The sequence below is a fragment of the Bemisia tabaci genome, chromosome 9 (genome assembly GCF_918797505.1).
Source record: "Bemisia tabaci chromosome 9, PGI_BMITA_v3".
Taxonomy (NCBI): domain Eukaryota; kingdom Metazoa; phylum Arthropoda; class Insecta; order Hemiptera; family Aleyrodidae; genus Bemisia; species Bemisia tabaci.
In genome coordinates, this window is record NC_092801.1 from 27,437,201 (window position 1) to 27,497,565 (window position 60,365).

The window sequence follows — 60,365 nt, forward strand, 5'->3', positions numbered from 1 at the left end:
CTCACAAAAGCGCAAATTTCTGACCAATTTTGAATTTGAGAGTACTTTTATTTCCGACTCCTCAAATATCCTTGTAGTGCTTTACGAGCCATCAATAAGTACTACAAGCTCTCTGACCCCCTAAATTTCCATTTTTGTCAAGGCTCGTTCTACCGTTCAACTGGGCAGATTTCCATGATTTTTGTGGTAATAGTCAGGCGATAGCCCCCGGATACTTCCTCATTTTTAAGGATTGAATTTAAGTTTCGATTCGTCAACCGTATTTTACGTAAAACTTCGAGAAGGAAATGTGGTAAGGTAATTGAAATGAAGGTTTTCTCTCTTCTTTCCCTGTTTAAGCACCCAAAATCGACAAATTGCCCAGTCCGGTTCCTTTGGTTTTAATCCTGGCGAGAAGGTTGAAACAGGGTTTCTACACTGCAGTATTTGATTCTTATTGGTCCGCGATTACGCTTAGGCTGAATTACGGCCGCTGTAAGCGTTAAAATGTTTCTCAACGTGAATTATTCAGTTCTTTTCAATTCGCCTTCAATTGCGCCTGTAGCAATTGCTGTTACGAATATTTTGTGCGTGTTGATTCAAGCTCAATACATACTTGACTCTCTGAAGGCGTTTTGTGTGTGCAAGTAGCGCACTCTGTAGAAGAACAAACGAAGTAGGGATCGAGCGATCCATTCAATTTTTACATCTGTTGTTCTCCAACAGGGTGCGCTACTTGCGCACACAAAACGCCTTCAGAGAGTCAAGTATGTAATGCGCTAAAATCAGCACGCACAACATAATCGCAACAACAATTGCTGCAGACGCAGTTGAAGGCGAACTGAAAAAAACCGTATAATTAACTTTGAAATGAAAACATTTTAGCTTTTAAATTTTTTGATGGGGGATTTTCGACGGACTTTTCATGATACACTTTGTTGTATCATACACAGAATCACTATTTATCAATACACTTTAGAAAATATATTAAGTTGACTCCATCCCTTGCGCGCGATAGACCCATTACCGCTATCAGGTCCTATGCTTGGATGTCAATATTGAAGCGTTAGGGAAAAATGCCTTATGAACACTCGGGCATTGCCAAATTCCTTTCGATTCAATAAGAATTCCCTGGAAAACGCGCGAGCTCTCTTTTGTAAATCTTCTGAGTAAAGATTATTTTAAAACTTCCAAAGATATATAGTCCTAACTTTCCTTAAAAGCAATGTTTTATCAAAAGAAATTTGGCAACTCCCGGGTCTTCGAACATCATTTTTAGACCGCTGCAAACTGAAGGAAAAATGTCGTAGGAATACACGAGCGTTGCTAAATTCCTTTCGATTAAATTAAAATTCCCGGGAAAAATTGCTGAATTCTTATCTTCTGAAGTTTTAGAGAATTTTCTGCGCAATTTAATCTGATGATCTCCGAGAATCTCAAGAAAATGTGTTTCTAAATTTTTATAAAAATAATCTTTTATAGGAAGAAAGTTGGCAACGTCTGGGTCTTCATGCGACGTTTTTCCGCCGAGGCAAACTAGCTTTCGCGGCAGCCAAGCCTAGCTCCGGAGATGATTAATTATTTTGGAAAAAAGTTCACAAAAGTGTAAAATTAATTTTTGGATTTTATATTTTTAGCGTTGAACGTCTTTCAATACTTTCAAGAACAGAGGTTAAAAATTTTAAGCCATAATTTGCATCAATAAAACTCGTCAACAAGGGTAAATTTGCCTACAATGTATCAACTGCTTTGGTAGATTTTCAAGGCTGATTCTGCAAGTGACCTTCATTTTTCTTGATTGGGCTAATCAAGGCCGGAAAAGCAACTGCTTTTAAATATAGTTTCCCTTAACGCCAGTAAATTTGGTCGAATATTATTTTGGGATCCCTCAGGACCAAAATAATTTATCCGCCTTCAGGGCCGGATTAAGGGGGTGGCCACATGCGGGCCGCGGCCCATGGCGGCAAATCTAAGGGGCGGCAACAATTTGCAATTTTTTTAAATGTAGGTATAAAAAAAATCGGATTTATAAAAAAATTACAAGCAAAATCTCTCATTCCCTGAGAGTATAGTAATTTCTAATTTTGTCGTCTTTCGGTGATACAAGAGACAGCACCTTTAATTAATCGAGTTAAGAGAGAGACCAAAGAAGCAATTTGGCCAGGAACGGTGCGACTGAGAGAGAAATGATAACAAGGACTTAAGATGAAAAGGAGGCCTCCGCGCGGCGATCGGCATGTAACACATATTAGCGCCTACAAGACTGCACGAATACTTCACGCATTGCATCAAACACAGTGCGGTTATTGCGGTCAGCGTGAAACGCATAGCGCCTACAAGACTGCGTGAATACTTCACGCGTTGCGTCCAACACAGCGCGTTCAGCAGCGGTCGGCGTGAAACGCATAGCGCCTACAAGACTGTCGGAATACTTCACGCATTGCGCCAAACACGGTGCGGTCAGCGCGGCCCGGCGGCGAAAGTTAAAATCATTGATCTACATTTATGTTTGTTCTTTTATAATTTTTTTGTTCACTTCTTTTGAATGGAAGGCCTTGTCCACACAGAGATAGATTTACGGAACTTAACTCTCGCGCAAAGTTCCGTGAGCTTTTGCTAGTAGGGTTGACAGGGCTTTCCCAAAAAATGTGTTCAACACGAGTAAATGCGTCTTATGCACCCCTCCCCCGCTGGCACGTTCATTTGATGGTTTTTATCGAGTTTCAAAACGAATGAGAAGGGGGCGGCAAAATATAGGCGGCCCATGGGCGGCAAGCACGAGAATCCGGCCCTATCCGCCTTTGTGGGGAATTAGATGAGAAATTTTTAATAATCTTTTACCACCTCAATTCTCAGGAATTTGATATTCGAGGAATTCAGAAACTTTTTTGGCAGAAGGTTGTCTCAGTTGCGTTTCAAGGGGGAACAGGCTCGCAAAAGATGTCAAGAAGGCCAAGTTTATTCGGAGGAAGGTCCCCCTCCCAAAAAAAAAAAAAATAAAATAAATTAAAACCTGCCCCGAATGAGCTTTGGAGGGAATCTCTGAGAGAAAAAAAAGTCAAGTTTTTGACATGTTTAGATATCAAAACAATGATATATAGATGTCACTTTCGAAAGGAAATTATTTTTAAAGAAAATGATGACAAGTAAAACACGCATGATGAAAAAATGAAAAGTCAGAACATTTATTTAAAAATAATAAACTTAACACTACCTTAGGCATACGGGTCAACAAAAATGGTATGTTCAAAATTTACTTATCGTTAATAACATTTTTATCAATGGCTTCTGAAGATAATGAATAAATTCACAAACTCTGATATGTCAAAAGTCATTTGACATTACTACAAAATCATTCATGAGCTTGTTAAAAGTCGAGATCTTTAAAAACTATATTTTTAGTCACATCTCCGCAAAGCATCAAAGAAATAATGAAAACGCTCATAAACAGAAGTTTGTAGAAAATGCGACTTTTTGTTTCGTGCGATATCTAAGATGGAAAGATCGTTTCAGAGTTGAAATACTTTGATACATTACGTTCAAAATGGCACACTTAAATTGTGTTTAAGTACACATCAGAAACTAAACATATGTTTCCAGGTCGTTTAATCGGCCAGTTACGCTATTATAGAATCGTATTTTAACGGTTGAATCCTGCACATTTATCAGCAATAAAAAAATAATGAGATCCATCCAAACATCAATTTCTACAATGATGTTTTTTGGCGAGACCTCCCTATGAAAAATATGGAACTGTTAGTTAGAGACCGAGTTAGGTACTACTATAAGGTATCTTTCACTTTAAGTTTCGGCTATCTGAGATACTAACATGTTATTTTAACGGAATCAAACGTGCATATGTTCACGTTTGCTTTGCTTCCGCACTGCATAACACTTAGGCGCAAGAAATTATGGTATGTACCAACGCGATCAGTATTTTTTTTTAAAAGAAAGTTTCTATCGACATTATAAAAACTTAACACCCCGATGAATTTCGTTTGCTTATGTTATTGTCTAGACTGCAACCTTCAAAAGACGTTTAAATGAATGGTACAACTGCCTGATTACTAACTGCGAAACGCATAGTTTTAATTCGTATACGGAAGAGCATACCTACTTGGTACGTTGGAGTAAAGTAGCAAAGAAATCATTGATAAATGAAGAGGAAGATGGCATAACATAGGTATGGTGATAGTAATCTACAGCAAAATAACTTAACAAAAAAAAATGTATGATAGTGTTAAAAATACAATTTTTGATCGAGTCAGATCTAATTTTTGGTACAATCAACACGTTGTATAATCACAAAAATGGTATACGAGAAACTTTCGTTTACTCATTGAAAAATAGAACAGAGGTGATTGATGGGTCAACACATCTGTCACATAATTGTGATGTATTATCAACTCATTTGAGTTGATCTATAACTTTATGAGCTTTATGTTCCACTGGGTTTGACTTAACTACAAAGAAAAGATCGCAGAGGAACTTATGTTTAAAGGCTTGATACAATTATATCGACTTTGCCGTGGCTAAAATTGCATAAGCAGTCAAATGAAGGGTAACTTAATGTCACGCTTATTTGTTTTAACAATTTGAAGCGGTACGTTCGGATAACGTTTACATGAAATGGTTGATTTTTTGGCCTGTTTCTGAAACGAGCTATTTTTGCGATTTTACAGGTAGGTATTTTTTTTTTTTAAAAAAAGGGTTCGACTTCATTGTGATCGGCGTTGTCTGACTTTTTACCGCTGATTTTAGATCAGCAAATGCTTTTTCTTATTGCACATCAATCTTTTTATAATTGGGTTTAAAATTGCTGAAAATAATGAAAACAATAGAGAATTTGCAGGTGTCTGAAATTTGATGAATTTCAAGTTTAAGTAGAATCTACTGAGTGAACTGATCACGAGGATACCCTTGGTTCATGAATTGAACGATCATTGGAGAAGATATGACAAAATGATCTTATCTGCCAAAATACGTGTGTTCAAATGTGAATTGCCGTTAAATGACGTCACTAGGCGATGCATTTTCTCCCTTTTAAATATATTTTTATACTATTTCCCATGACAGAAAAAAATTATAAAAATTCGGTGAAATCAGCTCTTCAAGCACTTGCAGATGAAGCAATAAAAATTTGCATGAAAATTCTCCAATGGTTCTTAAAATCAGCGCTACAAAGTCAGCAGAGCCACAAACTGAGCTTTAAAGCCCTTCTCAGAATCGCACAATTTGGATTTCATTTCTGCTGTCCCGCAAAGGTATGCGTTTTCGCACAAACGTCCGGACAATTGGACTGCATTTTGCAATTTGGAACTATAGATTCTGGCACATCTGAAAAAAACACTTATGTGCATAAGGAAACCAATGGCACATACGCTGTTTTTAACCCGGGCCAGAATTTGTAGTTCCAACTTGCAAAATGCAGTTCAATTAGCCCTTTTGTAAAGAACGATGTGCATTCATTTTGTTTGATCCTTTTTTCAAATCGTTCAAAAGCATGATCAGGCGAGCCAGGCTAGGAAACAGGCATCGATGACATTGACATTGTTAGAGTGTTCACTTGTGGGGGTGCCGTTTTCTGCGATACTAGCGCGGCACACGGAGCATGTCCGCACCTCGGATAAGTTGAAATCCTCACTAACCTTCCGTCGCCACAAACTCAGGCCGGATTCACCAGGAGCGGCTGCTGGAGAAAATGTCATTTATTAGAATGGTTTCATTCGGATAGGTAAAATAAATCCACCTTGAGAAGTGCATCACAGACATATTGTCACAAAACTCATCGTCTCCCTGACGAAAGAACAAAACTCCATTCCAAGGTTGCAAAATTGACTCAGCGAATTCAATTTTTTACAGAGGTGTACCTTTGCAGGATGCTAATTTGGGTTCACTGACGAGTGCGCTCAACTGATGAGGTCTAAAAGGTCCGAAAACTCGATCGATCTCTCGGCTCGGCGTGAAAGCAACTTAAGGTGATTCGATGGAGGCCATTTTTTGCGTCAAAGCGACGTGCGATATATCGCATCGATTAGCTCCATAATTTCAGCTACTTGTCATTTGCTTCAAATTTTGAGATCGCACTTCTGTTGTCATGAGACTGAAGTACTCATGTACCAAATTTGACAAAGGAATTCAACGCAATAAATGCGTGGTTTTTTTAGAGAGAAAATATCGCATTCGAGTGTACTTTCGATAACAGTATCGAATGCGATGTTTTCTCTCTAAAAAATCCACGCTTTTATTACATTGAATGTTACGTCTTTCTTAAAATTGGTAAGTGAGTGCTTTAGTCTCCTGACAACAGAATTGCGATCTCAAAATTGGAGAAAAATGACGAGTAGCTGAAAAAATGGAACCAATTGATGTGATATATCGCATGCCGTTCTGACACAAAATATGACGTCCATCGAATCACCTCAACATTCCAACGCAAGTTGCCTGAACCGAACACCCTCCCCGCTCCCCTCCCCTTAATCTTATCCTGGTACTCATTAGAGTCCCTTCATACTGAGAGTGAAGACAATGCGAATCCATTTCTGATTGGTTCCCGTATTTTAGGCATTCACAGTGTCACGAACGGGAATAAACATTACATTTTCATCAATTTCAAAGATTATAAACTGGAACGGACCGGGGAATGGGGGCACGGCAAGGAACAAATGGAATGAGAGAGGGAACGGAGATTGGAATTCGGGAACGGGTTGATCAAGTATTACAAAAACGTCCGATTTGTGTAATCTTCATTCCCATTTGTGACATCCATGAGCCGCGTTGCCTCAATTCTCTCTACGAACGGACTCAAGTACTCATTAGAGTTCAAACATTTTTGACTGCAATTGAAATTTTTGGAACTTTTTGGCTTTGTTTCCCCCGCGAAATGGTGTGGACCCAGCACCATTACACCACCTTGTTACATACAAAAATGAAAAAAACGCGAAATGGTGTGGACCCAGCACCATTTCTCCACCTTGTTACTTGTTATATACATTCACTGGTAAAAAAAAAACCTCTTGGACCAATGCCGCGGTGCATTGACTTAAGAGTGCAGTTTCTTGTCGCCGGATTTAAGAGTCTTGAACTCTTGTTTCAAGCGGATTTTGCATTGATTCAATTCAAAATCCACTTGAAACAAGAGTCCAGACTCTCAAATCCGGTGACAAGAAACTGCACTCTTGAACCAAGAGGTTTTTTTTTACCAGTGTTTCTTAGTTTTTTTGTCGTATGATTCAAGAATGATGTCAATTATTCACCTGGAATCGAAACATCGAGAAGAAAAGCGACCAAGCCTCCAATGAAAACGTACGATTTTAAGAGTGGTTTGATAGAATCAACAACATCTACTGAGTGCACTGATGTCTCTACTAACTCTGGATGAGTCGCCACCAAATTTGGAATGATCTGAAAGCAAAGTATTGTTTTCACGATTAGAATATTTCAAGGCATAGTCTTACGAATAATCTAGCTGACTCTTCAAATTTTCATGTATCGTCCAGTGGCGTGGCGTGAGTTGCGATATATAGATTGTTGTGCCATTTAAACTTATAGAAAAGGATCGATTAACAGGGTGTTCGCAGCGAACGCCTTAATAATCGATTCTTTACCATAGGTTAAAATGGCATGACAATCGATACATCGCAATTCACGCCACGCCACTGGTATCGTCATGGTTTGTTCTAGATTTCTATTCGTCGTTCCCTTCACGGGAGAACGTAACTACATGCCAATGTTGCCAAATCTCCCGTTGGAAATTACACTTTTACCACGAGAATTTTGGACATTTTTTACAGAAAATTTCGGGTATTTTTCCTCTGACCTCGTGCAAAAATCAGCAAAATTTTGGACAATATTTGCACAAGTAAAGTCCATTGTGTTTCCATGACAGGGAGGTTTGAATGCACGCGTCAAGAAACATTTAATATCTTGGTTAGGAGTCAATTTCAGAAATTTTCGTTGCACAAATTGTGTTCTACATTCAATTTTAGCTAAACAGTACGTATCAGAATGCGTTACCTCGTGCCTTGTCTAGTGGCTCATTTGGCAACACTGTTTCTCTTCACTTAAACCTATACAAATGTATCGATTCTTCAATCGTAACTCAGTTCTCATACCTATTGGAGATAGTCTCATTTGGCAACACTGTTTCTCTTCATTTAAACCTATATAAATGTATCGATTCTTCAATCGTAACTCAGTTCTCATATTGAAGATAGTCTCAATCTTTCTTTCTCATGCTTGCAAAGTATGTAGGCAGAGGGTACCGATGCTCAAAAATGAACATCATATGAAAGGCTGCAACATTTGAAATTATAAATTCATAGGAAAACTTACATATCCGAGAAAAATAGAAGCAGTAATGATGAATGTGTTTCTTTTGGATTTTCGTTCAATATACCATAAGTATGAGAGCGCTGAAAAGAAGATGAAGAGTCTTGCGTTAAAAAATAAAGAAGGAATGAGAAATGCACTGCGTGGTACTTCCAAAACAGTATAGGGACTGAATCACAATGAATTATCAACTTCATCAACCTTCTTTCACCAAGCAGCATCCAGTTTTAAATGTACTTCGCGCAGTTCGCCTTCAACTGCGTGAGTAGGCAAAAACAGTTCCTACACAGTAATTGAAATCTTACGCAAAGAGAGTTTATAACAGTTCGCGAGGTTCGTTGTTTATTTAGGGTAGGTCTCTCTTTGGGTAAATCTGGCTGACGGCCACCACAAAAAACTGCCCGCCGGTTTTGAAAAAACGTGTAATCAACTACGCAGATTGCGCGCCAAGGAGTGCGGATTTCAGACTTTTTTGATGTAACCAAGATTTTTGAGCGAATTTATCCTTAGAAAATGTATTCGGTTGGCTGTATCTCTTGCATACAACAGGCCCATCGCCTGATTGTTAAGAATATTTTCAGCTTATTGGCAAGATAAAACAAGACCCAACCCTCTGTGCCATGTAAAACATTGATTTCCGCTATCTCCTCCTCATGCTGAAACGAAATTCAACAGCCAGACCGCAGCCGTGTTAAACGCTTAACGTTCGTTTCGCCTTCAATAGGACGATTAGGCAGAAATAATTCCTGTGGAATAAAATAGTGGTACTCTGAAACTGACCCGTAGACCCGTATGTTTAATCGAGAGACTCTCTTGCTACCTAACAGATTTTACACAACTATTTTTTAGTTTAATTATCCAAAATACACTTTTTAATTTTTTTTTTTTTCGACGGGGGTTGGGTACTGATCTTCATTTAATTGTCGATAGATAAAATGAGACGCTTGGAGGACAAGGCACATGAGTGCAGTTTTTGCTACTTCTAGAAATACATGTTCAAAGTTCCAAAGTTACGTGAAGCGTCATGACAGAGATGAAGTTTAAAGAACTCATTTTTTGATGCTTTAAAGTTAGATTTTAGTTGTGAATATTTTACAGATTATACTTTCAAACTAGTTTTAATTGAGTTTATGAATATTTCAATTTTTTCAAAAACTGCACTTATGCGCCTTGTCCCCAAAGTCCCTCAAATCTCATTTTATCTCGAGAATAGAAGAATAGGTTTAAGAAGTGTCGTTTTGAAGTTTGAATGGAACGATATCTAGATGAAAGAGCTGCAAGACTTGTTTCTCAACACCAGTGCAGAGTGTATTCTTTTGCATTTGCGTACCTTGGCACGATGAATTGACACAACTATTAAGCATGAGCGCACCAATAATAGGAACAGGAACCAAGGTCAGAAAAGCCCCCAGAGGCCCGTACAAAGAGATCAACATCAGGATTATGGAAGCACCTTGCACCACGCACCGACTGCTAACCTGTATTGAAAAAAAAAATACCACGAATAAATTATATTTTTTTAAATAAAAATCATAGTGGTCGAGAAAAACGGGGGCGAGATTTTAAAGAACACTCAGGGTCGTTCATAAATTATGTCATCCAATAGTCCAGGCGCCCAGTAAGTTTACCTGGAATTTCCGGTACACAGCTATTTTTTGGGCCTGATTTGTGTTTTTTGGGTCGCTGAATCCGAACCTGAAGTTTTCTAACACGTATCTGGTGCGCATTTGCCGCCATGTTTAAAAAAATGGTCTAAAAGTGCCTTTATTTGGCCTCCCTCCTGCTTCCATTCGTCCACGGCCGGATTAAGGGGGCCGCGGCCCATGGCGGCAAATTTTGCAATTTTTTTGAATGTAGGTATAAAAAAATCGGATTCAGAAAAAAAAAAATTATCAATGAGAAAAGGGGACAAAATCTCTCTTTCCTTAGAGTATAGTAATTTCGAATTTTTTCTTTTTTCTGCGATACAAGAGACAGCATCTTTAATTAGTCGAGTTAAGAGAGCCTACAAGACTGCATGAATACTTCACCCATTGCGTCAAACACAGTGCGGTCAGGAGCGGTTGACGCGAAACGCATAGCGCCTACAAGACTGCAGGAATACTTCACGCATTGCGCCAAACACAGCGATAGAGTGGTATCAGCGCGGCGCAGGCGCAGCGGTGGCGGAACAAGTTAAAATTATTCTACCACATATGTTTGTTTTTTCATACTTTTTTGGTTTATTCCTTACAAATGGAGGACCTTGTCCACACAGAGACAGGTTTACGGTACTTAACTCTCGCGCAAAGTTCCGTGAAATTTTATTAGTAGTGTTGACAGTGCTTTCGCAAAAAATGTATCCAAAATGAGTAGGTAAACGCGTCTTATGCACCCCTCCCCCTCCGGCATGTTCACTTGATGGTTTTTATTGATGTTTCAAAACTAATGAGAAGGGGGTGGCAAAATACAGGCGGCTCATGGGCGGCAAGTAGGTAAATCCAGCCGTGCATTCGTCACTATTTGTCAATGAAATACACTTAGTCTGTTTTAACGAGCTGAGCATTTTGAATTCCTTTTATACCTTGGTGCTTTCGATATCAGCAATGTCTGATTGTGATGGGCTCATTCCAGCAGGAACTCCGAAAACGGACGCCAAGGCCGAGGTGACGCCTTCAACCAGCACCCCTCGATGCGTTATTTTCGAAGATGGAATTTTTTCTGCCGTGGGAAAGAGAGAAAACAGATTAAAATGTATAAGGAGCAATGAACATCGATAGTTTTATAATTGGACGGATTTCTATCAAACGGACCTAAGCGCCATAGGGCGAGGAAGGTAGAGGGGGTCTTGGATTGGCGGCGGAATCGGGCGTCCGGCTTATTCCGTACTATACTCGCAATGCTTTTCCATGGCGCTTAGGTCCGTTTGACAGAACGCGCTATCCGGGATTCTGAATTCCTCAAAAGGAACTCAAATTGGCGCTTAGTACCGTTTGATAGAAATACGTCCAATTGCGAGGAGAAGTGTTGAGTTTTAAGGTGATTCGACGGACGCCATTTTTTGTATCAGAGCTGCGTGCGGTATCGATTCGTTCCAAAATTTCAGCTACTTGTCATTTTTTTCGAATTTTGAGATCGCACTTCTGTTGTCACGAGACTAACGAATTCATGTACCAAATTTGACAACGTATAATAAAGGTAGAGGTTTTTTAGAAGAAAAATATTGCACTCAAAACTGCACTCGAATGCGATATTTTTCTAAAAAAAAAACCCTGCCTTTATTACATTGAATTACTTTGTCAGAGGTCCATGAATTCTGTCGTCTCATGACAACAGAAGTGCGATCTCAAAATTTGAAAAACATGACAAGTAGCTGAAATTATAGAACAAATCGATGCGATATATCGCACGTCGCTTTGACACGAAAAATAGCGTCCGTTGAATCACCTTTAGCGGGGAATAAAACGAGTTTATATTACGAAACTTTAATTAAAAGTATTTAAGATGACTGGATCCTTTCTATGTTTTTATGGCTTTTTTTATGAATCTTTTTTGAATCATTTCTCCAAGAGGAACCAGCTACTATCAGCTTGTTGCGTCTTGCCTGACTTTCAAAATGGGAGGTGAACTCACGAGAGGGAATAACCTCTAGCTGGACCCTTCCAAGGAATTTTGTTTTCAACTTGGCTGGGATGTGGTTTCGATCGCAAAAAGTGCCTTCAATCACGCAGCTATGCTTAACGCCCAACAGGGAGGCACGAATAGCCGTATCATTTTTTTTTTCAAGGCAACATCTATAGGTTATGAATGAAAATGTACTTACGGCATAAGACACAACACGCGTTTTGCTGATCGACAGATTCCATGACGGTCATCAAAACAGCTGGTAACATCAACAGAAACGAAGAGACAGACAGGGTAGGAAAGCCGTAGTAAACTGTGAAACAATCATTAAAATAATTTTTTAGCAATTTCAGAGTGACTTTGATCGAGTTCAGAAGAAAGTACTCAAGCCGATTGTTTCTTAGGTAAATGTCAATCAATTTTTAACCCCTGGTTTTGTTTTGCTGCACTGGATTTTCTCTTTTCGCGAAAAATAGCTAAATATTGGATCTTTTCATGATTAAACCAAACAATTGAAGCAAAATGCCGTTGGCTAAAGTCGAAATATGAGTATCTGCATTGCAATGTTTCAAAATCTCCGATTACGATTTGTTTTTTAGAGAGATGGAACCAAAATATCTTTTTTGGAATTTCTGTTAATATATTTGAATGGACGAGGAAAATTCACAGACATTTTTTTTAAAAAACTGTTTTTTTTTTTAGGTTCGGTAGAAACCGGATGTACGCATTTTTTCACTTTAGCCATCGATGCCAAAGTTTGCTCATTAGGGGAAACTTCCACATTTTTTGCCGATGTTGTATACACTTCTGTTCCTCCCATTTTTCATAAGGCGGTATCGGTTCCGATTGATTGAAAATTTTGAATGATAAAACTCGTAGCACAATCCCTTCCCCCCCCCCCCCCCCTCCACCAAAAGAAGCCATAGGGAGGTATAGCAACAGTGGCATTTGACGGAATTGCGTAGTTTTATATTGATTCATGGAATAAAATCCAGGGAGTCCTTTGAGGAAAATATAATTTGGACATATTTCTGCCAAACGCAACTATGCTCATAGAGACATGAGTCCTGAGCCCCATAAGAATATATGCATAACAGGGCTCACGTCATAATGCACATTGTTCTATTTGGCAGAGATACGTCCATTTTATCGACGAGGAAGTAAAATAGTATAATAATCATACTTACATGGGCTGAATATATTTATGATGGGTGTGTGAGAAATAATGGCAACATGAGTATCAGTTCGAGCCATGTCTCTCGCGGACAAGGCATCGTAGTACGTGAGGAACCAACAAATAATCCATGCGAGTATTACTGCAAAAGGCACCTGAAAATTGATGAATACTTGAATGAATGGTCATATTTTCTGATTATTGAAGGGAGTAGTCTGACTCACATTTTCCGTTTTTTATATTGCATTATTTTTAATGTGCACGTATCGCAAATTGAAATCGGTAGCATGGCCCGAAATTTTTACGGGGTGGGAGAGGTCAAATTATCTCATGGAGGCACTGGGTAAATAAAGTCTGTTAGTAAAAAATTTCCGACACACCGCGGAGAAGTATGTGTGTAGCAGGCAAAGAGTCAAATCAGGCGTTTCATCAAATGCCTAGGCAAATGGTCAAATATAGATTGAAATTCTGATTATTTTGCTACTCGTAGACAAAATAATTCATTGATCGTGTAGAAATGAAATCTCTGCGCAGAATTGCATTATAAAGTAGTATTTTAAACGGTTTCTAGCTCCTGAACAAATATTTATGTTGAAATTCACAACATCACATAAGACACAGAATTTTTAGAAGTTTAACACTGAAATATTAGTGGATCATTTGAATATTAGTTGATCATTTGTTTTTTTCTCTTATATCCTAACTAATTTTGACATATTTGTTATCGCCGTTATAAATGTGCATTTACAAAAAAAAAAAAAAAAAAAAAAAAAAAAAAAAAATAATAGGAAGGAAGAAGGCATGTTTGTAGAGTTGAGTACTCCGTTTCTCCCAAAATACCGATAAGTCGTGAGCTTTTCGTCATATTCATAAAATTTCATGAACTGTCAAAATTTGACTATCTGCCTAGGCATTTGACGAAATGCGTAATTTGGCTAATTGACTGCGACATATGTATTTTTATCGAAAAACCATACTAATTATCCTGTTGAATTTGGAGAGAAAAATTAGTTCTTCAGAAATGTCAAATACTTACAGCTAAAATTTGGAAAATTTCTGTTCTGTGCATGTAGCATCCTCTTTGGAAAGTTAAAGTCGGCACTGGGAGAGGACTAGATCTAAGGTACTGAGAAAATATTACTATCAATAACAGGGTCCTGAAATCAAAAAATAAATGAATGAATTATATTGAACAGTCGTCTCAATTTGAAAGAGTTGGCAATACGTTCCCAAAAGTTCAAATGAACTGACGGTGACAATTTCATCAGAGAGAAAACAAAATTGAAAAAATTCCCTTATACCAGATAAATTTTCTCCCTTGTAAAAAACACCGATGAACAAAAAAAAAAAAAAAAGAAGAAGAAAAAAAAATGGTGATGGATACTCTAGTCTGTACACCCATGTACGTTCCACATGCAACAAATTTAGCGGTCAATACTAGATTCTTAGCAGTGAGTGTTATCCATTAGCTCAGCAGATCCTGTAGATTTCTTGGTAATCAAGCGTAGTAGAAACTAATACTTATTATTCCGTTTTTTCCATGCAAAAAGTTACACTGAATAAAGTTACGGTACTTTTAAGGATTATATTTCCGTTTTTTTATTGCAATCTACATCGAGTGTAGACATTTTTTGTTTATCTGTTGAAGATTCTTTGTAAAGAAACATGAATTTTCGACTTAAAATCACTTTAGATACGATGTACATACCCGCCGGAGATGTACCAGTTCAGGAACACCTTTTCCATGACGAGATTGAAAATTGAAAAAATTGTTAAAACTATCATCGGAAAGACTGTCAGCGGGGACACAAACCGCAATATTTTCCCGAGGCAACCTGGAATGCAAAAAATTAGATCAGGTTTTTAAGTACAGATTTGTTAAGGCTTTATACAGAGGTGGGTGGAGTGAACGCCCTGAAATTTCGAATACAATCGCCTCAATAGCGTATCTCTTTCCTCCCTCCTTAGTAAAAAGTTTAGGAAGGAGAAAAATGGAGGAGTGTGATGCCCACGCTTCAGAAAAATAACTATCTGGGTATAAACAATTTTTTGGTTAAAATGCGTTGAAAATGGCCTCATTAGAACTTCCAAGTTACATAAGACTTGTTCAAAAGGAGAAAAATAACGGCCAGAGCAAAGGTCGTCCTCCAATTTATTCTCCTTAACAGGTCCTTCTCCACGGAGAGAGAGAGAGGGAAAGAGAGTTTCCTGTGGAATTATCAAAATTCGATATTTAAACTCTAATCGAAAAAAAAAAAAATTGATCTTTTGAACATGTGTGCTCTGTGAAATAAGGTCCCTAATTTCGAAAGTAGTAACATTTCATGAGATTTTCTATTGCTGCAAGGATCTCTATATTCTCAGTATCAAGACAAAGGTTCTGTGCTACTTTTGGAACCGGTGACAATTTTTGAACGTCGGCAGCACCGTTTTTCTTCCCTTTAAATGTATGTGAAACAATCGATTTCTGGTAAGGCAGCTTGTCTCACCTAAAATCGATATTTTCAATGGATTTAAATGAGAAAAAACAATCTCGCTAACTTGCCAAAGCGCCCCTCCAATCCTCTTTATTAAATGAGCGATAATATTCAAATGGGTGATAGAATAGTTACGAACCGGTGGAACCGATGACGACAGTGAGTACAGCAGCCAACATGACAGCACCTTGAACGCTGGCTATCCTGCTGTGCCATAGCTTGGTCCTGCCATCGGGCCCCATCGCGAAAACATCCCCTGGGGTCGAACATTTGTCTTGCCTCAAGAACAAAACCACGCTTACAACGTAAAGGAAATTTACGTTTAAAGATAACGGTAACCTGGAAAAATCACAAACCAGTCTATAAGGTCGATTTTGAGGTATGCCTTTTCCGCACAAAAACCTCTGATTTTGTCACCGCCCCACAAAAATCATTTTATTCATTTTATTTTAATTGCATTCTAAATATTCAAATTTCAATGCGTTTTAAATGCGTGATGTGTTACGGATATTTGTCTAAAAGCTCTTCTAGCAAAATTCGAATCAATAAGCTGCGCGGTGTTGTCAAATTGTGTGAATAAATACAATTTTCGGAAAGATTTCGTCCGGAAATGTCAACCTAAAATTTTGTGTGGAAATGTCAAAATCGAAAATTTTGTGCGGAAACGTCAACCTTTGGTCGATTTCTCCACACTAGTCACGATTGAAGACTCCAGTTGACTCGTATTGGGATTGACTACGTATGAGTTTATTTGTAGAAAATTAGGGAGTTAGCATCGTATTTATTGAAATTAGAAACAGAAATCTCTACAATTTTAAAATGATTGTTTCAAAAGGAGAAAATTCATTGTTTTTCTTGCAATTGAAATGTTGTGCTATAAAGCCAAATTTTAGCATCAAAAACATTTGTCAGAGAGAAAACTTTGTAGGTCGACAATTTTATCAAGTCTGTCTTTCTGTCTCTCTCATGTCTTCAAGTGTGAATTGTATAAAATATAAAAACCAAAAACAAAATGAGAAAATCACCATATCCACCAGGTACTTCAAATTTTAAAATGGTACATCTCAAAACAAAGGACAAATACTGATTCCTTATTTTGCCTCCAACTTTTTTACACGATTCAGCAAGTATAGTATACTGGTCTTTTTCCAATAAAATCAAATGATACAGTTGATCCCATGTTGAATGTATCAGTTAAGTCACCATCATAGCCTCGTCTTCTACTTTTTTATTTGGATTTGTAGACGGTTTTTCAGCTTAACAAAACACTGAGCCTCTGAGGCATGAGCGGCAATGATACATTGCAAGAATCATTGCTGGCTCCTTCAATTTTAAACGTTGCAAAATGACATACACATGGTGATTTGACAACAGAACAGAATCATAAAACAGTCAATTTTATTAGTCTGATAATTAGGGTTCTAAGTTAAACACTCGCCAGCTATGACTTTCAAAGTTAACTTGCACGTCCAAATTTTCCGTTAAGTCAGCCGTAATTCTGACAGACTTAAATAGTACTTACTTCAAAAGTTTTAACTTTAACAGTTTTTAATTTCAAAAGTTATCGTTCTATCAACTTAAGTTAATAGAATTAATCTAAAATTACTTTCCAGTGATTTTACTTTGTTACGACTTGCTTTAACTTATTCAAGAATGACAGGCGATTTGCACATTGTTTATTTCATCTTGCTCCAAAATATGACTGGGATTGTCTGTTTTGATAGCGAAGAGAGCAGTAAGAGCAAAAATGAAGTTTTAAGACGGGCTCAGAAGCTTTTGACCAGAAAATTTTATCAAAAAGAAGCTTCTGTTCTTTCTCAAATTGCCACTAATCATCCGGAAGACTCTTGGAAATCGTTTGGATGATTCAAAATCGACCAATTTTATTTCAATTACATAAAAAGGGCATTTTCCATTTTCATGCTAGGCCGGCATTTTTTTGTTAGGCAAGATAGCTGTAAGTGCTATCTTCTGCATGCTTTCGTGGTTGCGTTCTGGACACACAACAAACATGCTTTTAGGTTAGAAATTGGCAGAAGTGGACGGCTCTTTATTTTAAAGCACTGTTTTCATTGGCTCTCTGGAGGAATAATGTCACTTACTGCCGTCTCGCCTAAAACTGCGTCATTTTTTGCGCACTTACGGCTTTCTCACATGTCTCGTTTTCATAAAAATAAGATGAATTTTGCTTATTTTGCTATTTCGGTGATTTCATCTGAAAGAGATTAGACGCCTTTTGAAGAAAACTGAATTCGGAAACTTGCTGTTCTCTTCGCTACTATGGCAGCCACGGCAATGCGAAACGAAAATGGCATATTACATCGAGGCGAAATGGCGTTATCTTATCAACTCAGAGCTTAAAGTCAGAGATATTTACCTAGTTCCTAGAGAGCTTTGAATGAAAGACGCGGCGGCGGAGAAGAAAATTATGCTTGACAGAATGTGACTCCTCAGAGGATCTTCGTCAAGAATGCAAAATGAAGTGGACAGGAGATGCGCCGTCACAACTGTGTTGCATAGCGTGTTCAGGATTTTCTAAGAAAGAAACAAAGAAAACACGGTTATAAATAGTATAGGTATTTTATATGATATCATATCTCAGATATTTTTACGTTGATAAATCAATAGTTTAGAGAAAAATGCCCTGGTAAAAATTGGCGATAAGAGCTGCGTTTCAAAATACCATAGGAATTCTTATAGCCGGCTAAAGAAGGCTACAGAAAATCATATAGCTGGCTGTAGAAGGCGGAGAAAATCATACGGCCGGGCTATACGAAGCGATAAAAAATTATGCAGCCGGGCTATGGTTCCTATAGCCGTCCTTTACACTTTATCGCCTGGCTGTTGCTTTTTCGCCATCGATTATAAAAGGCTATAAGAATTTGTGTAGAAATTCGTGTGCTTTGGAAATCATTAAGTTTGATACGGAACCACCTTAATAATTACAAAACACACGTTATATTTTCCTATAATACAATTTTTTTTTCATCAATTGAAACGAGAATAATCCAAACAGGATGTGCAAACATGTCAAAATCATGAGTTGAATAACGCTGACTCCGCCAGATTAAATATTAGAGCCTCACACAAAGCGGAGCGGCGACGCACTGGCGCCTACAAACCTAACAGGGATACCTCACGCATTGCGCAACGCGTGAAGTATCCCTGTTAGGTTTGTAGGCGCCAATGCGCGTTTCGCGCTGGCTGCCCGCCTGCCGCACCGCAGCGTGCCACGGCGCTTGAAGCAACTATTTCACACCAGAGGTATTGCACAGTATCATACGAAACCGAAGGCGCTCTAATATATTAGGAATGGCAGGCATCCATCAAAAGTACGGAGCTTTCCTCGCAAAAGAAATCAAGATACTACGGCCCAAAAAGAGAGCAGTGGTCCAAAAACTCACTAAGTCCTAGCATCCGTAATTAGTGACGTTCAGCATACACTTTGTCGCCTGGCTGTGAGTTGCTTAATCGCCATCGGCTATGAGAGGCTATAAGAAATTGTGTTACCGGCTATAAAAGTTATTAAAAATCTTACAGCCGGCCTTAGGTCTATGGTATTTTGGAACACAGATTCTACTGCCAATTTCTACCAGGGTGGTTATCGTGACTAACACTATAGGAAAATCGAGTAATTTAATAAACCACGTATCTCGATTTGCGATGTTGCAGACTTCCTGCCATACTTTTTTTTTTTTTTTTTTTTTTTTTTTTTTTTTTTTTTTTTTTTTAATGAAAAGTAGACTAATGTTGAGATCCGGCTGCTGGTCATAATTAATAGGCAAGAATTTTCTAGCTAGTTATCACTGTTTGTTTCGTGATAACACTTGCTGTTCCACGTAGTGCCTACATTGTTAAGGGTCGCTCTCGGGTCATGAGAAGAGATAAGACAGAGGATACGTCAACTAACTACTCATTGACAAGTCTCAATAATTCCTGAATAAATAATGATTGCGATAAAAGCATTACTCTTGCGCATCAAGGATGCAAGGATCTTGAGCACTCCTTAGTGGGACGTGACGGTCGACTTTCGCAGAATTAATTTTTTCTCTAAAAAATTCTCAAATCGACCTCGCAAAATATCTGTAGTTCAATTCTAACGGGTCAAGATAATCAAATTACTTTATTTACTGAATTCCATACATTTGGCTTAGGTGGAATTTTAGTCTGCTTCATCGGATCGGTCTATCAAATAAGTTGGTTACGAATCTCTAGAATATTTGCTGTACACTTCCCAAACGATTGCTTTCATTGGGGGAAAAATGAAAAAATAGAATGTGATTGGAAAATTTCTCCAATACCTTGATACAATATCGAGATCAACATGAAAGAAGCCAAAGCAAGTGTGCTCTGACGCAGAGAGTGACGCCTTCTGCGCACAGTTTTCCGGCCGATAGAGTTTGCGCACAATTTTCAAATATTTCTTTTGCCCAAAGTTTCACCCCGAATTTGTGCATGACGTACTAAGGACCAACGTCACTACTACAGGTAATTCCTTGTATCTATCTACATGGTTTAAAACTAAAAATAAACGAATTGCATTAAATTTACAGGCAGGGCCTGATTTACCTACTTGCCGCCATGGGCCGCCTGTATTTTGCCGTTCCCTTCTCGTTCGTTTTGAAACATCAATAAAACCATCAATTGAACGTGCCGGAGGTAGCGGGGTGCATAAAACGCGTATACTCGTGTTAGACACATTTTTTGTGAAAGCCCTGTCAACACTACTAGCAAAAGTTTACGGAGCTTTGCGCGAAAGTTAAGTCCCGTAAACCTCTCTCTTTGTGGACAAGGCCTTCCATTTATAAGCATTGAACGAAAATATTAAGGAAGAACCAACACAAATGTGGTTTAATAATTTTAACTTCCGCCGCCGCTCCGCGCTGGCCGCACTGTATTTGGCGCAATGCGGGAAGTATTCCTACAGTCTTGTAGGCGCTATGCGTTTCACGCCGACCGCTGCTGACCGCACTGTGTCTGACGCAATGCGTGAAGTATTCATTCAGTCTTGTAGGCGCTAATATGTGTTACATGCCGACCGCCGCGCCGAGAGCTTCTCCTTTTCATCTCGAGTCCTCGTCATCATTCCTCTTTGCGCTGAGCTCCAGGCCAAATTGCGTGTTTAGTCCCTCTCTTAACTCGACTACTTTAAGATGCAGTCTCTTGTATCACCGAAAAACGACAAAATTAGAAATCACCATACTCTCAGGAAAGAGAGATTTCTTCGCCTTTTCTCATTGATAATTTTTTTTTCTGAACCCCATTTTTTTATACCTACATTTAAAAAAAATTTCAAAATTTGCGCCATGGGCCGCGGCCCATGTGGCCACCCCCTTAATCCGGCCCTGTTTACAGGGTAACGTTAGATAACACGATGATTATCAAGCTTCCTGCTAAAAAAAAAAATCTGCAATTTCTATTGGAAAACGGCAACGCCGCGATGATCCCCGATCCCGTCCCACTATCTAATTCTTCAAGCTTTCTGTTAAAAAAATCTGCAATTCCTCTTGAAAAATGGCAACGCCGCGATGATCCCCGATTCCCGTCCCACTGAGCAGTGCGAGTTAATCAGGTTAAATTGGTGAAGCAGCGGCTCGCAATTCGTGACGCGTTGACCACGCGGTCCGGAACTCTTCCCACTGCCCTGCTACGCAAAACAGCAGTATGTACAACTCCGCTTGAGCCTCGAAGCGCGCGATGTTACATACTGAGCGCGGTTCTCGCTAGGAGGCGCTTACTGCTGTATCCGCGAGGAAACGGTCCCCTTTTTTAAAGCCCCGGTTCATTGAAGTCCGAATTCAGAGAGTTCAAGAGCGAATCGTAGAACAGCTGCCGGTTAACTGGCTCGCCAAGTTGTGTCGTCCGGAGCGACACGCACCGAGACGAAAAAACACTGGTTGTGATCGTACCGATGACGAGTGCAGTCAAATCTGCAGGGATGCATTTTCTGACGCAAGCGCAAATATTTCCTTCAGATTTTTGAAATTTTCGCTAATTTTGTTGGAAAAATTGGTAACTTCTTATTAAATATTGTCCGACTGCTTTTGATCATGAAAATTTCAGGTGGGAATTTTGCAACATTGAAATGGAATACAATTTTGAAGAAGGATCAATTGCTTCTAGCTCATTCTAAAGGTCTCACATGAGCCAGTAGTTTCCTTATCCAGATCAGTGCATTTATGGATGAGTCAGAGATAATACTTGGAAAATCATGTATCTTGGGCCTGATGTTGGATATCAGCCCCCATTTTTTTTTACACAGGATGGAAGGATATATAGTACTGGATTCACACTATTTTGCGAGGGAAACAAAGCCAAACAATTCAAAAAAATTCTTACTAGATTCAAAAATTTGAATTCAAAAGATGGTACTAATTTTTCGCCTTGATTTTCCCGCAGATAGTGTGGATTCAGCACTATTCTACCGTCCTGTTGCTTACAGTTAGGACCAAATTTTTAATAAATTAATTTATTTTTTATACATAGGGACCGTCCATAATGTGCGTCACCCATTTCATTCAATTTTTCGACTCCCCTTTTGTCATCTACTGCTAGACCCCCCTCCCTAAAATGTACGTCATCCTTAGCCTGCCTCCCTCTCCCAGTCACCCTCCGATATCCACCGCTAGACCCCCCCCCCCCCCCTTAGTGTCGTAATTTATGGACGTCTCCCATACAGGGTGCGGCAAAAGTCCCGGGACGGCTGCTTATTTTTTAAACGGCTACACGTAGAAAAACGAATTTTGGGGGATGTTCTTGGGTCAAAGTAAGCTACTTTTTGGCACTCCCCAAAATTTTTTTGGGGGCCCCCCTAGGGGAGGGCGGGGGGCAACTTTTTTTTTCAAATGGCAACCCCCCCTTTGTGATACCTCATTCGAAAGATAATAAAAAAAGAAAATTTTTGGCGCAAACCGCAGGTCAAAATGTTCATTTTTGACAAAATGGCGGCCGGTCAAAGTTCAAAATGGCGGAAATTTGGCATCTCCGTTCTTTATTGACGGATTGGTGTGAAACTCGGCATTCTAGGGTTTTTCGAGATGAGAAAAACGATTCTGGCATTGGTTTTCCAGAAAAGTCAGTCCTTTTCAAAATGGCGGCGGTCAAAATGGCGGCCTCGAGCGGGAAGTTGATATTTAGGTTGCATATCGTTGGATTTGCATGAAACTTGGTATCTGGGGGTATTTCGGCACGAGAAGAACGAATCTTTCATTGGATATCTGAAATTTTGACAAATTCCAAAATGGCGGCGGAAAAATTGCGGGAAATCAGTTTTACGGCTCTTTACCGATGGATTTGCATGAAACTATTTGATACTTCAAGAATCTAATGAAAGATTCCTTTATAACGAGCCAAAAACCGCCAGGATATTGAATTTCATGCAAATCCATCGGTAAAGAGCCGTAAAACTGATTTCCCGCAATTTTTCCGCCGCCCTATTTGGAATTTGTCAAAATTTCAGATATCCAATGAAAGATTCGTTCTTCTCGTGCCAAAATACCTCCAGATACCAAGTTTCATGCAAATCCAACGATATGCAACCTAAATATCCACTTCCCGCTCGAGGCCGCCATTTTGACCGCCGCCATTTTGAAAAGGACTGACTTTTCTGGAAAACCAATGCCAGAATCGTTTTTCTCATCTCGAAAAACCCTAGGATTCCGAGTTTCACACCAATCCGTCAATAAACAACGGAGATGCCAAATTTCCGCCATTTTGAACTTTGACCGGCCGCCATTTTGTCAAAAATGAACATTTTGACCTGCGGTTTGCGCCAAAAATTTTCTTTTTTTATTATCTTTCGAATGAGGTATCACAAAGGGGGGGTTGCCATTTGAAAAAAAAAAGTTGCCCCCCGCCCTCCCCTAGGGGGGCCCCAAAAAAAATTTTGGGGAGTGCCAAAAAGTAGCTTACTTTGACCCAAGAACATCCCCCAAAATTCGTTTTTCTACGTGTAGCCGTTTAACAAATAAACAGCCGTCCCGGGACTTTTGCCGCACCCTGTATAGTTTCTATAGGTAGCATATCGACGGTGAAACTACCAAACCACGTATCTCGGTTTGCGACGTCGCAGACTTCCTGTCATACTTTATTTTTTAAATGAAAAACTACTCAACGTCCAGTCTTGAAAATTTCTGTGATTTTTCCTCTTCGTGCGGAGAAAATTCTGTGAAAATTTCAAGGAATGAATTTGATTTGGTCTACTTCAAAAAAATAAAATGCGAGCGTAGATTTTTAAACACCGCTAACGAGATACGTGGTTTGGTAGTTTCACCGTCGATATATTGTTATCTTCAGTGTTCTGCCTTCCCCAGGCGCCATACGCCTAATGCGCCTAAAAATTGGGCCTTGGCGCCTAAAAATTGGCGGAGGGGGGGGGCTGGGCCATCGTGGCGCCTAAAAAATTTCACAGATTCAACTCGCAATTGGGAAGCAACGGTAGCGACGAAGCGCTCTCTATACGCACCGTTTGCAGCATCGCCATGGCCTGTATGCAAAAATTAAATTTGACTCCTAAAAATAGTAGATGGCTGCTGAAAGTTGGGCTTTCCGGCCAAGGTAGCTCCTAAAATTTTAGGGGGAAAGGCAGAACACTGATTGTTAAATTTTTATAGCTTCCTTTCTAGATACGTCGAATATGCAAATAGTATGAATCCTCTAAAATTTTTAGGAATGTTTCTTTGGTTCTGAGGAGCGGACTTAAAGTATCCAGTGTCTAGTTGCAGTGGTCAAGGGACCAGTGGGGGGGGGGGGGGGGGGGGGGGTCGCGGCGCGCGGCAGTCTGGCATGCGGCATGGCAATCACGGCATTGGAATCGCGTGAAGAGAGAGGAGCATTGCACTTCCGATATAATTAGAGCTTGGCAAGGTGTGTCGCCGCTCGCAATAGACCGGGGTCAAAATTCTCCCTCCATCCATGCTAAATCTGTTCGATCTAAACGCGGGCAAAACGATGCAGCATCACATGTGATTCCCCACTGATAAAACCAAAAATTTACCGAAAATAGTTTTGGAATTTTTTTTTTTAGATTTTGTATCGATATATTTAGAATATTTCAAAAAGAATCTTGGGTTACTGTAGCCTACATGTTGAAAATTTATCTGCCTATATCGGCAAGATAAGACATGACATAGCCCTACTTGAGCCGTGAAATAAATCGATTTTCGATGCTCGTCGTGCCGACATAAATTTAAACAATCAAGCTAATGTTGTGCTAAATTTGCCAGTATTTTCAACGATTCTTCTTCAATACATTTTGACTCTATCTTTAACAGTGGATAAATTGCTGTACTGTGACAAGTGTTTAAAATATCATGCAAAATACTGTTAGAAAACTTGTGGAGATTTCTTTGAAAGAATATTTTTTTGTAAAAGTCAAAGAATAACTTTAGAAAAATTTTTGGAATAATGTTGCCATTAAGAACACTTTAACAATCTTGAAAATATTTTTTAAAGAAATATATTGGATTTACTGGACATTAAAATCCGTTGTAGTTAACTTGAAAAAAACATAGATTCTGCCGATGAGACGATTGGGGCGAAAGAAGTGCTCTTACGACAGCGACTGACTGAAAATAATGCAACCAGAAATTCCTGGAATCCTGACTTTTTTGCGATATTTTTGTGCTTTAAAATGCCTCTTGACATTTTCGTATTTGGGCTTTTTGATTCTGAAAATAACCATTCGCATATAGAAAAATAACTGATATGTGCTAAAATGACCTCTATGTTTGGACATTGTGATACTCTCCCATATACACAGGCACCCTAAAGCGTCACCTTTCGGCCCAAGTACCACAAGCGTTATGCGATTTTTCAATTTTTACGCCGCCATTATATTTTTTTATAGATAGATTGTTCAACGAAGCTGTCCAAAAATTTCACTGAATTTTCTTTGCGCTGCCGATAAAATTCAGTGAAAGTTTCAAACAGATTCAACCAGCAATTTTTCTGTAAAAAAATAAAATTGCGACGGAAATTTTAAAACGTCGCACGGCGCTTGTGATACTTTGGCCGGGAGGTGACGAATGAATGCGTGTTATGACGTCAACGCTCCTCAACTCCTGTTCACCGATGCCCAAATTAGCTCAAAGGAAAACCGCAAACCCACAGAACTTTCGCCGGCGCACATTGGATCAAGTCAGCAGGAGAGATCGGACAAAATTTGGAAACTTTAAACGCTTATAACTCCGTTTCTACAAATTTTGAGGTTCTATAAGTGATTCCATTGGTCTCCTCGTGAAATTTTCTTCCCAAAACACTCCTTGAAACTGAAAATGTGACGAAATAAACATCAAAATTTGCAGTTTTATTAAAAAATTTCATGCCCGACCTCTCTCATTGACTCGATCCACTGTGCGGCGACGCTCTTTATACCCACCACCAGAGTGCTGCCGTGCTAAGGAAGAACGCCGTATGAACTTTCAAGCGTTGCCAAATTTCCTTTCAAAAAACGCGAATTTTGTGGTAAAATTATTAATATTTTCTGCCCGATTTTTCACATAATTTTGTTCGTAATTTCACCTAAAGTTCCTGAAAATTTAAACGAAAAATATTCATAACTTTTCTCAAAAATAAACATTTTATCGAAGGAAATTTGGCAACTCTCGAAGGTTCATACGGCGTTCTTCCTTAGCCCGGCAGAGTGGGCCAGTCACCGATTGTGATAATGGACGGACGAAGGACGGTTCTTATTAAAATCCCGCGGGATAGTTAGCAGTTATTAACTGCCGCATGGATGAGAGGTCACTTTGCAGCCACCGGCTTCTACTTTCACGTCCATCATTGACGAGATCTGTGACAATGAACGGAATATTGTGTAAAGTAATGTTATGGCGCCTGGCATTGCTTCAGGAAACTACGGTTCGATTTTCGGAAATGGTTCGCCGGACACTAGGGGTTGCAGGGGTCTGATTGCGTATGGAGTACATAGACTCGTAATGCACATTGGAGAGCCGGCGCCACATTGTGGATCGAGTCAATAGGAGAGGTCGGACAAAATGAGGATAATGCATGTGTGAGGAATTTGCGATTTGACTGTTAATTCTTATGTAAAAGTTCGCGAGAAACACGATGGTGCCACTGGTTTTCTCTGAAATCAACTCCCAAGCTCAAAAAAAGCTCTCAAGTTGAGGCTAAAATGGAGGGGATATCCCACGCTATCCTGAGAGTCCACGTCTACATCAAGACAAACTCTCAATGCGAAGATAGGGAGCAAATACATTAGCAGGGTTGCCGTGTTTTCAGTTTTGGAGTCCCCAAATAAAGTGGCAGCCCCGTCAATGTATTTGCTCCCTATCTTTGCATGGAGAGTTTGTCTTGATGTAGACGTGGACTCTCGTTTACAGCGTGGGATATACCCTCCATTTTGGCCTCAGCTTGAGAGCTTCAATCAACAGTCAAATCGCAAATTCCTCATGCATGCAACATCTCCATTCGGAAACTTTAAACGCTTATAACTCCGTTTATACAAAACTCTGAGGTCTTAAAAGTGGTACCATTGGTTTTCTCGTGAAATTTTCTTCTAGAAACACACCTTTACATTTCAAATGTTTCGTATGAAATATCAAAATTTGCAGTTTTAGTCAACAATTTCATATCCGACCTCTCTAATTGACTCGACCCACTGACGATAGGGATCTAGATTCCTAGTCGACGAGTTCCGAGCCCGGTGCATGTGCGCCGAGCTTCAGTCACTTTTTCGATACATTTTCGATCCAAAATGGCGATGTAGAATATTCCTATCCTCTTTGGTTACATCAGGTAACTGGGTCCTCGTGTAGCGAAAACAATCGATTATGTATCTAAAAAGTGACCTGGCGTGACTAAAGTCTCGACATTCGGGACCTGGAAAATGCTTTTTTTTAAAGGCACAGATGGAAGCAGAATATAGTGCCAAGATACGACAACCATGGGACTATCCCAGGGTGAAAGGGACCGATTTGTGGGCTATCGATTGTCCCTGCTGATGCAACGCCCGGTGTTTTCACAGTCCACCCACGCTGCACAGATTCCAACAGGATCTTGCATGGATCCACGGAGAATAATATCCAGGAAATAGAAAACTGTAATGTTATTGTAGGTCAGGAAGGTGACCCTTTGTGGTCATTGACACGAAAGGGTCAAAACGATCGGTGAATACTGGGTCGGAGGCAGTGGCGTGGCGAGTTTCGCGATACATCGATTTATCTGCTATTTAAACCTGTGGAAAAGGATCGATAGCGAGGTGTTCGCAACGAATACTTTAATAATCGATTCTTTACTATAAGTTCAAATGGGAAAATATCGATAGGCGATCATTCACGCCTCGCCATTGGTCGGAGGCACGAGTTGGAGTGTCCGCCCTCCTCGATATCTATTGGGAAAAATGGTGCTAAAAATGTATTTTCTAATAAGAAAAAAAGTTTAATAATGTCTTTCCGTAGAAATAGACGCCCTCGTCCATATCAGTGGCGTGGCGTGAAGGATCGATTATCGATATCTCGCCATTTTAAGCTATGGTAAAGAATCGATTACTGAGGTGTTCGCTGCGAACACCCTGATAATCGATCTTTTTTCATAGGTTTAAACGGAATAGCAATCGATATATCGCAATTCACGCCACGCCACTGCCTCGTCCATATGAACGCAAAATTAAGCTATTGATTTTAGAACAAACATAAATGTTCAGTGATTTTCGGCACAAAAAACATTCCAAAATTTCAAACCAAAGCGGAATAATGACAGTTTAAAATTTCCAATTTGAAAAACGGAGTTTTTTTTCAAGGAGAGTGCTCAAATTCGTTATCTGCCATGCTCGAAGCATAAAATTGCCGGCTTAAAATGTGCATGCACGCTCTTCATTGGCACAAAATTAAACTGAGACATTTGAAATATTTCATATTTTCATAAGACACTCTAAGACAGCGCCTCAAAACCTTAATTTGGATTCAACTAAAATCGCTCTACTGAAAAGTTTATTGCCGTGAGCAATGGTTTCTTTTCCCGGTGAGAGGGTCACGGGATTGTAATTTACGAATTTCCTGATTAATCACTACTGATGTAAAAAATTATTAAAGGAAAACATTTATATTCAATCAAACCGGCGACTTATATTCAGTGCAACTGTCGACAAGGAAGTCTGCGAGTTTCAGTATACCGCCAATATTATTTTGCACATGAATTATCCTCATAATCAGAGGTACGTGTGTACGCGTGACAAATGTTGAATCGAAGAAAGCATTGTATGAACCTCCTTTGATACCTGAGACTCCTAAGAGAACTCGTTGATCTTAGCAACAGCAGGATGCAACTTAATCAACGCGTAGGATCCATTTTTGCCTATCTCTCTCAATTGAAGGCGAATCACGCGCCTTAAAGCGTGCCTCGCATCCTGGCGAATTTTTCGCCCTCTTTTCTATCGATTATGAGACAACCAGACCTCTCGTCGTAGAAATGACCTACATTTCGCAATTAGGAACTTTAATTTCGTTAATTAACATGCGGCTGATTTCCATGAAGTTGGTTTCCATGTCATATGCGCATGGAAACTTTTCCGTCCCAATTTTCCATGCGGCTGATTTCCATGCAAATTTCGCATGGAACATTTTTGCCAGGGCCTGGAAGGACGAACGAAAATACAGAGTGTCCTAGGATTAAGTACGAATATTGAAGGAGTCTATTCTTTGGGTCAAAAAAATACGTTTTCGTGCTCATTCCATGTGATGCTCGCACATTTCCCGCGTATTTTGTTCAATTGGACTGCATTTTGCAATTTGGAACTATAAATCTGGCCCGGTGTAAAAACAACGTATGTTCCATTAGTTTCCCTATGCACATAGGTGTTTTTTCAGATGAGCCAGAATTTATAGTTCCAAATTGCAAAATGCAGTCCAATTTATGTATTTATTCTTGCGTTAGAAGTGCAGCTTATTCCACCATGTCTGAAGATAAGAGGAAACCATTTACTGTGTTTGTGGAAGGAAACATCGGTAGCGGGAAAACCACTTTTCTGAAATACTTCGAGAAATGCCCGAATACGTAGGCACATAGTGGCAGAACCTGTGGAGCAATGGAGGGATCTGAAAGGACACAACCTATTGGTACCATTCATGAGTTCCGTTTTCATGCTTGTCTTGTTAATCCATTTAGCGTATTCCAGTGACTCACATCGTTCAGTCATATATTTATGATGGTCTCATGTTCTTACTGAAGCCCATGAGTCCGTAGTACTGTAAAAGTGAGTCCAGATGTTCACATTATTATCAGTATCTTGTAATTGTGTCTGTTTCTCTTTTCCAGATATAAATGTATAGGGATACCCCTATATAAAATTTAAGGAGGCGAGTTAGAATATCAGCATTATCAACATAAGTGAATCGGTCTCACTCTCATTAACCTTAATTACTTGATCGACAAGATAACAGAAACTCTCTATTGAAACGCTTGTACCTTTCTTACTTGTATTCTCTGAGTGTTCTTCCTGTGTGGATGATGAAGGAATAAGTCGTGTAGTAAAAATCTAAATCTCTTTATTTAAGAACCGATCCTTAGAAATCTTAACAGTTAGAAGTGCAGCTTATTCCACCATGTCTGAGGATAGGAGGAAACCATTTATTGTGTTTGTGGAAGGAAACATCGGTAGCGGGAAAACCACTATTCTGAAATACTTCGAAAAATGCCCGAATACGTAGGTACATAGTGGCAGAACCTGTGGAGCAATGGAGGGATCTGAAAGGACACAACCTATTGGTACCATTCATGAGTTCCGCTTTCATGCTTGTCTTGTCAATCCATTTAGCGAATTCCAGTGACTCACATCGTTCAATCATATTAATTTTATTTTATTAGTTTTAACTTATTTTATTAGTTTTACTTTATTTTATTTTATTAGTTTTAACTTATTTTATTGGTTTTAATTTATTTTATTTTATTACCCTTGTAAGAACGGTTTGTGAAAAGCCTGTAAAAAAATTAAAAAAAACTTTTGAAATGAAGATGCACAACACATATTTACCGAACTCGTAAAAAACTCATGAAAAAAAGATCCCAGTTGACAAATTTGGAATCATTCTTGGAATTTTACACGTAAAAAACTTGTGAAACACCCGTCGATATTAAGTAAAAATAAATTTCAATGGCAGTACTATATTTTTGGCGCGTATACGTAGTATACCGCCTTTGCGATCGTTTTCGACCCCCAACTCGATACAATAACCGAGTCCCTTAGTTCCTTACCGAAAAGTGACTACCGCGAACTTCTGAGATTTTCCAAAATTTCAAATTACGCTGAATTTGACACTTGCCGCTTTCGTCGCTATCACGGTAGTGTGGGTTAATCTGGTATGGAATAAGATTTTAGCATTTGCGGATATTCAATACACAACATTCGGGAAAACTGAGTGAAATTACCTGGAATCCCAGCGTGAATGAAACGCACGCTGGTGGTTTCTCGTTGACATTGTAGATGAGCTTTCTGGAGTGCTCTGAATTCATTTCGAGGCGTGTCAGAGTAGCAAAACGACCTGAGCATCCTCTTCACCAATTGAACTAAAAGCTTCCGAATCTCCTCAGCTAGTCACTGCACGTGCAGACAGTCGCCGCCTGGAACATATAGGCAACGAATTTAAGGACTAATTTTGAAGAAAGTACTTTTATAGTGAGGGGGTGATCACTGAAGGAACCATAACTGACTGGCTCCAGAAATTTAAGTCTTCGCATAGAGCTCTTAAACAAAGAAGAGTTTAAAAAAAGAGAAATTGTAAAAGAAGAAAGAGTTAAAAAAGAAGGAAAAGAGTTTAAAAAGAAGTTAAAAAAGAATAAAGAAGTTAAAAAGATTTATAGAGTTAAAAAGAGTTCAAAAAGAAGAGGGGGAAAAACCGGCAAAAGTCGCATGCAGATGATTCAAAACTGCAGAAACTGAGGCTTCAATTGCGTGCATCATCGTGCAAGAACTTAACTTAACTTACAAAGCTATATTTACTAAGTTTCACTTAGTATTTACTCAGTTTTTAAACCAATTTTAAGCAGTACCCTCGTAAAAACCTAGATTTCTAGACAAGGTTGGCAAAAAGAAGCTTTTATAGATGAGTCAAAAACAGTGGTTCCCTGTTGAGGAACGACGAAACCCAATTGGACTGAGTTAAGCAGAAAGGAAGCAACCCACATTTTGGAAAAAATTGAGTTATGCGTGGTTTTGAACTCAACCACTGCTCTACTGTCTATCGCCAAAAATTCAAAGTTTTTGTTGGAGCAAATTTTGCAGAAATTGGACTTGAAGTTTATCTTTTACATTGAGTCTTATGCAGGAGCCAAACTTTAAACCTCTTTTTCTTGGTTCGATCCCGATGTAGCTTGTTTCCTTTCTGTTTAACTCCGTCCGATTTATAATCGTTCCAAAATATGAATACTTTTGGCAACAGAAATACTACTTCTGGCTCACCATAATAGCCGCACCGGAAAATAATAGGACCTTATAAATTCTTTAAATCAAGCCAAATACAGAGTTTTCTTGCAAAATGAAGTCTGATTTTTGATGGGTCCACTTTGTTCTATACGCAACTGTTGATGGGGAAGTATGCATTGCAAAGCTGGAGTTCTAACCCTTGTCAAAGATCCATTCAATGAGACGACATGATGCGGGAGATGTCTCATGCTTGAACTCAACACAAGTGGGAAGATGAAGGAGCGAAAAAAACTTTGCACTCGGACGATAGAGCAGCTTGAGTGGAACTGAGAGAGGAGAGGGACCAAAATTGAGAAACGGAGGGGGGAGGGGGCGGATATCTTAATCGTTGTTTTATTGGTATCATTCAAAAAAAGATTAAACAAAAACGCCATCGGTATTATCACTTACTTGCTGTCAGATTTAGCATACTATTTATGTACGTTATTATGATTTGCATCAGGGCCGGATTTACCTACTTGCCGCCTATGGGCCGCATGTATTTTGCCGCTCCCTTCTTATTCGTTTTGAAACATCAATAAAAACCATCAAATGAACGTGCCAGCGGGGGAGGAGTGCATAAGACGCGTTTACTCGTGTTGGACACATTTTTTGCGAAAGCCCTGTCAACACTACCAGCAAAAGTTCACGGAACTTTGTGCGAAAGTTAAGTTTCGTAAACCTATCTCTGTATGGACTAGGCCTTCCATTCATAAGAAATGAACGAAACAATTATGAAAGAACAAATACAAATGTGGATTAATGATTTTAACTTCTATCGCCGCACCGCGCTGATCGCACCGTGTTTGGCGCAATGCGTGAAGTATTCCGACAGTCTTGTAGGCGCTGTGAGTTTCACGCCGACCGCTGCTGAACGCACTGTATTTGACGCAATGCGTGAAGTATTCACGCAGTCTTGTAGGCGCTATCCGTTTTTCGCTGACCGCAATGACCGCAGTCCGTTTGATGCAATGCGTGAAGTATTCGTGCAGTCTTGTAGGCGCTAATATGTGTTACATGCCGATCGCCGCGCGGAGTACTTCTCCTTTTCATCTCAAGTCCTCGTCATCATTTATGTCTCTACGTCGCGCCGTCCCGAGCCAAATTGCGTGTTTTAACTATTTGGTTTCTCTCTTAACTTGAATTATTAAAGGTGCTGTCTCTTGTATCTCTGAAAGACGACCAAATTAGAAATTATTATACTCTCAGGAAATGAGAGATTTTGTCGCCTTCACTCGTTTGTAATTATTTTTCTAAATCCGATTTTTTTAAAACCTACATTTAGAAAAATTTCAAAATTTGCCGTCCCCTATAGATTTGCCGCCATGGACCGCGGCCCATGTGGCCACCCCCTTAATCCGGCCCTGATATGTATGTTATTTATTGAGATTTCAAGTTTTCACTCTTTCAGTAAACGGCATGATTTTTATATGAAAGTTTGACAGCTTAGATGTTCAGGAGCAATACGATTTTGAACTTAATATAGCATACATTGAATTTTTGCTGGTAGAACGAGAAGGGTTTGTGAAATTAGGAGCGGGAAAGAAAAACGAAGGAATATCAAAAGAAAGGTAATGAAGAACAGAGAAGAAGAAATAAAACAAATAAAAGAAAGGCACAAAATGAGATGAGCGAAAAAGAGTTAAACAATGAGTGGACGAGGACAAACAAGGAAGACGTAGAAAAAAGAAAGGAGGAGAAAAGGGAAGAGAAGAGGGAGAAATACGAGAACTAGAATCGACGGGATGGGATGCGGAGGACAAAGGAAGTAGTGATAGTACAATTATTTTACTCCGACAGGTGTCCCAGCTGCAAAGGCAAATCGCACGTAGAATGAAAGATAATCTGACAAGAGTGAAGTACATACAGGGTCCAAGTAAGTAAGATGGTAAGTAAAATGACGAAAAAAATAGATAAAAATAAAGGTTTAAAGGGTAATTCTGTCCAAGTTCTAACATTAGAGAGATGAAGTTGAAAATGAGAAAGAAAATGGAGAGGATGAGAAAACAAGCTTTACAAAAAGTAGAAAAAAGAAGAGAGGAGATGCGCAAGAGGAGAAGAAGATTAGAGGAAAATAAGATAGAATGGGAAAGAACTAACAGGAACTATCTCAAAATATGCCTCAAGGGTTTTTTATCGTCAGCGAGACGATGTATTCAGAACAAGTTCGGCAACATGCTAGCTGTGATCATCAATACGCCTAATTTGATGCCTTTGGCATTAGTTCAGACGATGGTAATGGTGACGACTGCACCCCTCTCGTCCCCCTCATAACCCCTCGCCCCCCCCCCCCCCATGACCCCAGGCGTTCAACTGGACCTTGAATGATTTTATTGTTCCTTAGGAGCCGACCGGGAGACAACTCGTCGAATCAAAACAAACAACGGGACGAAATGAAAGTTCATAAATGGGATGGGGGAGGGGCTCTAGCGGGTGAAAGACAGCCGATTTATCGATTGATCTGCCTTTTAAATCTATGGTGAAGGATCGAAACAGGTTGTTCGCAACGAGCACTTTAATAATCGATTCTTCACCACAGCTTCAAACGGAGGAACATCGATAATCGACCACTCACGCCTCGCTTTGGTGAAAGAATGAAGTGCTAATAAAATCTATGAAACGTGCGTGAAGAATTTTTTCGGTTCATGCGTATTTTGACGGTTGAGTTGAAAACTGTGCGCTCGCAATTAGACATTTAAAAATCTCAGCTCATGATAATTCACGATCGACCGGAGCTTATGAGCGTCGGAAAGGATATTTACTTTTGTGCCCCCCCCTCTTCCCCAGCCTTCAAAAATTTGTGACCACGCCCGTTAGCGCCATGTCATTAAACCTTATATGGTGACCCTCTAAAAAATGGACGTATTTCTATCAAACGGAACTATCTGCGTTATGACGTGAGCCTTTATATGCACATTGTTATGGGTCTCAGGGCTCATGTCTTAAGCGCACGGATTAAATGTGTACATAGGGACCGTCCTTTTAAAAACTAGAAATTCCTACGAGAGGAAATATAGAAACATTTAAGCAGATACGTATTCAAATCCAAAGGAAAAACGAAGGCATAGGAGCGGATAATGCAGTAAATTAGGAAAAAACACACACACAACCAAGCAACCCTCTAACACAAAAAATGTCACTGCCATTCTTTAGATTCCAATATCAAACCGAGCTGGCCAAGAATGTTCATAAATGAGCGTTTTGTCGCAAAACTGAGTAAATTCGTGCAAAAAACCAAGTCAAATGCGTGCTTTACAGACGATGGTTCGTAACAAGTGTAATTATAAATCGCTTTGAATAATTTGAATGCATAGGTTGGCTGCCCTTTAGGGCCCTGAAAGCTCCAAAATCAAACCTCAGAATTACCAACTTGTCCGCTCCCTATATTGTCACCTTCCGGTCCAAGTATCCCAAGCGCCATGCGACGTTTCGAAATTTCCGCCGCAATTTTCTTTTTTTACAGAGAAATTGTTCGTTGAATCCGTTTGAGAATTTCACAGAATTTCAGCGGCAGCACAAAGAAAATTCAATGAAATTTTCGGACAGCTTCGTTGAACAATGGAGATGTTGCATGTGTCAGGAATTTGCTATTTGACTATTGATTCTTATGTTAAAGTTCGCGAGAAACACCATGGTGCCACTGGTTTTCTCTGAAATCAACTCCCAAGCTCAAAAAAGCTCTCAAGTTGAGGGCGTAATGGAGGGGATATCCCACGCTATCCTGAAAGTCCACCTCTTATCAAGACAAACTCTCCATGCAAAGATAGGGAGCAAATACATTGACGGGGCTGCCACTTTATTTGGGGACTCTAAAACTGAAAACACGGCAACCTTGGTAATGTATTTGCTCCCTATCTTCGCATGTAGAGTTTGTCTTGATGTAGAGGTGGACTCTCAGGGTAGGGTGGGATATCCCCTCCATTCTGGCCTCAACTTGAGAGCTTTTTTGAGCTTGGGAGTTGATTTCAGAGAAAACCAGTGGCGCCATCGTGTTTCTCGCGAACTTTTACATATGAATCAACAGTCAAATCGCAAATTCCTCACATTTGCAACATCTCCATTTCTCCGTGCAAATAATACAATGGCGGCAGAAATTTTGAAATGACGCATGGTACTTGTGATACTTACGCCGGGAGGTAACTTTAGTTGCGATTATTTCTGGTTGTGAAAATCGCTCAACTGAACGTATTTATGCTGAAAAGAACTATGTTGCACGTAAAGCCTATGCATATAGTTCTTTTTAGCATAAATACGTACCACTCAAAGTGAATTTTAGGGTGAAATCAATCGATTCCCAGAGGATGAGCACCGCAATTCCGGTGAATAGGTGTCTCTGAAAGGGAATTTGCGCAACAAGTGACTGACTGGCAACTTGGAAAACAGACCCCAAGCAGTGGCGTGGCGTGAATAATCGATCATCGATATCTCGCCATTCGAAGCTATGGTAAAGAATCGATTACTAAGGTGTTCGCTGCGAACACCCTAATAATCGATCTTTTTCCATAGGTTTAAATGGCATAACAATCGATATATCGCAATTCACGCCACGCCACTGACCCCAAGCGAGACGTGATTCGGAGTCGCTCGCAGGCGGGGGTGGGTTTTTCTCGTCGAGATGGGGATGAGTGGTTGGATGAGGTGGTTGGTGGGGAGGGGCATCAGACAATTGCACCTGCCGCCTTCAATTCCGCGGTATGCAAAGATACGCGCACGGGGAAACTGGAGCAGGGCTTCCACTTTTTTTACTACTAAAGAGTTGCCACGTGTGGCGCTTCGAGGGGTTTTAAAGTCTTACTGGAGACAAACTCAGAAGAAAGGTGGTATACACAAGTAGCACAGATTGCATCATATTGCAATTTTATGGTGAGTGTGCTGCTACTGCATTGGAATGTTGTGTATGTTGCCTATCTATTGATTGAAGGAACACTTTTTATTGAAAATTATTCACGGAAAAAATTAAATTGCTGATTTAAGAATTCAATTGCTAAAAAAAGCGACTGCAACGTCTCGACGTAGATTTTACAGCAAAAAAATGCTACTTTAACAACTATTATGAGCTAATTAAATCACGGGGGTGGTTAAAGTAGCATTTTTTTGTTCTAAAATCTACATTGAAACATTGCAGTTACTTCGTTTTAGCAATTGAATATTTTTTTCCGTGTTGCAATAAAGTTAAAAAAGGTATAAGTTACAATTTTCATGGCATTGAAAACTGTCTATCTTTCTGACACAAGAGCATTTGAAGGGAGGAAGTATACTCAAGTAGCATAGATCGCATTAAATTGCAATTTTACGGTGCAAGTGTCGCTACTGCATTGGAATGTTGTGTATCTTGCCTACCTATCGATTGAAGGAACACTTCTCATTGAAATTTATTGTGATAAAATAAAAATAGGTAAGCTACAATTTTCATTACATACCAAATGACCTATCTTTTTGACACATGAAACTTATTTTCTTGATTACTTAGAGTTGCCACGTATGGCGCTTTAATAGGTTTCAAAGTCTTACTGGAGACGAATTCAGAAGAGAGGAAATATACCCAAGTATAGTAAAGATTGCATTAAATTGCAATTTTATGGTGAAAAAATTGCTAATGCATTGGAATGTTGTGTATGTTGCCCATCCGTCGATTGAATGAGCACTTTTTATTGAAATTTATTGCTATAAAGTTAAAAGAGGTAAGTGACAATTTTTATCGCATTGCAAATTGCCCATGTTTTTGACACATGAAACTCATAATCTTGATTACTTAAAATAGGTGCGAGTATTTAAAGACCAAATCATCATACTCTACAGGGTGTCCGGAATTGCGTTTTTCAAAGATGTATTGCTCTACTTTTCAATTTTTGTATGTAAATGACCGAAAAAGTGCTGTCTGTTAGGCTGAATTTTTACGGCATAACAGACAGCACATTTTCGGAATTCACATAATAATAATTGAGATGTGGAGCAATATATCATTCGAAAGCGTTACAATACGTAATCCTTTATAGATTAATGCGAAAAAAATCGAGTTATTATCATTTTTACTGAAAATATGACCGACAAATGTGTTGTCTGTTACGGCGACAAAACTATTCCAGTTTTCGTGAAACCACCCTTAAACTTAACGTAAATTAGAAGTTCTGTCTAGTTGGTATCAATCAAGAGCAGAAATATTGCACAAAATTTCCCAGGAGCGCGTCATTTCGACGCGACAGAGCTTTGAGAAAGTTTCAGATTTTCGAAACTTTTTGCTGAGTAGGCATTTTTATTGCAGGGACTGTGAGAAAAATTACCTACGGAGCAAGGGGCTTCGAAAATCCGAAAAGCCGTCGCGATAACCTCGGGGTTTTGCTCAAATGTGCGATTGCGATAGGGAGAAATCCGATCCTGTTGAGTCGTGGCAATTAAACCATCGTGAAACCACCCTTAAACTGAACGTAAATTATAGAAGTTCTTAAAAATTTAAAAAAAATAAAAACAAAAAAAAAATAATTGCAGGACCAGTTTGTGAGAAAAATCGGCAACGGTGAAAAATGCGCTCCGTAGTTTAAGTATATTGTTGCGCTCCCATAAAAGTTCTATTCTGGGTTTGAGGCGCGGGAATGAATGGCGCGGAAACGTAGTCGGGCACAATGCAGAATTGATTAAAAAATCCGCGAGGCTTCCGCGGGGAAAACGGGCTGAAAGCGCATCGGCTCGGCCCCTCCTTTTAGACTTTTATTTATCCCGGACCTGTTGCTTGTTCATCAGCGCGCGCCTTCCCAGCGGGCTGATTATTGAAATTGATAGATAAAGCGATAGACAAAGAGAAAATGGAGGGACCGAAGAGATCCTCACTAAATGGGTCAGCGGGCCGATTATTGAAACTGATAGACAAAGCGATAGACAAAGAAGACATAGGAGTATAGAGCGATCCTATTGGTTGACATGATTGGTTCTTATAGACTAAGGAAGAAAATGATGGACTAACTGTCAGGTTTTTCGTGGGTTGCCGTTAGTTAGTCCATTACCTACCTCCTATGTCTATTGCCACCACCCGCTTCCACCAATAGGATCCCTCCAAATCCCTTTTGTCGTCTTTGTCTATAGCTTTGTCTATCAGTTTCAATAATCGGCCCGCAGTTGCGGTGGTCGAAAAATCATGTTTTGATGATTGATTCTTGGTACTAAAAACATGGAACTCGGTGTAGAGAAATTTGTTTCTGCAAAAATATTTCAATTCTTCGCCATGAAAGCGCATATCTGCATAGGGAAACCAACAACAGGTATGTTGTTTGTAAAATGGGCCAGAAATAGTGGCTCCTTACTGCAAAATGGACGTATTTATGCTAAACTATGTGCATAGGGGTTGCGTGTAGCATAGTTCCTTTTATCATGAATATGTTCAAATGTAATCCAATTTTTTCACTGCTTTTATTTTTCTCAGAGCATAGGTTCGCCAATCTTGGACTAGCTACGTCATAACTGAACCTCCTCGCTGAAAGACGCGGCGATTTCGGCTATTTTTAATCTCGGGTTCTCTTTCGGATGATGAGAAATATTCCCGAAATTCGTAGCCGACTTAAAAATACAGAGTGATGATTCACGCTTGCTCGCCGGCAGCTGTCACTTCTAATCTACAATAATCGAATTCCAGGAAGAATCGATTGATGCAACGTTCCGCAATCGATGCGATGCGGCAACTTCAAATCGTCGTTGCCGTTTTCACGGAAAAATACGCTCGGTATGATCATTCATTACCGTGGGAAAATGGACCACTAGACGAGGTACGAATTTCAGCATTCTGATACATGTATCTTAACTAAAATTTCACGTAAAACACGATGCGCACAATGAAAATTTCCGGAATAAACTCCCTCCGAAGATATTGAATGATTCTTGGTGCTTGAATTGAAACCACCCTCTCATGAAAACTCAATGCTCTACGTGATTCACATCACGCGCTAAACATTATCATCGTAGTCTCTGCGATATAAAAATCTGGCAACCTCGATCTTGACGCTCTGGCTCAGCTATAGCAAATTGCTAATAGTTTGAACAACACATGGTGGAAATGAACATAGCTCGATTTAGAAGATAGCTGAAACCGTTGAGTTTGAGTTTCCTGTGAGCGGGCAGTTCAAATTCCTCGTAACCAATGTGAAATAAAGACGTTAATATCTTCGTTAGGAGTTGGTTTTAGTAATTTTCGTTGTGCGAATTGTGTTCTACGTGAAATTCTGGTTAAGAAACATGTATCAGATTGCTTAAATTCGTACCTTGTCTAAAGGTCCATTGGAGAGTATACGGCTTTTTTGGATTGTAGAATCGTGTTTTGATGTTAGAATTTCAGCAGAAATGAAAGATCTGCTTATACTGGGACCAGCAGAAAGGAACCAAGCCAAATCAGCTATTGCCAATTTAACGGGGCAATTTAATTTTTTACAAGAGAACGTTTGTGTGGATTTCTTGGAAAATTTTAAATAATTGGATTTGCACTATGCAGAAAATTCACCGAAATTTACATAAAAACCCGCACAACCGTTTTCATGTAAAAATTAAATTGCCCAGTTAAATTTGGCAATAGCTGATGTGGCTTGGTTTCTCCCTGCTTAACGCGGTCCAAACATGTCCATTTAATAAGATTTACCTCTAAGGACACGATTCCTCGTCAAAAATTGACGATTTTTTTGCTAAAAATGGCAACAATCAATTGTTTACAGAGTCCCAAGACGGACCGGGACTTCATCGATAAGCACGTACTTAATTCCGGTTAGGGTTTCAATAGGGCGTTTAATGGGCGCAGAGCCACCTCTAAGTTTGAATTGCCCGTAATATATTTTTTTACCGAACAAGAGTCTTTTCCAAACGATCGTCCTGCGAAATAAACCAGATGTTGCTTCATAGTTATGAACTCCAACTTCGTTCGGGGAGGGGGTGATGGTCACAAACCGTGGGATCCAAGGGCAAGTATCACCTCATTGGCTGAAGAGAGGGCTCGCGGATCCATTACTGGGGAGGTAGTTCTTTTTTTCCAGTGGCGTGGCGTGCTTTGCGATGTATCGATTGATCGACCATTTAAACCCATGGAAAAGTATCGATAAACAGGGTGTTCGCAGTGAACACCTTAATGATCGATTATTTACCACAGCTTCAAATGGGGAAATATCGATAGATCGCAAAGCACGCCACGCCACTGTTTTTTTCGTCCAGGATACACGCCTCAATACGTCGTTTTTGAGACTAAACCACCTAACTACATTTCAACGTTATTCTCCTGAAGTATTCTGCCGTGCTAAGGAGAAACGCCGTATGAACCTTCAGGCGTTGCAAAATTTTCTTTGATAAAACGCGAATTTCCTGGTAAACTCGTGGATGTTTTCCTTCCAATCTTTCAGATAATTTTTTTCAGAATTTCACCAAAAGTTTCTGAAAATTTAAAGGCATGATATTCATAGCGTTCCTCAAAAATAAACATTTTATCGGAGGAAATTTGGCAAGTCTCGAATGTTTATACAGCGTTCTCCATTCCGGTAGTATCACCCCGGATACATGCACATCAGACTTCTTGGGTAAAATTTACCGCAATTAGGAAAGTAATCGTCAATCGATCATGAAATTTAATCTTAACCCCCCCCTCCCCCTAAATTATGTCTGTACCCTACTTAACTCGAGTGCGGACTTCGGTTTTATGGCGCGAGAGTTGAGCTGACCAAAATGAAGAGGCGCTGCTCATTTCCTGGGAGTATTTTTTATTCTTGGAAATTTCCACAAAGCACACCTCATGTTATGTGGAATTTTGGCGTGTCAAATGCGTAGCCCAAAAGGAATACACTGAATTAGATTGAAAAGTAATTTTTGAAAGTTTTGCTCCTGCATCGGTCTGTTGCGTAGGTTGCATATCTATTAATTGAAGGGGCGTCTACCTTGAATTGATTGCAATACAATTGAATTAAGTTGCAATCTTGCTTTGTATTGCAAATTGTGTATTTCTTTTGTACATGTAACTCATCTCATTGACCGTTTAAAATCGGCATTTATCAACCAAAGCGTGATACTGAAGCTATTAAGATAATTAAAAATTTTAAAACAATTGTTAATTAAATTAATTATTTAGTTTAAGAAAACACTATTTTTTCAATCCAATTGATATAAAAAATTATAATTTCATGGTAAAATATTGCAATTTTATTGCACTTAATCGAACTTTATTTGAAAATTTACTTACACCGTGCTATTTGGGAATGTGAGGTATAATTTCATACTTTGTTCAATGGTCTATTTGATGGTTTCAGTGGTCTGCCACAGAGCTCTAAGATTTAATTTCACGAATTTCATCAAAAAGTACCGATGGATAATTTGCAAGAGTTGAAATTGGATAAATTTCGTGTTTAAGTGGAAACTACCGAGTGAACTAACCATGAGGATACCCTCAGTTCATACATTGCATAAACAATTATTAGAGGAGATATAACACAATGATCAAATCTGCTAAAATACGTGTGTTTAAATGGGGATCGCCGTCAGATGACATCACTAGACGGTTCATTTTCTCACTCTTAAATCTATTCTTATACTATTTCCCATATCACAAAAAAATTGTAAAAAAATCCTGTGACATTAGCTCTTTGAGCAATTTCAGAAGAAGCAATAAAAAATTGCATGCAAATTCTCCATTTTCAAAGAAAAATTTGGCAACATTGAAATGCACACACAACAATGAAACATTGTTGTGTAACATTTCAACATTGAAATGTTACACTCTTCGTGAAACTACCGAGTGAACTGAACATGAGGATATGCTTGGTTTGTACATTGAGTAATTAATAGAGGAGATATGACACAATGATCTAATCCACTAAAATGCATTTGTTTAAAGGAACGTGTCGCCAGATGACAATAAGACGTCACTATGAGGTGCATTTTCAAACTTTTAAACCTATTTTTACACAATTTCCTACGACAGAAAAAAATCATAAAAATACTGTGAAATCAGCTTTTTAAGCTTCTCAGATGGAGCAATATAAAATTTGCCCGCAAATGGACGTATTTCTACCAAACAGACCTATGTGCAGGTGAGAAATATAGGGTGTGCTCGTTGAAGCTGCATAAGAAGCAATGTAAAAGTGGGCGTGATTCCTTTTGAAGAATTGGAAAAGCGGGATATTACATTCTATCAAACAGACCTATGTGTCAACTGAATGCGGGATATATGAGCCGCGGGCATGGCAAGAGAGCGTTGTGGACAGGGCTCATGAGTTTATGCGGAGGCGGGCGGACGGGGGCGGCGGAGGCGGGCGGCTTCATTGCCGCTGACGTCACTGGCGCTTTAATATTCTCATTCACTCTTACGGCCAGAGAACTAGCGAGCACACCCCATATTTCTCACTTCCACATAGGTCTGCTTGGTAGAAATACGTCCAAATTTTCCATTGAGATTGTCGGATTGGGGTTTTTTTTTCGAGCACTGACTTAGGCATGAGCTAATTTTGAACTTGGTGCCTGGCCGTGCGGTCAGTCGCTATCAGTAAATCGGGAAACAATGAGAGCTGTTCCGGTTTCAGCGATCCCGCTTCCTCATTCTGCTCCCGACATTCCGTTTTATGTTTCACGGCGATTAGCGTCGGCGAGTTAACAGCTTCACCCGTCAACAATCAACGCTCAACAGTCAACGCAAACATCGCACCGGGAGTCATGAATAATGCACGAAGACGCTGAGGCTGAGTGGAGGCGAAATACGTCGAGATGAGATCTAGGAGGAGGGCTGCCGTGCTACGGAAAAACGCCGTATGAGCCTTTAGGCGTTGCCATATTTCCTTGAATAACCAACAAGTATACTGAGAAAATTCTGAATATTTTACTTCCAATTTTTCAGAAAATTTTGCTCCTAATTAAATCTAAAATATCGGAAAATTTCAAGGAAAAATGCGCATGACTTTCTTCAAAAATGCATGTTTTACTCGGGGAAATTTGGCAACTCTCGAATGTTCATACGGCGTTCTTCCTCAGCACGGCAGAGGGCAAGCAAGAGTAAAGTTCAGCACAGAGCCTCGGCAAGGTCCCGGGATTTGAGATTCAGGCCTAATTCTACCACCTCCTCATAAAGTTAATTTTTTCATGAGGCACTAATTTAAATGCTATCAAACGAATTTTGGGATAACTCAGTAACATCACCCACCTGACTCCTCAAATTTAATGGGGCAAGTTAATGTTTTACATGAAAACGGTTGTGCGGATTTTTCCCGCAAATTTCAGTGAATTTGCTGCATAGAGCGGAACAACCGTTGTAACTTTTAGAAGCAGCAACCCACGAGCGACCCTACAGTCATTGGCGGATCCAGAAAATTGGCAACATTGTCTTTTCTCCATTTCAACCTTTGGAAATGTATCGATTCTTGGAGGAGCTGGTGCTCCAAAAAGAATCGATTATTTAGCATAGGTTTAAATGGAGACAATGCAGGGTTGCCAAATTGCTGGATCCGCCTCTGCCTACAGTTAGCCCATCATTTTCTCCCTTAGTCTTAAGGAACCAACTATTTCAACCGATAAGATCGCCAGGGCCGGATTAAGGGGGTGGCCACGTGGGCCGCGGCCCATGGCGGCAAAATGTAGGGGGCGGCAAATTTTGCAATCTTTTTGAATGTAGGTATCAAAAAAAGAGAGAAAAATCGGATGCAGAAAAAAAATTAAAAACGAGAAAAGGCGACAAAATCTCTCATTTCCTGAGAGTGAAAGTATAGTAATTTCTAATTTTGTCGTCTTTCGATGATACAAGAGACAACACCTTTTATTGATCGAGTTAAGAGAGAAACCAAACAAGCAATTTGACCTGGAACGGAGCGGTGCGGCGGTCAGCATGAAACACATAGCGCCTACAAGACTGCATGAATACTTCACGCATTAAGTCAAATACACTGCGGTCAGCAGCAGTCGGCGTGAAACGCATAGCGCCTACAAGACTGCATGAATACTTCACGCATTGCGCCAACACAGTGCGGTCGGGCAGCGGCGGAATTTAAAATTATTAACCACATTTATGTTTGTTCTTCCATAATTTTTTCGTTAGTTTTTTATAAATGGAAGGCCTTGTCCAAACACTCCTCCTCCACCGGCACGTTCACTTGATGTTTTCTGTAGATCGTATTCGTTAGATCACAAAGGTGAGATTATATTGATATCGATTGGTTCAATATGTGACCACAGCCTCAAAAGTCAATTTAGAAATCTGAGGTAACGGGTCTTGTGTGATCGAATTTTTATCCTCTCGAGCACCAAATGGCAATGAAAAGTTGTTAGAGAATTTTATCATTTTCAGCTTTTCCAAATTAAATCCTAAAATTTTTGTATGAGGTTATGCTCTATTGTTTTGAACCAAACGATACATCGAACCACTGTCGAATACGATCTACTGATGTTTCAAAACAAATGAGAAGGGGCGGAAAAATACAGGCGGCCCGTGGGCGGCAAGTAGGTAAATCCGGCCCTGAAAATCGCTCCATACTCCCTAAGTCTTCTTTGTCTATTGCTTTGCCTATCAGTCAGACTCTACAGTTAGTCCATCATTTTCTCCCTTAGTCTATAGGATTCAACCATTTCAACCAATATGATCGCTCCATACTCCCTAAGTCTTCTTTGTCTATTGCTTTGTCTATCAGATTCAACACTCAGCCCATCAGAATAAGAGTGAGTGAATGAGTGCCTGCGTGAGTTACTCGTGTGAGTGTGTGAAGGAATGAAGTGCGGGCACGCGACAGCCGGAGACAAGAGTCGAATCCCGGTGGATATTATACAGGACTAATTACTAATTAGTGATGCAAGGTGAGTGCCCACGACGAGCCATCACGTCACACGCGCCAAGCGGCGAATCAGGACTAAAGGGCCACGTGGAATCCTCGCCGACTCCGCCGAATTATCCTCCGGAAATTCTCGCCCATACTAGAGTACCTTTATAGACAGAGTAAGGCCATTTCTGTTCCGGTTTTTCATTGGTCGCGTGAAAATAGGCTAACACGATGTTCTTACGGCCGTAAATAAACAAACAAGATGGCTGTTATCAGCAAGCAAGATTGAGGTTGCCGGCCAGGTTGGCCTAGTGGTTAGCGCGTCTGACTCTAGGTCAATGGGTCCCGGGTTCGAATCCCGGTGGTGGCGACAAATTTTCATGGAACTGACGAGTGGATCTGCAGAAACAGATTCCACCCGGCCTTAATCCCTGAAAATTTGAAAGCCTGGAGCATGGATGTGCCCAGATCCTATAGATGTCTAAGGACAATAAATACTGTCTATCGATGGCTGTAGGTTCCAACGGAACATAAGCCAATAAACCAGCAATAAAAAAAAAAAAAAAAAAAAAAAAAAAAAAGATTGAGGTTATGCACATCTTACATCCTCCTGTGATAAAGGTGAAAGGCGATTTAACAATGTTTTCATGTGTTTTTCGTGTGTTATTCGCAGATATGCTCGTTTAAATTGTTACTGCCGCATAATTGAAATTTTTGTTAAATTTAGCTTCTCATCGATGTTACTGTGAGCCGCCATTTTGTTTGTTTATTTACGGCCGTAAGAGCATCATGAAGCCTAAAAACTCGTTGACCAATCAAAAAGCGGAACAGTTTTCCTGTAGTAAAAAGATACGAATGGCCATACTCTGTCTATAAAGGTACTCTAGCCCATACTGCCTTGTCAACCCTACTAAAAACGATAGTGAGTGAAACATGGTACCATATTGACGCCAACATGATATCAACATGGGGCAAGTGAGACAAAAAAAATTGCTCTATTAATTTGGAAAATTCTTGTGTGGCCTCCGCGGCTAATTTATTTCGGTGCCAATACATTTTTGCTCAAAGTGACCAGAAGAAACCAATATGGTATCATCATGGGGGCAATGTTGAGACCAAGTTGGTAGTAGCTTTATATCAGGTTGGTGTCAATATTTCATAATTAATTCAGTTCGGCACCTTCAGGGACGAGTTCTATAGGACGCCGTTCTGTTGTGAGCGGGTGATTGCAGCGCATTCTCGCGTAGGATCCTAGTCAACTCAGAGGATCCTTCCCCCCGAATCTCGACTCATCCATCGCCAGAGACAAGAGACCCTCCACTAGTATCTTGGCCATTGTGGAAGCTTTTACTTTCGGGACTTCAGCATTCTACTGTTGACTTACCTACATGGTTGATGTTTAACAACGTGTTGGCAGTTTCGTTTTGCAAACAAGTCGAAAATGGCCGAAGTTTGCGAGACTTGTTTGGCTCATGACGTCACCAAAAGCTCATCATCGACCATGTAGGTAGGTCAACAGCCGAAATTGAGGTGATGACTGTTGCTCCCTAATAATTGTCCATAAGGAACTGTTGAATCCCCGAAAGTAAAATTTTCCACCTGTCGTTAGGAGGCCAGTGGAGGGTCTCTTGTCTCTGTCCATCGCCCGCTCCAAAAGTGAGGTTAAGCCGGAAATTGAAAAATAACACATAAGGCGGCTGAATTCTTGAAAAATAAGTATATTTTTGACGTTTTTCGACCCCTTTCGACCAGGAAGGCCTCGCTGCATGTAATAGTACGGTGAAAAATTCGATTTTTTGCAGTTATACGCGATCCTACGGATTTTAATGAAGTCCAACAACTGATAACAGCAGTGAGTTGCGAGGATCCTACGCGAGACAGCAGCACTAGTACCTGCTCACGAATTTTTACATTGACTCTTACGGGAGTCCAGGGTCCTATAGAACTGGTCCCTGGCACCTTGCTGCCGGGTTCCATCTAAACAGGATTCCTCATCCCAGCTCAAGTTTACCTTATTCCTAGCATTTTATCCTTTTTAGGGATTTTGTAGGTAATTTTAAAGCACAAGTTGGCAAGAGTCATGCTTTTTCAAATCACTTTCGCACACGGTTTCAAACGGCGAAAAATGACCTTCCCATTGGCGCGTGCACGACTCGACTGCGGCGGCGCACAATGGATCGAGTCTATTGGAGAGGCCGGACATGAAATTTTTGAATAAAACTGCAAATTTTGATGTCTATTTTGCAACATTTAAAATTTTAAGGGGTGCCTCTAGAAGATAATTTCACGAGGACACCAATGGAACCACTTTTAGAACCTCAAAGTTTTGTAAAAACGGAGTTAAAAGCGTTTAAAGTTTCAGAATTTTGTCCGACCTCTCCTATTGACTCGATCCACTGTGCGGCGTCGCGTTCCGCTATCCTTCGTATAATCCGCGCACTTCATTTTCACACCATTTCACTTCTTGATGGTTAGTTAAAATTAAATTGATTCATACCTTAAAGTCATTTACTTACGGTTTGTGTCTACAATGACGACTAAAGTACAAAATCACGTATCTTCATTGCGATGTATCAAAATTTTCGATCCTATTCCAATTTTTTAAAGAAAAACATGTGGATTGCATTTTGCATACCTAAAGGAACCAGGAGCATCCTAACATCGCTAAGAATGTGCAACTTTCTTTGCCCTACGAATATAAACTGCTCATCAATACAAGTTTTATCTTTACTCGCAATTCAAGACGAAAATTACCTTTGTAAATTTGATTGTTTTCATTATTTCAGTAATTGTATTGCAAAAAATGTACGTTGCAAAATCCTCGCAACATTGGAATGCTCTTGGTTCCTTCTTGCAAAATGTAATCCACGTCATCTTTGGGCTCGGTAGGTATGTCAAATTAAATACAATTACATTTTCAAAATAGAAATTTTTTTCTCGACTCTATATTTTTACGAGATAAAATGTGCGACATATAATTAAATTCAAAACTACTCCGCAGTAAATAATGTTTTTCAAAAGAAAAATCGTTGTCAAATACATTCTACGGTCAATATCAATCGTATTACATTTTGCAATAAGGAACCACTATTTCCGGCTCATTTTAGAAGCAACATATCGTCGTCTCCCGGACAAAAGAACGTAACTCCATTCCAATGTTGCCAAATTTCTCCTCGCAAATTGCCTATTAATCAAGAGAATTTTGGGCATTTCTGACTGAAAATTTCCCTGATTTTTCTCTAGATCCCGAGCAAAAAACAGAGATATTTTGGATAAAAATTGCTTACGTACATTTATGTATCATAAGTTAATTGTTTGAGTCAATTTGACAACCTTGGAGTGGATTTACGTTCCTTCGTGCCGGAGACGACGATATATGCCGTTAATTTCCCCATTCAGATACGTGCTTTTATGGAAGAGCCAGAAATAGTGGTTCCTTTTTGCAAAATGTAATCCAATCTGTTCTGTTCTTTTCTTCTTGTTTTTAAGTGGTAGAATCTTTCGCAACTTCTTTTTATCCTGCTTTTGAGTCTTGTAAAAAGAACGTGCCTATTCTTACTCCTTCTATTTCCACAACAATGCGAGACGCCTGGTTTGAGAATGCGAGGCGCCGCTTTCCTGATAACAAGGTTTGCGTTGCGTTAACAAAGAGGCCACCTCTGCTCTGCTCCGGTAAAGTACGAAGATCGATAAGACTTAAAATATATTTGCAATTCTAATTTTTGCCTCGATCCTGAGTAGCGCAACTCAATTATTTGACTGAACGAAACCTCGGGTTTGACTTCATTCATAGGTGAAATACGCCTCGATGCCAGAACTGAGAGAAAACTTCAAATTAATCTTAGGAATAGAGAATTTGCAGGTGTCTGAAATTTGATAAATTTCGTGTTTAAGTGGGAACTGCTGAGTGAAATGAGCACGAGGATATCCTTGGTTCATGAATTGAACAATTATTGGAGAAGATATGACGAAATGATATAATCTGCTAAAATAAATGTGTTTACATGGGAAATGCCGCCAGATGACGTCACTAGGCGGTGAATTTTCTCACTTTTAAATCGATTTTAATAGTATTTTCCATATCGGAAAAAAATTATAAAAAATATTGTGAAATCAGCTCTTTATGCACTTTCAGACAAAGCAATAAAAAATTTGCATGCCAATTCTCCATTGATTAAATAAGAGCATACTCTTCAAAATGTTGCATTCACCATCATTCGTACGAATCAGATCGATGCCATGCTCTGCACCATAGCCTGTTTCCTTTTTCCTCAACATTTCCGAGTTCGCCTGATTTTTTTTTTATTTACCTGCAACTAAAAACTATGTCTACGACTCGGTACAAAAAGTGATTCCATTAATTAAATGTTATTTCACGAAATAATGCAACTTTTTGGACCTACTATTATGTGATTTAATTATTTTCCCTATTTGATAAATGTGTTAAAATATTAATGTATAACTTGACTTACTTGTATTAGCCTTTTTGTGCAGAAACAAACAAAGAAATAAATCTAAAATCTTTTTTTTTTAAACTCTCGACCCTTTCCGAGCCGAACACGACCATTCAAACCTTTCTCAGTAAAGTGATTCTTGGCTACGAAGTCTCTTTTGGTTATTAACTTAGAAACATTGATGATAGACGCTCAATGAGATTGGGCTCATTGTTAGTAGATCACCACGTGATCACTAAAACTATGACAACGCCTTGATGCAACTATTCGTGCTCTGGGGATGCGCGTGTTGCATAATTTCAAAAGTGAAGGCGATTTGCCTGCACCGCGACAGCACCTCGAATAGATTAATGTAACGGAAAACGAAAACGCCTTCATTTTTCCCACATACTACACAAACATCTGTGCGGAGTTGTGGTTCTCATTGTACCTTTGATGAATAGCCTACTCAATAGAATGGGATTAGGCATGTGAATGGGCCAGTTGCGCTGGTCATAGAATCGTGTTTGATGCTTGATTCTTGTAGATTTGCTAAAAATAATAAGATCCGTTCAAACTGTAACTTTCTACGTTCAATGTTATCAAAGATATCGCCCTTTGAAAAGTCGGGTTTTTGACGTCATCCACCGCGGTAGTGACATCTGTGATTTCTTGCGTGATTTATTTTTTACAAGAAAATAAAGAAACATTCTAATGCTGCATATGTTTGAATGGTTCGAATTTTGAAATACAATGTTTTACTCTCTCGCTCGACTGTTTCTCTCTCTCGTTTTTGCTTACAATGATGGTGATACCCATTACGCTGATATTGCGTGCCAAGCAAACGTAAGTAATAATCGTTGCACGCGAAAAACTGAATCACAAATATTAACGCGATGCCGCGATGCGTGCAAGTATTCACCATCAAAGACAACGTGCAATTAGAGATCAATTCAAAGCGCAAATCAATCATCACATGAGTCGAACCCGATCAGAATCAAATGATCGAATATCAATTAAATGAATCGGTTCATGATTAAAGGGAAGGAGGTTTCATCTTCACACGATCAGGGGTAAAAATACTCTTTTGCAATGATGTTATAAAGCTGTTGAAGATAATATGAAACATTTTAGTCACTGCGGATTTTTTCACGATCCGATTGTGTTTAATCGATCATTGCAGCCATTCGGGAGGCGGTAAACTGAATATGTCACGCAAAGCACTTACGAAGGAGGTTCTTCCTTGCATGCACTTCCGTAAAATCACACGTGTAGTGAACGCCAGAAAACTGGATTGAATTTTCCTATCGTAGGTACTACTTTCTCTAGTTCTTTTTGGTTAAAGGAACTAAAAGTATTGGAATGGTTCTCAATTCTTCACCTTCCGGTCACAGTATCACAAGCGACATGCGACATTTTAAAATTTCCGCCGCCATTTTAGTTTTTTAAGGAGAAATAGTTCGTTGAATCTGCTAGAAATTTCACTGAATTTTAGTGGCACTACACAGAAAATTCAGTTGAACTCATTCAGTTGAATTCAGACAGCTTCGTTGAACAATTTCTCTGTAAAAAAATAAAATGACGACGAACATTTTGAAACGTCGTATGGCGCTTGTGATACTTCGGCCGGAAAGTGACGCTTTGGCAAAAGAAGTTCATATTTTGTGACTATTGAGTAAGCAAGTGCTGTTCTCTAGTTTAACGCCATTAGCTGATATAGCTGAGGACACAGTCCATCAAACCCCAAAACCAAAGTGTGTCAACAATGCTATGGTGTGGCCATCGCGTCGCCCATTTTATTGGAGACTGTTGTTATACGCCGATGGAATATTTAGGGCTTATCGATTCAATTTAAGTTGCGATGCTGAGAAGGTCGAAGATAATGGTCAGTTACTGTTAAAATCATTTGATCCGATGAAAATAATTCGTGAAATTGGTGTCATGCGACGTTAAGCACCCTAATGTTTTGGCCAATTTGTGTCAAAATTTTAGCACCGAATTCACACGATTTCTTTTGGCAACCTGCATCAGAGCTGAGCGTTGAGGTATTAGATTGCGCTCCCTTTTGATACTTTCATCTGAGACACTAATGCAGCACCAGGGATATTGGAACAATTACAACTCTCGAATGCTGATGTAATTCCACTTGCTGCTACCCTAACACCAGCGGGCTGATTATTGATATTGATGTTAAAAATGTTACATTATTTCTAGCACTTGGCTACATGCCACACATACCGATACATTCAATGCTACTACCTTTTAGTCATTGTTTAATACAATGTTCGCTGCACTTGTTTTAACGATGCTTCGAACTTTTTATAATGAAGCTGAGGGCTGCGTAAAGGTTACTATTTTAAGTCTCGCAATGCACAGCAAATTAACAAGACAGACTTTTTAAGAGGGGACCTGATGAGTTGGAGTAATCTCGAGCGAGACTGTCGTGTTACGGAACTTACGGAAGAGAGCCGTGAGTGCATGTCTGGATGAACCACGGTCAGCATCCAGTGGCGTGGCGGGCTCTGCGATATATCGATTAATCTGCCATTTAAACCTACATAGAAGGATTGATCACTGGATGTTCGCAACGCACACTTTAATAATCGATACTTTATCACTCCTTCAATTAAGGAAGTATCGATAATCGATCATTCTCGCGGCTCGTCTCGGAATGCACTTACGGTTTTTTACCGTAATGCGCAGTGTTGAGGTGTGAACAATCGATTATCGATATTTCCCCCTTTGAAACTATGGTGAAGAATCGATTTTCAAGGTGTTCGTTGCGAACACCCTTTCTATCGATCAAATTCCATACGTTTAAATGGCGGAGCAATCGATATATCGCAAAGCACGCCACGCCACTGGTAATCCGGCATGAAAGTGAGGCAGGAAGGAACCAATTTCAGACTGAAACCTCTTCCCTATAACGTAGGAACGTACCTCAATTTCCATTTGAGCCCTACTCTCCATATAAATTCATGTTTTTCAGGGCTCACGTGAAAATCGAGCTACGCGCTTACGTCAGAGAGGACACGAAAATGGCGGGTGCGACAGGCGTGTCGTTGATGAAACCGATTTTTGATTTAAAAGAGAGATGAATGAGGCCTTTGAGATTTGCTTCGCGTGACATCGTGTAACTGCGCAACTTTAAATGGCATACAAACACTAACTACGTTCCCATTCGTGGCGTGCTTTGCGATTTATCGATTGATGTGCCATTTAGACCTACAGAAAAGAATCTATGGACAGGGCATTCGCAGCGAACACCTTAATAATCGATTATTTGCCACAGTTTTGGGGAAATATCGATAGACCACAAAGCACGCCACGCCACAGTTGGAAACAATGATTATCGCCAACATTTGTTGACATTTGAGAGTGATACCACTATTCGGCCACACGGGAGCTCGGGTTGCCTACACTGAAAACTGAAGGCGAACCGACAGAGAGGCAATGCCTCCGCCCCACGCTTCGAGTCATTTGCAAGTATTTTTTGCAATCAGTTGCTTCCTTTTGCAACTTTGCACTCTTGAAATTTTTGGATCTCAGATGCTTGTTTTAACAATACTTCTTAGTGTCCCCTGTGCTGCTGTTTCTTTCTGTTATCGACAATGACAAGCAAAACTTCACGACCAGTCAAAGGAAAGATATCTGAAAATTGACTCAACTATTTTATCTTTTTGATTACATTATTTGTGCCAAAGTATAGCTGTGCGCTATAACGTCATCTGATTTCTTTATGTAACATTACCTCAATTTCTCTGTTAAAGGAAATAAGCCCATAGTGTAGCTTGAAAGTTTTCCAGAAACATATTTTCATAGATATGGATAATGACGGAAAGTCTTTAAAATTTTACCTTGTCTAGCTTGCCAATAAAAAAGAAGAAACAGGATAAGAACTGTAACAGGTGAAGCTTTATGTTCGACCCAACAGTAATAAACAGATCTTGTTACAATGTTGTTGGCGATAATGCAAGCGGCGTTATTTCAATTTTGCAAGGCAACGTTACAAGCTGTTTCAACGGCGAAAATTTTCAGGCGCATCTCAACATCCCAAGCAAATTCTACAGCAGTATTGCCAGGGCAACTAGGCGGAAATGCGGGGATTAGCCTTAAATTATGTCTTTCTACTGATCTAAAGCGTGAATTTGACATATTTTAAATGACATTTCGCGTTCGCAATGAAATACAATAATAGTTCCTGAAATGTATGGAATGACAATGTTGCGACGGTAATGTTGACAGTCCATTCTGCAAGTTTGATTGATATACTTTTACTTTAATCCCAAGGAGGACAAATTGGTTTTGGATTGCATTCTTTCCAAGTTCAAGAAAATTTGATATTTTTAGCCATTTCCCGTTGTAGGCTATCATTTTTTGTTAAGGACATGCAGAACTTGGTTGATAATCGAAATTGGGTCATGTGCTAAGACATTTGTGAGAAAATGTCTGTTCTGACTATTAGCTTACGACTTGTGCGAAATCATTGCAAAAATTTGAAAAAATGTCGACACTTATATCCTGCCGTACTAAGAAAGAACGCCGTACGAACATTCGAGAGTTGCCAAATTTCCGTCGATAAAATATGTATTTTTGACCACATTCATGCATATTTTTCCTCGAAATTTTTAGATATTTTAGATTAAATTGCGCAAAAAATTGTCTGAAAATTTTGGAAAATATATTAACAATTTTCCAAGTAAATTCTGTTTTTACTCGAAGGAAACTTGGCAACGCCTGAAGGCTCATACGGCGTTCTTCATAAGCACGGCAGTATCGCGCTTTGATCTCCGACGGTAGAATACTGACCCATCATTTTCCTCGTGTCACTCTGACAATAAATAATCTGGCGCGAATAGACAAGCAAAGTTTACTCACATGATGTTTGGCCGTATCCGTGAACTGTCAAAAGAAGCCCGTCAAAATGGAGCAGCAGCAAATCACGTCACAGGCGTTTTCAGTGTCGAAGTATTTCGAGCACTTCTCTCCTCCGAAAATAAAATTACGGGCCAAAATAGCTGGAAAAAAACAAAATGGGAATGATGTAAGAAAGAGCATAGGTTGAACCACGCGGAGATAATATGGTTTAGAGATCCCCTGCACTATTAAGTAAAAGTTATTTTTGGAGGTGACACTTAGATTTGCCGACATTGGCGGATCTAGCAAATTGGCAACATTGTCTTTTCTCCATTTAAACCTATGGAAATGTATCGATCCTTGGAGGGGCCAGGCCTCAGGTGCTCCGACAAGAATCGATTATTGAGCATAGGTTCAAAGGGAGGAAATACGATGAAATATGATAGATGCTCTGCAGCCCGTGACAAGATATACAATAAAAGAACAATTTAAAAAGCGGGTAACAAGGCTAAAATTTCACATACACAAAACTGAAAGGTTTCGGCTGAAAATTCAGCCATCCTCAGTTGGATAAATCAAAATAAAAATGGTTAAAAATCTAAAATAGTACCTCATAAGTACCTTTCAAATGGGAATGTTGTTATTATCCTTATTATTAGGAAATACGGTGTTGCCAAATTGCTGGATCAACCTCTGTTTGCCGATGATGCTTGATAACCAAAATGTTGAGAAATCTGTTTAGAGTACGAAACAAACAGCGATAGATTTCAGCGAATTTTTCTTATCGAATAACGCAGTCTTTCATAATATTCGACTTTTAAATTATTTTTGCATTTTTTGATGGCCAAAAAGTGAAAACCACACATCTCCGTTTACATCGTTGCAAAATTCATCTTATATTTAATTTTTTTATCGGAAAACTAGTCAACTCAATTTCTTGAAAACCTCATTGACTTTCCTTCTTTGTTAATGGAATATTCCGTAGAAATTTAAAGTTATGTAGTTCACTCGTTTCTCTCTGAAATATAATATGTAGGAGCAGTGATTTTGAAACACCTTATTGGAGATACGTGGTTTCGCACTTTAGCCATCCTGTCGTGCTGAGGAAGAACGCCGTATGGACAATCGAGAATTGCCGGATTTCCTTCGATAAAATGTTTATTATTGAGGAAATTAATGAACATTTTCCATGAAATTTTCTGGAACTTTAGGTGAAATTGCGAACAAAATTATCTGAAAAATTGGAAGGAATAGATTCACGATTTTACCAGGAAATTCGTGTTTTATCGAAGGAAATTTGGCAACGTATGAAGGTTCATACGGCGTTTTTCCTCAGCACGGCAGCATGATCGATATTTGTTTTCGTGAGAGGCTCTTCAGAAACGGAGAAGCGCAAGAGTTAAATTCCCATTTATGAGTTATTCTTCGGCGGCGTAAGCCGTTAATCACATAACTCGTTTGCGGCGCCTGAAAATCTCCGCCTCCGTGTTATTTTTTTAAAGGAGAACAAATTGACATCATTCCTTGAAGTTAATGCAGAATTTTCTTCGGACAAAGAAGAAAAATCACGGCAGTTTTAAAAAAATTGCCGTTGATTGGTTTTCCGTTTAAAAAATAAAATATGACAGGAAGTCTGCAACGTAGCAAACCGAGATATCGACGGTGAAACTACCAAACCACGTATCTCGTTTGCGGTGTTTAAAAATCTACGCTCACATTTTATTTTTTTGAAGTAGACCAAATCAATATCATTCCTTGAAATTTTCACGGAATTTTCTCCGCACAAAGAGGAAAAATCACAGAAATTTTCAAGACTGGATGTTAAGTAGTTTTTCATTTAAAAAATGAAGTATGACAAGAAGTCTGCGACGTCGCAAACCGAGATACGTGGTTTGGTAGTTTCACCGTCGATATGTGATTGCCGACTTACACCGTCGATTTGGCAATTTTTGACGTGTTCAAAGTGTTTTTTTTAGCGACGAGGCAGCGAGTTTCCGAAAACTCTGATTCCTACCCTGTTTTGAAGCCCATTTCGCGGTTTCTAAAAAATATTGTCCCAAGTGCGATTGAGCAAAGATAGATCTACGAATCTGGCGCTAACGTGTTTCTGGGAAATGTTACGGGAGCCAGCGTAGCGATGCGATGGACGGTGTCTCAACGCGCCGAGGAATTAATTAGTGAGTTATGATCGGTTACGGATTTTGTTTGTTTATTCGTGACTAGTCCAAAGTGCGAGGGAAAGTGTCGAAAAAATTAGGGTTTTGTTTTTGTCGGACGCAGCTCGTCGAGATAGCCTTTGTTGATGCCCGGCCTTTGTTCCTGCGATAAAAATGACTCCGCGCTCGTATTATTATACAATTTTATTTTGTCAATCGTTTTATTTATTTATTTTTTTATTTTTATAGTTATAAAAACATATCCAGGGCTACTAGGGCCCCAAAACATATCTTATTGGCGCAATTAATCGCTCAGTACAAAAATATGGGTCAGGATACCAACTAACATATAAATTTAAAAAAAAGGAAAAAGAAAAAAAAATACACCACACAATTTGCTCATAAAGTGTACCTTTGCAAAACACAACTAAATAAATTTATAAATAAGAGTATGCAAAAGGACGATCGAGAAAAATAGACGGAATAGAGAAAATAAAGAACATGGATAAAATATGTACGAAAGATAGGAGCCCCCACATGGGAAAGAATGGATTGCTGATAAAACGATTTAATTGTTAAAAAGTATGTCCGACATGTTTCAGATGTACATTTTACAATAGTATAAAGCTACTCTAACTACGGAGGTGGTTAAAGTAGCATTTTTCTCATTGTAAAATCTACATTGTAACATGTCGGACACTTTTTTCAACTACAAAATTGTTAAATCAGCAATTTAATTTTTTTCCGTGCACTCGACACAGCCCCAGGCCCGGACATCGTGTTAATCGATACCCAGAATAATTTCTGATTGATTCGGTCTATGTTAAAATCGAGCATGTCTAATTCCTGATGAGCCCTGAATTCTCGAGTATGACTATATTCTAGGGCTCATCAGATTATAGTTGTAACCATGTTCCAAGTCGACCTTCAATTTAATGTATTTGGATCGTGTTTAGTAGTAATGAATCAAGCCACATTAGCATTTGCCAAATTTAGCTGAACATTTTAATTTTTAAAAGAGAACATTTGCACGGAATCCTCACATCCTTGAAATCATGCATGTGCCTTTAACTGAACATTTTAATTTTTATAAGAGAACATTTGCACGGAATCCTCATATCCTTGAATCAAATCATCATCCTTGTAAATATTAAGGGATTCGCCTCGTAGTGTGTGGAAAATTCATTGAAATTTCCGCAGAATCCGGACAACCGTTTTCATGTAAAACATTATGCCTAGTTAAATTTGGCAATAGCTGATGTGGCTTGGTTCCTTCCTGCTTAACGCGATTCGTTTTTTCTTGAAAGTGAATTTCTTCACTCCTCCTTTCATTTTGAGATGAAACATGGGTATGAATACTTTAACGTGCAGTAGTCTGCTCAATTCGGGATTTCATTCTGATTTTCATAATGTATTTAAGAACCGTTAATTGATCCATAAACGTAGCCATGATGCAATAAAAATAGGAAAACTTCAGGCGAAGAGGGATGGCTGTAGTTGTAAAAATATACACCTAACCCAAAGAATCACTTCCTGAAATCTTCGTGTCTATTTGATCTCGAGTCACCCTGAACGCCTTCTTGAAAAACGCAATGGGTGATGTCATAATTTCATTAGCGCTACCAGCCACCATGATCTCTCCCATCTCCGTTTCATCAATGTTGTGCATGGAGAAACCATTGCTAATTCTAATAATCGCTTATTTTATATGATACGCTCTGCGCGCAGTAGTGATGTCACGTACAAGTCGATGGCTGTGCTTCATAGCCACTTATCTAAGTTTCGCCGTTTCAAAATTTTCGCGTAAACACTATTCTCTAGCAGGTAAATTCTCTAGTCCGGGGTCAATCAATCAAATCAGCTCTATAGCTACTGCTGAATTTACTGTCGAGCCGTTTGACTAAAAAATGTGCTTGCATACCTTTGAGATAGTAACAACTCACCTATAAACCATATTCTTTCGAAAAAAGTAGACTTTAAATTTAAAAATTTCCTAAAGCGAAACGAGATATATTTATCAATGATGAGAGTGGGAAAACGCGTGTAAAAAATTCCCAATTTAGGAAGTTAATTTTTATTTTCACAGTTGATGCTTCGAAAGAAAAGCTTACGGGGATCCAGTGGCGAGGCGTGCTTTTCGATTTATCGATTGATCGGCCATCTAAACCTATTGAAAAGTATCGATAAACAGGGTGTTCGAAACGAACACCTTAACAATCGATTCTTTACCATAGCTTCAAATGGGGAAATATCGATAGATCGCAAAGCACGTCACGCCACTGCGGGGATCATTCCTCGGATTTTTCCCGTTTTTTCTTCACTATAGACATAGCTTCTCTGAAAATTACAAATTGGAACTTTCACTCATTTAATTTGAAGAAAATAAAATAGCGACGGAGATTTTGAAAAAGCCGCTACTGACATACTAGAGTACCTATATTGAGAGAGTATGGGCACTGGGCCCCATGGAGAGGCTTAGGACCCAAAAATGGCGGTGCTTTGTTTTGGTTTTTGTGGATGGGAGGGGGGTCATTGCCAACTTTTGACGGTTATCACCAACCGCACTTGCTGCCAACCTTACTACATCTAAGATAATTTTTCTCAAAAATTGCACATGATTAGCCTTAAAAATATGTAAAGAAGTCGAAATAGTGCATTTGGGTAAATTTCTCGTTACGATAAGCAAAGAAAACTACATTTTGAGTCATTTTGCATTACATTAATTTATGGCGTCCGCCATTTTTGGGTCCTAAAGGCTCCATTCAGCCTAAGATGGCTGAGCCAATCAGAGGTGGTAACACCAATGGCCATACTCTCTCAATATAGGTACTCTACTGACATGCGTATTTTTCGACTTGGAAACATCGCAAATATGCAAACACAAGTAGAAACACTCAATCAGCCTCTCAACGACAGATAGAAACCTCTCCTCTTGGAGTTCCATTATGGAGCACTTAAAATTCGTTTAACAAGGAAGCCGATTTTTTGGACCGATAAATATATGAGAGGTTTTTTATTGATAAGAGCAACCGGAATGGTTCCCGCGTGTAATGGATCCGTTTTTTGCCAAAGATTAAAAGGGAATCCAGTAATTTAGCGATATGTGTTTGATATCTTTATGTTTATTTACTCTCACTATAGATTCACCTCAATTTGTAGTGACTTATCTATCGTAAGAAAAACAAAC

General features: G+C 39.4%; 1 protein-coding gene and 1 long non-coding RNA gene across 3 annotated transcripts; one reads left to right on the top strand and one right to left on the bottom strand.

Moving 5' to 3' along the window:
• Positions 1–3,140: 3,140 nt before the first annotated feature.
• Positions 3,141–55,205, bottom strand: LOC109040370 (solute carrier family 23 member 1). Of its 2 annotated transcripts, none has more exons than XM_072303890.1 (13): positions 55,044–55,205; positions 30,952–31,143; positions 17,942–18,099; positions 15,704–15,903; positions 14,796–14,922; positions 14,124–14,244; positions 13,101–13,242; positions 12,113–12,226; positions 10,874–11,010; positions 9,641–9,788; positions 8,314–8,393; positions 7,236–7,383; positions 3,141–5,668 (listed from the first exon to the last, which is right to left on the bottom strand). In XM_072303890.1, exons 2-13 carry the CDS (start codon positions 31,033–31,035, stop codon positions 5,487–5,489), a joined length of 1,641 nt encoding a protein of 546 aa, XP_072159991.1. In that variant the 5' UTR covers positions 31,036–31,143; positions 55,044–55,205; the 3' UTR covers positions 3,141–5,486. The 2 variants fall into 2 exon arrangements, with proteins under 2 accessions (XP_072159991.1, XP_072159990.1); XM_072303889.1 differs by having other exon boundaries at positions 3,141–5,671.
• Positions 19,257–30,687, top strand: LOC140225351 (uncharacterized). Its single transcript, XR_011900475.1, has 2 exons — positions 19,257–20,052; positions 29,842–30,687. It is a non-coding gene; the product is annotated as an uncharacterized lncRNA (long non-coding RNA).
• Positions 55,206–60,365: the final 5,160 nt, after the last annotated feature.

Coding starts and splice junctions, on each gene's coding strand:
- LOC109040370 (XM_072303889.1), bottom strand. CDS start 31,035: ATGAATTCAGAGCACTCCAGAAAGCTCATCTACAATGTCAACGAGAAA. Junction 13,243..14,123: donor AAATTTTCCAAATTTTAGCT/GTAAGTATTTGA, acceptor ATCAATTTTCAG/GTGCCTTTTGCAGTAATACT. Junction 8,394..9,640: donor TGTCAATTCATCGTGCCAAG/GTACGCAAATGC, acceptor TCTTCTTTTCAG/CGCTCTCATACTTATGGTAT.